This window comes from Heterodontus francisci, chromosome 36, assembly GCF_036365525.1.
Source record: "Heterodontus francisci isolate sHetFra1 chromosome 36, sHetFra1.hap1, whole genome shotgun sequence".
In the NCBI taxonomy this organism is placed as follows: domain Eukaryota; kingdom Metazoa; phylum Chordata; class Chondrichthyes; order Heterodontiformes; family Heterodontidae; genus Heterodontus; species Heterodontus francisci.
Genome location: NC_090406.1, coordinates 42,492,069 through 42,563,002, shown reverse-complemented (window position 1 = coordinate 42,563,002; position 70,934 = coordinate 42,492,069). Strand labels below are relative to the sequence as shown.

At 45.4% G+C, this 70,934-nt stretch overlaps 1 protein-coding gene across 3 annotated transcripts; it reads left to right on the top strand.

Moving 5' to 3' along the window:
- The first annotated feature begins 45,428 nt into the window (after nucleotides 1-45,428).
- On the top strand, nucleotides 45,429-70,062 carry LOC137351773 (procathepsin L-like). 3 transcript variants are annotated; one of them, XM_068016585.1, is made up of 8 exons: nucleotides 45,429-45,578; nucleotides 53,781-53,921; nucleotides 57,068-57,190; nucleotides 58,203-58,361; nucleotides 59,028-59,252; nucleotides 61,235-61,403; nucleotides 68,924-69,041; nucleotides 69,670-70,062. In XM_068016585.1, exons 2-8 carry the CDS (start codon nucleotides 53,790-53,792, stop codon nucleotides 69,767-69,769), a joined length of 1,026 nt encoding a protein of 341 aa, XP_067872686.1. In that variant the 5' UTR covers nucleotides 45,429-45,578; nucleotides 53,781-53,789; the 3' UTR covers nucleotides 69,770-70,062. The 3 variants fall into 3 exon arrangements, with proteins under 3 accessions (XP_067872686.1, XP_067872687.1, XP_067872688.1); XM_068016586.1 differs by lacking the exon at nucleotides 45,429-45,578 and adding an exon at nucleotides 49,659-49,768; XM_068016587.1 differs by lacking the exon at nucleotides 45,429-45,578 and having other exon boundaries at nucleotides 53,763-53,921.
- The last annotated feature ends 872 nt before the right edge of the window (nucleotides 70,063-70,934 follow it).

The following is a 70,934-nucleotide window of genomic DNA, read 5'->3' as shown; positions in this document are numbered from 1 at the left end:
TTAACGCTTTGTCTTTCAGCACACCATTAACATACTGTTCGCCTTTGTTCCATGACCTTCTGGTCAGTTATTCTCTGGAACCTTGTCCTATCAACGCCTTCACCTTTGTTATCTCTTGCCCCACTCCTGCTTTACTTGCTTAAACCTTTTACATTTCTAATATTTGTCAGTTCTGAAGAAGGGTCTCTGACCTGAAACGTTAACTCTGCTTCTCTCTGCACAGGTGTTACCATACCTGCTGAGTATTTCCAGCATTTCTTGTTTTTATTCCATGAGTCCATATCTTGCATATTAACCTTTTATGTGGCACTGTATCAAATGCCTTTTGGAAATCTAAGTATACCACATCTAATGGTTCCCCTTTATCTACCCTGATAGTTAGATCCTCAAAAAACTCTAATAAATTTGTCAAACACGATTTCTCTTTTGTAAAACCTTGTTGACTTTGTCTGATCATACTACGATTTTCTAAGTGCCTTGTTAAGATTTCCTTAATAACAGATTCCAGCATTTTCCCGATGACTGATGTCAGGCTAACTGGCCTGTAGTTCCCTGTTTTCTCTCTCCCTCCTTCCTTGAATAGTGGTGTTACATTTGCTAACTTCCAATTGCTGGGACCATTCTGGAATCCAGGGAATTTTGCAAATCATAACCAGCACATTCACTATCTTTGCAACTACCTCGTCTAGAACCTGAGGATGTCGGCCATCAGGTCCTGGGGATTCAGGTCCTGGGGATTTGTCAGATTTTAGTCCCTTAAGTTTCTCCAGTACTTTTTCCCAGCTGATATCAATTACTTTAATTTCCTCACTCTTATTCGTCCCTAGGTTACTGTCATGCAGACCTGTGACAAGGGTTGCCATGCCCTGGCTGGAAAGACATTTTTGCATATTAATAGACATTTTTTGGAACAAAGGAGCTATCCCCTGCTCCAATAACAATCCACAAACAGACATGGTCAAACTAGTTAGTCACACGACTAACCTACTTGGCAGTCTGGGTTTTTTTCTGAATTGTACAGTTTGAACTGAGAGCCTGCAGAAAGCAGAATGTTCCTGGACTGAAGCAGTACTCCTCCCCTGTCTGTCTGCTCCCATCTCTTTCTCACATGCCTCTGAATCCACTGAAAACACATGAATCCCCAAGAGAGAAAAGTCTCCTACAGCGAACAAGGTGTAAGAAGAATACTGGGCCCCAACGAAAAGCAAGGTCTACCGACAATCAAGGACTCTACAGTGAGCTTGAAGAATCTAACAACAACTCTTCAGATATTGCCTCAAACCTTTCCACTTTATTTTTCTTCTCTTTTCTGTCCTCTATTTGCATGTGTGTATCGCATATGCATGCTAGCGTGGGCATGTCGTGTATCCATAGTTGTCAACCGAGTTAGAGTTTAAGTTTAATAAATTTCTACTTTTTTTCTTTAACCTAAGAAAGTCTGTTTGTGCTGGTTTATTTGCCTTCTATCGGAAAGCGGTAAATAAGGATTCACCAAGGGGGAGCTAAAAACACGATGTGTTTAAAATTATACCCTGTTACAGTAAAATAGGTGAAACTGAAAGGGAACCCAAGACCTCTTTCTCACCTGGTCGTAACAGTTACGCCCGGTTTCTGGTATGTGAGTTCCTCAGGGTAGTGTCCTAGGCCCAACCATCTTCAGCTGCTTCATCAATTACCATAATCCATCATAAGATCAGAGGTGGGGATGTTCGCTGATAATTGCACAATGCTCAGTACCATTTGCGACTTCTCAGATACTGAAGCAGCCCGTGTCCAGGAGATGCAGCAAGACCTGGACAACATCCAAGCTTGGGCTGATAAGTGGCAAGTAACATTCATGCCATACAAGTGCCAGGCAATGACCATCTCCAACAAGAGAGAATCTAACCATTTCCCCTAGATGTTCAATGGTATTACCATTGCTGAATCCCCAACATCCTGAGGGTTCCATCGACCAGAAACTGAACTGGACCAGCCACATAAATACTGTGGCTACAAGAGCAGGTTAGAGGCTGGGAATTCTGCGGCAAGTAACTCATCTCCTGACTCCCCAATGCCTGTCCACTATCTGCAAGGCACAAGTCAGGAATGTGATGAAATACTCTCCACTTGCCTGGATGGGTGCAGCTCCAACAACACTCAAGAAGCTCGACAACATCCAGGATAAAGCAGCCCGCTTGTTTGGCACCCCATCCATCATCTTCAAAATTCACTCCCTTCACCACTGACACACAGTGGCAGTAGTGTTTACCATCTACAAGATACACTGCAGTAACTCACCAAGACTCCTTTGACAGCACCTTCCAAACTCATGACCTCTACCACCTAAGACAAGGGCAGCAAATGCATGGGAACACCACCACCTGCAAGTTCCCCTCCAAGCCACACACCATCCTGACTTGGAACTATACCACCATTCCTTCGCCATTGCTGGATCGAACTCTCTTCCTAACAGCACTGCTGGTATACCTACATCCCTAGGGACAGGTGGGGATGTGGTAGGATTAGTGTAGGATTAGTATAAATGGGTGGTTGATGGTCGGCACAGACTCGGTGGGCCGAAGGGCCTGTTTCAGTGCTGTATCTCTAAACTAAACTAAACTAAACTAAACTGCAGCAGTGGAAGAAGGCAACTCACCACCACCTTCTCAAGGGCAATTAGGGATGGGCAATAAATAAATGCTGGCCTAACCAGCCCACATCCCATGAATGAATAAAGAAAATTCCGCCCCTGCTTCAGCTCATCTGCTGCTGAAACCCAATCATTCATGCCTTTGTTGCCGCTAGACTTGGCTATTCCAATGCACTCCTGGCCAGTCTCCCACATTCCACACTCCCTCAATTTGCAACCATCCAAATCGTGACCCTCACGCCCAAAAATGGAAGCAGATGAATTTTCAGCCCTCCGTTTTTCTGAAGCTACACTAACTGCAGCATTGGTGAGAAGGTAACTGAGTTCACACTGGACAAAATCTTCCCACCAATAGACAAGAAAGAGATTCTTCAATAGTTACCCCTTGTCCCTTTTTCATCTAAACATGGTAACAATGATTGTGTCTTCAATGTCTGAAGCACGGCATCATTTTAATGGCGCAAGGAGCTGTTAAAGATTCTGTAAAGATATCACTGGTATTTTGAAAATAATACATGGTATTAATGAACTTCAACTTTTAACTTATTTATCACTTAGAATGGATCCTGCAGGTTTCAGAAGAACTGTGTTGTTGCCACCTGCAGATGTTACAAATTAGTGCATGGTCTTAAACAGCTTTCGCAAGAAAAGAACAGAATTTTGTTTCTGTTGGTGCAAGGAATGCTCCTTTTCAGTTATATAAAAATGGTAAGAAACAGAAGCTATGGAACTCGATATAGTATATTAAGATCTTACATCTGTGCAATCTTCGGCTGGGATTTTATGGCCCCCTGAGATGGGGTCAGAGGTGGAGGGGCACAGAGAATCACGACGGGTGGCGGGGCGGAGTGCCCGTCACCTCCCCAGCAATCGTCCTGGGGATGGGATAGGCTGACGACAGCTTTCCTGCCCCGAGGCCGAATAAGGCCTGAGGGAGGGACAATTAAGGGGCTCTTCCCACTGCCGCTGGAATATTCCCAGCAGTGGGGGGGGCCTCCACCACACGGGGAGGACACCTTGTAAAACGAGGCACCCTCCCTACGGGCTTGGATGTGGGGGAGGGGTCCCTACTTCATGGGCAATTTGTGGCCCATGCAGGACGCCCTCTGGGAACCAGTTTACTCCCCCAGCATCCGCTCTCCCCCTGGACTGAACGACCACACCCCCCCAACCCCCCTTGCCTGGCCCTTCCAAACTGGCCCAGCGACCCCGCCTCACCTACCTCTGTTCCAAGGTTCCAGTGCAGGGCCTAGGTCCGAGGCCCCTACAGTACCTGCAGCGGTCACCACTCCTCGTGGCACTGCTGATATTGCTGAGCAGCCTGCTTTAAAGGGATGGGGATCCCGCCTCCTCAAAACGGACAGAGGATCGCTCCAGGTGTGGGGGGGGTGGGGGCATGAAAGGCAGAATTGGTGTTCTCTCTACCTTTTCGACCCGGTGCCAGGAACCCTGCCACCAGCGCAAAATCCAGCTCTTCATCTGTCTTGCTGTAATTACACCCTCCCACCAAAGATAGCACTGCAGCATGTCAGTTTGCATCAACTCATTTTGTACAGCAGAGAAGGGTCACTGACCCGAAACGTTAACTCTGCTTCTCTTTCCACAGATGCTGCCAGACCTGCTGAGTGAATCCAGCATTTCTTGTTTTTGCCCCCCAAATACTTCCTCACATACCTCAGGTGTTACCATACTGCTGTATAGCTCCTTCAAATCCTACCTGGTACATGCTTTCTAGTGCTGACAAATACCACAAAACCTTCCAAGTAGCTTCTGTAGCCCAGAGCATCCCCCCACCCCCACCCCCAACTCTCCCATACTACATGACCCCACTCTCAATTCACCCACACGTTAACTACCCAGATGCCAACATCACAACCCGGCACCAATTTCCCAACACTGCCACAACATAGAAGTCCCACTCCGTGACCTTTTGGTCAGCTATGTGGCCTGGTCCAATCTGCACCTTCTCCTTTGTTATCTCTTGCCCAACCCCCACCTCACTTGTTTATAATCTGTGACTTTTCTAATATTTGTCAGTTCCGAAGAAGGGTCACTGACCCGAAACGTTAACTCTGCTTCTCTTTCCACAGATGCTGCCAGACCTGCTGAGTGAATCCAGCATTTCTTGTTTTTGTTTCAGATTTCCAGCATCCGCAGTATTTTGCTTTTATTATAGAAGTCCCACTGTTGGCCAGGGGCTGTAAGAAACACAGAATCAGTTACAAATTGCTGGGATTGTTTGACCTGTAGTAACCTGGAGCTCAGACGCTGGCCTGTGCTGGTAAAAACCAGTTTGAACTAATTACTTTAAGGGACAAGACAAAGAACAGGACACAGGAAAAGAGCCTTATTTGGACACGGTGTGATACCGGGGTCTTTGGGCCTGGGCCAATTAAGAGAAGCTGTGAACGAGGTGAGCAAGCTTAAACCAACCGGAAAGACACAGCTCAAATTTGGAGAGATAAGCAACAGGATAAGAATAGAGCTTTTTGGGCATAGAGCCAGCGAAAACTCTGGAGATAAACCATCGTGGAAGCGGAAGACCCCGCGTGAGCGACGCGGCGAAGACGTAGAAGAGAGAGAGAGAATGGAATGCCTGGCCAGCGTTAACTCTCCCTTTTTTGGGTAATATCCTTTGTATTCTGTGACTAGGTCAGGGGCGGCACAGTGGCGCAGTGGTTAGCACCGCAGCCTCACAGCTCCAGCGACCCGGGTTCAATTCTGGGTTCTGCCTGTGTGGAGTTTGCAAGTTCTTCCTGTGTCTGCGTGGGTTTCCTCCGGGTGCTCCGGTTTCCTCCCACCACCAAAAGACTTGCAGGTTGATAGGCAAATTGGCCATTATAAATTGCCCTGAGTATAGGTAGGTGGTAGGGGAATATAGGGACAGGTGGGGATGTGGTAGGAATATGGGATTAGTGTAGGATTAGTATAAATGGGTGGTTGATGGTCGGCACAGACTTGGTGGGCCGAAGGGCCTGTTTCAGTGCTGTATCTCTAAATAAAAAATAAAAATAAAAAAGGTCAGAGGAACCTAGTGGGTGTGCTTATGAATTCTAGCTAGTTTTGTTATTAACAGTATAACAGAGTGAGGGTAGGGCCAATCAGGGATAGTGGAGGGAACTTGTTCCTGGAGTCGGAGGAGGTAGGGGAGGTCCTTAATGTATACTTTGCTTCAGTATTCACTTGTGAGAGGGACCTTGTCGTTTGTGAGGACAGCGTGAAACATACTGATATGCTCGAACAGGTTGATGTTAAGAAGGAGGATGTGCTGGAAATTTTGAAAGACATGAGGATAGATAAGTCCCCAGGGCCAGACGGGATATACCCAAGAATATTACGGGAAGCGAGGGAAGAGTTTGCCGCGCCTTTGGTGATGATCTTTGCGTCCTCACTGTCCACTGGAGTAGTACCAGATGATTGGAGGGTGGCAAATGTTATTCCCTTGTTCAAGAAAGGGAATAGGGATAACCCTGGGAATTATAGACCAGTCAGTCTTACGTCGGTGGTGGGCAAATTATTGGAGAGGATTCTGAGAGACAGGATTTATGATTATTTGGAAAAGCATAGTTTGATTAGAGACAGTCAGCATGGCTTTGTGAGGGGCAGGTCATGCCTCACAAGCCTTATTGAATTCTTTGAGGATGTGACAAAACACATTGATGAAGGAGGAGCAGTGGATGTGGTGTATATGGATTTTAGCAAGGCGTTTGATAAGGTTCCCCATGGTAGGCTCATTCAGAAAGTAAGGAGGCATGGGATACAGGGAAATTTGGCTGTCTGGATACAGAATTGGCTGGCCCATAGAAGACAGAGGGTGGTAGTAGATGGAAAGTATTCAGCCTGGAGCTCAGTGACCAGTGGTGTTCCGCAGGGATCTGTTCTGGGACCTCTGCTCTTTGTGATTTTTATAAATGACTTGGATGAGGAAGTGGAAGGCTGGGTTAGTAAGTTTGCCGATGACACAAAGGTTTGCTGGAGTTGTGGATAGTGTGGAAGGCTGTTGTAGGTTGCAACGGGACATTGACAGGATGCAGAGCTGGGCTGAGAAGTGGCAGATGGAGTTCAACCTGGAAAAGTGTGGTGATTCATTTTGGAAGGTCAAATTTGAATGCAGAATACAGGCTTAAAAACAGGATTCTTGGCAGTGTGGAGGAACAGAGGGATCTTGGGGTCCACGTCCATAGATCGCTCAAAGTTGCCACCCAAGTTGATAGGGTTGTTAAGAAGGCATATGGGGTGTTGGCTTTCATTAACAGGGGGATTGAGTTTAAGAGTCGCGAGGTTATGCTGCAGCTCTATAAAGCCCTGGTTAGACCACACTTGGAATATTGTGTTCAGTTCTAGTCGCCTCATTATAGGAAGGATGTGGAAGCTTTAGAGAGGGTGCAGAGGAGATTTACCAGGATGCTGCCTGGACTGGAGGGCATGTCCTATGAAGAAAGATTGAGGGAGCTAGGGCTTTTCTCATTGGAGCAAAGAAGGATGAGAGGTGACTTGATAGATGGAGGTGTACAAGATGATGAGAGGCATAGATAGAGTGGATATCCAGAGACTTTTTCCCAGGGCGGAAAGGGCTATCACCAGGGGGCATAATTTTAAGGTGATTGGAGGAAGGTTTCGGGGAGATGTCAGAGGTAGGTTCTTTACACAGAGAGTTGTGGGTGTGTGGAATGCACTGCCAGCGGTGGTAGTAGAAGCAGATACATTAGGGACATTTAAGCGACTCTTGGATAGGTACATGGATGATAGTAGAATGAAGGGTATGTAGGTAGTTTGATCTTAGAGTAGGTTAAAGGGTCAGCACAACATCGTGGGCCGAAGGGCCTGTACTGTGCTGTACTGTTCTATGTTCTATTATCTAACTCAGTGGGAGTTTTATGTTTTTGTCTAACTAAGTGTATAAGCCTTATTCTTACATTGTACAACAACGTGAATAAAGTAAATTGATAGTTAAAGAAAGGACTGAGTTCCTCCTCTTTGTACTAAGCCAGTAACTGTAGCTGTGGATTAAGCTGGAGGGTGGCTCTCTTGAAATCCGATATCCCAAATACTCAACCTGAGCCTGACGGCCTGGATCAACTGGGTATAGGGAATAAAGGGGACAAGGGAGAGTTGACTCCGCGCCACGGTTTACATAATTGGCGTCCCTGGGTGGGCTCAAGGATAAATCTCTCCGTTGAATCATTGGGAGACTCGAGCCAAACCGAATTGGCAAAGTACAGAGAGAACAGGAACTTAGGGGTTAATTTGTAGCTACTATAATAAGATGACGAAACAAAGGGAATCTTCAAACCTTGGAGACTTGGTTTGTTTTGATTGGAAAGGATTCCCCCAAAAATACGTAATAGCGAAGTGGCCGCAATACGGAGCGTATGCCGGTCACACTAGTGATAAGGGAAAACCCGTAGGGGAAGCCCTTTGGAAGACTGCACAAGCAAAGATGTCAGCTAGGAAATTAAAAAAGATACAGAAGTCAGCAGCTATCGGCTGTTTACTTGAGGAATGGATAGAATGCCAACAGCAGACTAAAAATGAGCAGAACAGATTGGAGGAAGAGATTTAAAAACTCCTTGAGGAGGCAGCCCGCCTTAGTGAAAAAGTAACTGATTTGCAGGGACAGAGAAGTGCAGATTTGATGCATATGAACCAATATCAGTTACAGTGCGAAAAACTAGTTACGGAAAAAAGTAGGCGAGAGGGAGAAGCCCAAGCAGCTAAAGCTGAGGTGGAAGGATGGAAACAGCAATGTAGTGATTTAAAAACTGCCATGAATGTGATTCAGAGAGCAGCTCAGGAAAAGAGAAGTAATACAGGTAATCACACAAAGTGTCAAAAATACATAGCGAGACTGCAAGAGCAGCTAGCCACGCAGAGAGGTATAATCTGTGCTTTTGCACCCGAAGAAAGTGAGGAGAATGGTGAAGGGGACATAGATTGGAATGAGTTAGCAGACGAAGCGACTAGATACGGCCATGATGACGGAGACCCTCTACCCGAGGATCCTCCGCCAGCATATGAGCCAGAGCCAAAGGAGTCATCGTCCCCCATGGCCCCCCTTGTGACCACTAGGGCAGCGATAGGGGAAGATGGTCCGGTGGCAGCTGGCCCACGTATGACATATTCCACTCCAATGGGGGTACAGCAATTGAGGGATATTGCGAAAGATATTGGGACGTGCGCACCCGGGGATGATCCTAGGGAGCTGTTCCAAGCGATCAGTCAACAGAGAGGAATACACGGCTTAGATGATGCTGAAGAAAGAAAATTAATTATAATGTGCCTACTCCCACACATACACTCTGCCCTACCGGAGGAACAAAAACTCGGTAGAGGCACAAATGAGGCTTTAAAAGAACTAATATTAAATGTCATGGGTACTAATAGAGGGGACTCAGTGGAGGCGCTAACGAAATGTTATCAAAGAAAAGGTGAACACCCTGTCACGTTTGCAGCTCGCACCTGGGCGGTGTTTCAAGGGGTATATGGCGCGAATCTAGATAGAGCCAATCCAACGCCAGAGATTAGAAACCGATGGCTGAGAACGCTGGTGTCACATGGCACTGAGGAGTCAAGAAGGGCACTAGATCAATTTGATCCCTCTGATGACACACACACAGAGGCTTGGGTACTCAGGAGGATGGTTACAGCATGGGAGAAGGAAACAACAAAATTCTCCAAGGCCCCTGGGGGAAAGGCGATGCCTGTAAAAGATCACACGATAACCTGGAGAAATGGAGGGAGGGGAACTGCACAAGGGGTACCCCACCCAGCCTTTCAGACAGGAGGAAGGGGTAGAGGCATTGGGAGAGGATCCGTCCCAGGAACAGGGAGAACTCCGGGCGGGCCGACCCACTGCTATAATTGTGGTCAGGAGGGACATTTCAAAAGAGAATGCTCAAACCTGAGACGAGAAAATGTAGGTCGGATGGAGGGCAGAACAAACGCCAGAGCCTACCCGTGGAAGGACCGAATAGGTCAAATCCTCAATGTGATATATTAGAGATAGCACCGTCTTCAGGGTTGTACCCTGAACTACAATGATGGTCACAGGCCTCTCCATTATGGGTGTGTGACACGCGGTGGGATAACACAGGGAGACCCCTAGTGAATGGTAGGGTTGGAGGCCGCCCTGTAACGTTCCTTTGGGACACTGGAGGATCCCGAACCACCGTAAACACCACCAATGTTAGTAAAGTAGATTGGAAAATTCAAAGTAAACTTGTTTTACGTGGATTCACAGGACAAGTGGGATATGTGAGTGTACCGTTGGAAGTCAGTGTGGGGGACATAGCAATAGAGCACTCAGAGGTTTTCATTAAGTTACCCAGAGAACAAGAACATATATTAGGGTGTGATTACATGGCTAAAGCGGGACTCTGTTTTGACCCTGCTAATTGCGCGATTTGGCAAATGCCCTTGGGCAGGGGTAATATAGATCACACATCCATCCCGGTGGGGGAATACCAGGATAGGATATGCACGTTCAGGGAACTGTGGACAACACCAGAAGAAATGAGTAGCAACAGTGAAGTACAACAAATTATCACACGGAATTCAGTAGTATTTTCTCGACATAAACATGATTGTGGGAAAATGGCCGGAAGTGTGTGTATACAGGGCCCAGACCCCAAACCACAAAAGCAGTATGGTTTTTCGAAACAGGCAGAAGAGGAGGTAGGAAATGTGTTACAGAGTTTGTTGCTACAAGGGATATTAAGACTGGTAGCCTCCACTAACAACTCGCCTATTTGGCCGGTGAGGAAACCGGACGGTAGCTGGCGACTAACGATAGACTATTGAGAATTAAATAATGTAACCCCGTTAACGGCCCCTACTGTAGCAACTAGCCCAGAGACGGTAGTTAAACAAAATGAGGACGCACAGTGGTTCACTGTTTTAGACATAAGTAATGGTTTTTGGTCTATTCTACTGGAGAAAGAATGCCAATATAAATTTGCAGTTACCTTTCAAGGACAACAATATACATGGACTGCCCTGCCACAGGGATTTCATAATTCCCGTCTATATTTCACCAACGTTTAAGGGAAGGGTTAAAAAGGTTCTCAAAGCCTGAATGTCTGGTGCAGTATGTAGACGATTTACTGCGACAAACAGAAACGGAACAGGAACATTATCAGTTACTGAGTGAATTACTACAATTGTTACACGAATTGGGACTAAAAGTAAACCCTAAAAAAGCGCAGGTTATGAAACAGAAGGTTACTTACTTGGGAATGATCTTGACACCGGGAAAGAGAGAAATTGACCAACGAAGGGTAGTAGCAGTTGGCAGACTCCCTGTCCCGAGGGATGTAAAAGGGTTGAGATCTTTCCTGGGGTTGGTGGGATATTGCAGGGACCACATTGATGGATTCGCTACAAAAGCGGCCCCATTAATGGAACTATTGAAAAATAATGTAGCATGGGAGTGGAAAACTGAACACACACAGGCCATTTCAGATTTAAAGCAGGCACTAGCTGCTGCGCCTGCTCTGAAAACCCCAAATCCAACTGAGCCCTTTTCATTGGAGGTAGCTACCACAGACACCACCCTCTCGGCAGTTCTGTTACAGGAGACACACGGGAAATTGAGACCAGTAGCGTATGCCTTGCGTATGCTTTCACCGGTAGAGCAGGGGGTATACGATGTGCGAGAAACATTTGTTAGCAGTTTTTTGGGCAGTACAGTATTTTACTTACATAGTGGGACTGAATCCACTTACAATACTGACAGAACATATCCCTGTACAGTTACTATTAGACGGTAGGATCAAAGATGGGTCAGTAAGTCAGAACCGAATTGCTAGGTGGACACTATTGTTGCAAGGAAGAAATATAAGCGTGAAAGGAGTAAAAACGACCACTATGTTGGCAGACAACCTAGTGTATCAAGGAGAGAAACATGAGTGTCAAGTCATGATAGTAAATGATCCCAAGGGACCATTTGTATCAAAACAAAAAGGAGGGGGTAGGAGTGGATTGGAGAAAGCAACAGGGCCCGAAAGCAAAAATGCAAAGGAAAAAGAAGAACCCCACTTAAAAGTTTTTGTGGATGGTTCCTCATCAGTACAGGATGGCGAGAGGAGGACTGGGTGCGGGATATGTGTAGAAGATGAACACGGTCAGGAAAAGTTTAGCGCAGTCTTAAAAATTGCCTGAAACGATAAGCGCGCAGGTGGCAGAATTAGCAGCCGTCGCATATGTGGTTGGCCACCCAGAATACTTCCCGCCCAGATCAGTTATATATTCTGATAGCATGTATGTCTGTAATAGCCTCACGGAGCACTTGCCCTTATGGGAGGCGAGAGGTTTTGTCTCAGCGGATGGGAAGCCTCTTCCATTGGCTCCATTATTAAGATACATCTTTGAAGCAGCACAGGGGAAAGGATATGGGATCACGAAGGTAAAAGCTCATTCAAAACTTACTCCGAAGGGAACAGGAAAGCGGATGAGCTAGCCAAACAAGGTGCTGTTAGTGGGCAGGAATGGCAGCCACCGATTGAGGACATTGGGGAACAGAAAGGAAAACAGGTTAAGGTAATGGATTTAACAGAGGAGCAGAAGAAAGATGGAGAATTGAAAAAACTGATAGAAGGAGTAGAGTCAGATAGATACAAAGAGTACAAGGGACTCTATATTCAGGACGGAGTGGTTTTATGTGAAGGAAAATTCGTAGTGCCAGAGGGGGGACGAAACCAAATAATCCACTGGTACCATGACTTATGGGAACATAAAGGGACACAGAGTACCCTGGAAAGGATAAAGGAGGTGTGCTGGTGGCCTGGAATGAAAGGTGACGTGGAACAGTACGTCAAGAATTGTTTGATCTGTGCACAACACAACCCCAATAGGAATGTCAAGAAAGGGGCCCTCCGACATACTAGACCAGTAGAAGGGCCTTGGACTAATTTACAGATAGACTATGTAGGACCCCTACCCCCCACTCCAGGAGGGTTTAAGTACATTCTAGTAATAGTAGATACGTTTACCAAATGGGTGGAAGCTTTCCCAACCAGAACAAATACAGACAAAATCATTGCGAAAATTCTGTTAGAAAGGGTGTTCACTCGGTGGGGTTTACCCCGAAGCATAGAATCAGATCAGGGAACACATTTTACAGCCCAAGTAATGCAAAATGTAATGACCCTCTTTGGGGTTAAACAGAAATTCCACATACCCTATAGACCACAGTCTAGTGGAATTGTGGAAAGGATGAATCAGACATTGAAAAACATGATAGCTAAAATGGTACAGCAGCACAAGGCGACCTGGCAGGTTGTTTTGCCCTATGTGTTGATGGTAATCAGGAATACCGTAGCTTCATCAACAGGTTATACTCCCTATAAACTCATGACAGGAAGGGACATGAGAGGAATGGAGTAAGTTTGGATTTGTCCGAACCCGAGTAGGACAGTATTATATCAGAAAAATGAGTACAACAATTAGTAGAAACAGTGAGGGAAGCAAATTACGTGGCAGCTCACCAATAGGGAAAGAAGAGACAGCAAAGTAAGGCTTATTTCGATGCGAAAGCCAGCCCGATAGAGTTGAGCCCCGGACAAAGGGTAATGATCAGAATATACCAGCCCTCCTCATTTTTGAGTCCAAAGTTCGCCGGTCTCTATGAGATAGTAGATAAAGCTAGTCCATCTGTATACAAAGTATTGACGGCGCCAGATAAGAGTGGCTGGTATCACATTAATCAGTTAAAGTTAGTAGGAGAAAAACAAGATAATCACAGTTGGCATGTGATGCTTGATGCTACCGATGTTCCGATCGAAGGTCAGGGAGATCAAGAGCAGGATCAACTGTCGATCCAAGCAGAAGTGTTTGAAAGACAACCTGAAGTTGTACATCCACATACAGAGGGAAATCGTGGGAAAAAACAAAAGAAAAATAAAGGAAACAGGGGAAGTAAGTAGGCTAGGAGAAATGGACGGTTAGAATCAGTAACAAATTGGGAACAAGATATAGACAGTTTGGCTCAGTGTATGGAGAGACTGGACTTAAAATAGGATAAGAAAGAAACTGTAAATAAGAGCAGAAATTACACTTGTATATTACAGGTCCAGCCCACAATGAAGAGGGTGATACATTGCATTGCAATTGGATTGACCATATTTGGGACTATAGGTGAATCCGCATTGGAACTATCACGACAAATGAATGCGCCTGAAGCAATGTCAACGCGGGAAGATTATCCCGTGGCCAGAAACAACTTTGCTCGGCAGATCAAGATAGTTCGAACCAACAAAGGACAGCGAGAAGATTTAAATTTGTATTATGCGGGAGTAGATGGGTTGGCGTGCGCGGGAAAAACATTGGGTATACAGGAGGGAACAGAATTTTGACCTTAGCGAACAGAGTGTTAGGTACCTGTGACGAGGATAGAGGAAGATATTATGTTGGGGCAGTGTTTCATATTCCCCGACACGGAAGCAATTTGACCTACCCTTTAAAGAGAGCCATAACGTGGGCAAGTACCAGGAGGGTATTTGGATATCTTTAAGTAACCCACCATCTCATGCCATTGCAATGGATGGTGTTGAGAAAGGGGTAGATTTGTCAAATTGTCATCAAGGGGGGAATCACTGGGCCCATCCGGAAGAGACAATGAGACAGAAGCTTACAAATTGCGGGCTCAGCACCTATGAAAATTGTTCATTGTTCATTTTGCCTGTAAATAACCAGACCTTTTTACAATATGCTCTTGTGGGGCAAATGTATTACATAGCCACAGCTGCTACAAATTACAACAAGGGATGGAAACAGTGCCCTCTGGGGGGACACAATATAGCCATTCACAATGTTACCTCGGACTTGGTTGTTGGTGGACAAGTACTGCCTAAGCCAATAAAGAGGATAGTGATAAAGGAAAATCTTACAGTCCAGCGTACTGATACAGATCAAGAGGTACGGGAATATATTGCCACCTAATTACCACCATCCCACACCTAACAGCGGATTGGGCACAAATAGCAGGAGAGGCAAAAGAGACAATTCATCAATGGAATAAACACAGTAAAACAATTAGAACTCATGCTGACAAGGCAAATGAACTGTTGCGTGACCCAGGGTTTTGGAATAAGTTTTGGAATTGGGGATCTAATGTTCAAATACATCCATGGGTCAGAATTGTATCACATATTGCTGTCATAGTGATTCTATGTGCGCTAATAATTGTTATATTCAATATATATCACCTTAGAAGGTGGAAAAATGAACTTTTGCAAAGATTGTATGATGGGACTATAATGAAACAGAAGGGACGGTTATCAATATAAACAAAAACTGAAAAAAACAGCTGTATATACTAAGTTTTATAACGTATCTTTTTATATGTAACAGTATTGCACACTCATTGGGGGACAATGATGTTCTCAGGAATGGTTCACGGAGAAGGGAAACTTGATGATCCTAAGATAAGTATCTTTGGATCATGAAGGGGGAGATGTTGGCCAGGGGCTGTAAGAAACACAGAATCAGTTACAAACTGCTGGGATTGTTTGACCTGTAGTAACCTGGAGCTCGGACACTGGTCTCTGCTGGTAAAAACCAGTTTGAACTAATTACTTTATGGGACAAGACTTTGGGCCTGGGCCAATAAAGAGAAGATGTGAACGAGGTGAGCAGGCTTAAGCCAACCAGAAAGACACAGCTCAGATTTGGAGAGATAAGCAACAGGATAAGAATAGAGCTTTTTGGGCATAGAGACAGCGAAAACTCCGGAGATCAACCATCGTGGAAGCGGAAGACCCTGCGTGAGCGACGCGGCGAAGACGTAGGAGAGAGAGAGAGAGAGAACGGAACACCTGGCCAGCGTTAACTCTCCCTTTTTCGGGTAATTTATTTTATTTATTTTTTATTTAGAGATACAGCACTGAAACAGGCCCTTCGGCCCACCGAGTCTGTGCCGACCAACAACCACCCATTTATACTAACCCTACAGTAATCCCATATTCCTTACCACCTACCTATACTAGGGGCAATTTACAATGGCCAATTTACCTACCACCTGCAAGTCTTTGGCTGTGGGAGGAAATCGGAGCACCCGGCGAAAACCCACGCAGACACAGCGAGAACTTGCAAACTCTGCACAGGCAGTACCCAGAATCGAACCCGGGTCCCTGGAGCTGTGAGGCTGCGGTGCTAACCACTGCGCCACTGTGCAGCCCATAAATATCCTTTGTATTCTGTGACTAGGTCAGGGGAAGGTCAGAGGAACCTAGTGGGTGTGTTTATGAATTCTAGCTAGTTTTGTTATTAACAGTATAACTCAGTGTATACGCCTTATTCTTACATTGTACAACAACATGAATAAAGTAAATTGATAGTTAAAGAAAGGACTGAGTTCCTCCTCTTTGTACTAAGCCAGTAACTGTAGCTGTGGATTAAGCTGGAGGGTGGCTCTCTTGAAATCCGATATCCCAAATACTCAACCTGAGCCTGACGGCCAGGATCAACTGGGTATAGGGAATAAAGGGGACAAGGGGGAGTTGACTCCACGCCACGGTTTACACCCACTCTGCTGCTAAAACAAATCACTGCCATTTCACTCCTACCACAATTCAACACCTTTCTATTACCATTGACTTACCATGGCCTACTCCCATTCCTCCCACACCTTGATCCTGCCCAGTGGCTCTGTGCCTAGTGGCTCTAATCTATCTGCACCCTGGAACATCTCCTACATATTCCTTACCATCTTCTATATTCCAGGTTTTGAAGAAGATAATAGATAAAATCAACCACATAGTTCAATTAATACATGGTAACAACCTTCAGTAAATAGATGACTATGGCCGCAAAATTCAGCTCTGCGGTGCCTGTATTTTGGGTCAATGGGTGCCATTTCACGTCCAAAATGGTGCGTACTTCTGGTGCTGGCCACGCTGGATGCCATTTTGGGTAGGTCAGTAGTGCAGGCACTAGGAGCGTGCACCTGAAGTATGCAGAGTAGGCAGGTCGTGATCTCACTCAGTGTGTAACACTGATTTGATGCCAGTGCTGCCAATTTTCAGCCTCATGCTCCAGCTCGCATCCTCTCCTAACCTCACAAGGTGAACATACATTCAGCAGCAGGAAGGAGCCCCCAGCGCCCCCCACCACCATTAGTGCTATTTAAAGGAATCATCAGCCACTCTCCGGTTGGTTGCTGATTGATTTCCATTGGCTGTTGCTGAGTTAGTAGAAGTGTTTGGTGGTTTGTACTTCGTTTAAAGTTGGTGAAGTTCGCAGGGAGTGGTGTGGCCTTGGTTTTCAGTTCAGGGGTTCTGCTCACATTGCTTCCAGGTTATGGGGGCTGTAGCTTCTGACTCCCTTGGCCTGCAGCGTGACAGGGAGGATGAGCAGAGGGGGCACAGAGGAGGACAAGCTGTTTGAAGAGCGATGAGGAGAGGGAGAAGGGCTCTCAGCAGGAGGCCATATCCACCCAGGATCTTCAGTGAGCTTTTCTCCGACCTGAACCTCAGTGAGGAACAGTGTGTGCAACATCTCCATTTCACCAAGGATGTGCTCACTTAAATCTGCTGTGTGTTGTTGCCAGCCCTGCAGCCTCAGAGAAGGGCGAGGTTGGCACTGCCAGTTGTCAATGTTCCCTCTAAGTTGGGCGGGTGCACGGCCGCACAGCAATCTAGATTTTACCATGCAGGGAACAAACAGGCTGCACAACCAAAGTTGCCATTAAACTGCATGGGCGGCTGCACAGTAATCTTAAAGGGACTGCGCAGTACAACAAAGGCTGTGCACAGCAAAGAGAAATTAAAGGGAATATTGCCAGTGGTTGTGAAGGTGACCATGGCCAAGAACTCCTTCACTGAGATTGAGGTTGGAGAAAAGCTCACTGAAGATCCTGGGTGGATATGACCTCCTGTTGAGAGCCCTTCTCCCTCTCCTCCTACCTCTTCAAACAGCTTGTCCTCCTCTGTGTCGCCTCTGCTCATTCTCCCTGTCGTGCTTCAGCCCAAGAGAGACAGAAACTACAGCACCCATAACTGGGAGCAAATGTTGTGAGCAGAACCCTTGAACTAAAAGTCAAGGCCTTCACTGTGTGCCACACCACTCCCTGCCTCTTTGTGGTGGGTACTTTTCTGGCTGGATCAGGGGCCCTCTCCAACATCTCACAGTTTGCCGTCCACTGTTGTGTAAGGGAGGTGACTCACGCACTGTATACAACGAGGGGGGAATACACTGCCTTCTCTCTTTCCCGAGTGAAGCAGGCGGAGTGACCACTTGGCTTCGCCAAGTTACTGGGTTTCCCCATGATGCAGGGTGCCACTGACTGCACACATGTTGCTTTGCCTGTGCCACATCTAAATTCAAAGATGCCTGCAAGGGCAAAGGGTTTCACTCCCTCAGTATGCAGCTGGTGTATAACCATCCTTAGCGTGTCAATACCCATTATCCTAGCAGTAGTCGTGATGCATTTATTGTGTGGCAGTCTGCTGTACCATCAACGTTTGAGCCACCACGACAGACCAGAGGGTGGCTACTGGGCAACAAGGACTATCTGCTGACCACCTGGCTCATGACTCTGGTGTGCAACCCATGCACATGTGGGTAGCATGCATAAAACAAGAGTCATGCTGCTGCACAAAATGTCTTTGAACAAACCATTGGGGTACTTAAGCAACATTTTTGCTGCCTGGATCGCTCTGTAGGAGCCCTGCGGTACTCACCAGAGCAGGTCAGGTGCCTCAGGAATCCTAATAATCTGCTAGAGGTCAGATTGCCAGACTACTGTGAGACCCTGCAAATTCCTTTGAACACCAGTATCCACATCCATGAGGGCAACAGTCTGAGCTTGTGGACTTCAGTCTGAATTTTCACTGAAGCACTCAGATGTTGGGTGGTTTCTGCTTGTGCTGCAATGGAAGCTGAGACATCGGCCATCATGGTTGGGTCCACAAGTGTTCTCATGGATTTGGCCATCACTTCCATGCTGGAAAGAATGGTCTCCCAGCTCAGTGCAAAGTCATGTGCAAGGTTAGCACTGGACTCCTCCATGCTCCTGGACAGTGACTGCAGGCTTTCTGGCAGGCCTGTCAATGCACCAAACATTTCTGTGTGCATTCCCATCAGCTTTTTCCTATAGGCCGCCTCACCGATTCCTCATTTGAATCCTCTGCAGCAGATCTTGTGTGCAGCCTTGTCCTCTGGCAAGCTGGCACCTGCTCTATTCTTTCTCCCTGCCCTGGCTGCAGACCTCGTGCCCGGCGACATGCAAATTTCGCCTCTATGCTACCCCCCCTAAATTACAGGCAGCGCTAGTATTTGAGCTGGTGGCTGCGAGTGTGAGATCAAGTGATGTGCATAGTAGAGAGGAGAGGGACGAGGAGCAGGAAGGTAATGGAAGCCAAATGTTCATGATAGGATCTACCGCTGAAGATGGAGCTTGAGATGACCAAGAACAAGTGCCAGAGGAGACTCTGCCTATCCAGGCAGATGTGTCACAGGGTTTGTGCCCTCATTGCGGAAGACATCAAACCTCACAGCACTGCTCACCATGCCCTGCCAGTAGCCGTCAAAGTCATTGTGGCCTTGAATGTCTTCACCTCTGGCTCCTTCCAGGGATCAGCTGCGGATCTTGGTGGCATCTCGCGAGCAGCTGAACACCACTGCATCTCACAGGTTATTGATGCCCTCTTTGCGAAAGCAGGGCAGTATATACAATTCCTGACAGATGGTGCCTCGCAGGCACAGAGGGCAGTGGGTTTCGCCTCCATCGCTGGATTGCCTCAGCTGCAGGGCATCATCAAGTATACCCATGTGGTCATCGAGACACCGAGTGACTGTCCAGTGAGATTCATCAACAGGAAGGACTTCAATTCCCTTAACGTTCAACTGGTCTGAGACCACAGCAAAAGATCTGTGCATGCGGAAGCTTGTTTTTCTGGCAGCTGCAGTGACTCCTTCATTCTCCGCCAGTCCAGGGTGCTGCAGCTATTCATTCCACCATCGCCAAACCCCCCCCACCAGCGCCCCCACACCCCCCCCTCCACGACCACAACAAACTGCGTGGATGGATTCTAGGGGACAAGGGATGTCTGTTGAAGAGATGGCTACTGACCCCTTTACGTGATCCTGAGATGGAGGCACAGAGGCTGCACAACTGCAGTCATCTGCTCACTAGGACAACCATTGAGCAGGTCATCAGGCTTCTGAAGATGCGATTGCGGGGTTGGTTGGGTGGCGCCCTCCAGTACACTCCTGCAAGGGTTTCGTGCATGGTGGTGGTCTGCTGCGATCCTCATAACATGGCCCTCCAGAGAGGTCTAAATCTTGAAGAGGGTGAGGGCCTGGAATAACACAGCTCATTGAAGGAAGAGGAGGATGCAGAGCTCGGAAGTGCCCCGGCTGCACAGGGAGGTGACTGAGGTCAGCGCGTGGCTTGAGGCTCTCGTCAGGATGCCATTAACATCAGGGATTCATCTGATTCAGGCTCGTTTCAGCTGAACCCCTCGGACCCAGGAGGAACGGCATGGACTGGAACTCTCTTTAAGCTGCCTATGAGAACTCTTCCATTTTAGACGCAGCTTGGAACAGCTCAACTATTATTGCCAATGAAGGAAGGATATCTACCCAGAGGTTTCACTGTCACCATTCATGCACCCTTGCTCCCTTTCACCACTTCATTCCTCTTCACCTGTATCTCCATTAATAAAAGGAGGCTCACACGTCTGGCTTCATGTGTCAATATTTACATGGTGCTTCAAAAGATAGAAAGTGCACATTTATAATTAAAAGAGACCCAGTAACCCGTTCAGTACTCTTGCCAATGCAGTGGCCCCCTGCTCTTGGCCACCTCTACATGCTGCTCTCCTTGTGGCCTCAGGTGAGGTGAAGGCAGCCTGCTTGCATGTGTCTGCTTGGAGTTGAGATGCCGTGGCAGTCGTTTTCGTCCTGGAAGTTCCAGTGGCAGCACCTCCTGAGGCTGCTGCATCTCTGTCAATACAGGGGCAGCTCCGTCATGGGGTCCTGCTGCATAGATAGTCCCTCAGTCAGAGGGGCCAAGGAGGCTGATGATGGTGCCCCGTGAGGGGTGGCACCCTCATATTCGGTGACTGCCTCAACTCTTTTATGGCTATCTGGATTGCTAGAGAGGACCACCAGCTGGGGTGCTACTGACATCCACTCTATGCAACTTTGTGCCATTAGTGCCACTCAGCAGTCAATGCTACAGTGTGTTGCATGTATTCTGTGCATGTCAGTGCATAGTTCCTTCATCCACTCAGAGTGCAGCCACCTATGGCTCTCCATGAGGTTGGCCACTGTCTTAATGGAGGAGCTCATGCCTTTAAAACACTGAGCCATGGCAGTGCACATGAGCTGAATGGACTCCTCCATTCTCAGCCCATTGCTCCTCATTGCCTCAGGGAACTCTGACATGTGGGTACACATCTCACACTGCTGGTCAAAGTAGAGCCACCTTGCTTGTGACTCCTGAGGCTGTGCATCTGTGCCCAGAAAATCATGGCTGTGTCTGTCCTCCATCCTCAAGGAGACTGCCCACAGCTGCCTCTGCGTCTCTCACCTCTTCCTGCTCACTTGTGATATGTTTTTCACCCAGTGCTACCCTTTCTAATCACGCAGGAGAACCTGCCAGTGTGAGTGTATTTGCGCTGGTGAAGGGTGCACTTGAATCACGTGACCGGGCTGGGTGTGTGACTTCCATGTTGGCTAAGAACCTTGGGGATGCTGCAATGGCACTGGATGCTCCCCTCCACTACTGGCCCTTTGGCAGACATAAGAAGGAGATCCACTCGTCTCTGACAGCAGCTGCCTCTTCAAAGCTGAGGCTTCCCAATGCAGCTGAAGTTTTGGCATGCTGTCGGACAGGGAGGAGTGCACTCCATCCCCTTCATTGACAGAATTCAATATTTTTTCACCCTCTCTATCACGACTTCCTCATGCGGCGCCTCCCTCACGATGCCAAGTGCCACCTCCTCCATTGCAACCAGGATGGTGAGCTGGGCACTCCTCCTCCTGTGTGCAGCCTCTCCTCAGCATCGTGTGTCCTCTGCCTCTGGAAGGACAAAAGAGAGAACGCTAAGGCAATGATGGCCTCTCCAACCAGTTCTAGTGGCTCAATTAAATAAGATGCTGCATTTATCAGTGCTGCCAGCTCCTCAGTAGTGTTAGGGCTTTGAGCATTGCTGATGGGTCAGGAGTTATCCTGGGCACACATTTCTCCCATGTTCAGGAGCACTCTGTACCCTCAGGCTGCTCAGTTGGTATGTCTGCTGGTGGCTGCAGACTTGGAGGCCTGTCATCTGTGTGTTAAATTGCACTCAGCTGCCAGATCGAAGGTCATTAAAACTCTTAAGGCACTGCACTCAGATCCTTCTCACAACACTGTGGCTGATCATATGCTGTGCCACCTCCATCCAGGCCTGCTTGGTTTGGCTGGGTGTCCTTCTCCTTCCACCCTCTAGGAACAAGACCCCTCGCTTTTCTCACACAGCCTCCAGCAGGACATCAAGGGTGGCATCACTAAACCTTGGAGCTGCCCAGCCATGGGTGGCTGGCCTCTGCTTCACCTCCTCCTCCTCCTCCTCACTTTTTCTTCCCCTGCGATGCAAGACAGCTGCCACTATAATGGCTGCCATCATCCCTTTAAATCAAGCTCACACTTTCAACTCGCCCGCCTCTGTTAATTGGCCACCAACCTCATCCTTCAGCCAATTGGGGCCAACCTCCAGCAAAATCATGACACATGACTGCTTCCCCTTCGGAGTGGGGTCAGGATCCGGAAATGCTACTGACATTGGGGTCTCAACCTTGCTAGTGACACCCGCATCACATGAAAGAATGAAAAAAAGTTTTATTTCTTTTCAGACTTATCAAAACATAAAGTTTCACTAAGTTTCTAACTTTGTATCAAAGCAAAACACAGCTATGAAGTATGGCTGTTTGTTGGTTTCAGCCCTATTTTATGACCCTTGGGCCTCTCAGTCAGACATACCATGGCCTGAAAGTGTTGTTTTTCATCACAGTCTGGTGATCTTGCTTATCTGTGAAAAAGCAGCCTGCAAGTTTTAGCAGATTAATTTTCTTTGAAAGCCTTATAGCCTTGCAAAGCTGATAAGGTTTGGCCAGTGTCTGTACACCTGCCTACAGCAAACACTATTCCATATTTCATTTAAACTATTGATGCTCCTGGGTTGGATAGCCTCACAAGTCTCAACCACAAGTTTCAATTAAAATAATACTACTGTTTCTTACATAATTACCTTAAATCCATAACCTTTGGTTACCAACCCTTCTGCTGCTGGACAGTTTTTCCCATTTACTCCAACAAAACCATTCAAAATTTTGAATACCTTTATTCAAGCTCCCCTTAACCTTCTCTATTCTAAGAAGAACAGCCACAGTTTCTCTAGACTTGTCAAGTACATACACACGAATATACGAATTAGGAGCAGGAGTAGGCCACTCGGCCCCTCGAGCCTGCTCCACCATTCAACATTCACCATTTGATCTGACTGTAACCTCAAATCCACATTGCTGCCTATCCCCAATAAATTTTCACCCCCTTGCTTATCAAGAATCTATCTACCTCTGACTTAAAAATATTCAAAGACTCTGCTTCAACTGCCTTTTGAGGAAGAGAGTTCCAAAGATTCACAACCCTCTGAGAGAAAAGAATTCTCCTCATCTCTGTTTTAAATGGGTGACCCCTTATTTTTAAGCAGTGATCCCGAGTTCTAGATTCTCCCACAAGGAGAAACCCCCTTTCTACATCCACCCTGTCAAGTCCCCTCAGGATCTTATATGTTTCAATCAACAACCGCAGCCTCACAGCTCCAGGGACCCGGGTTCGATCCTGGGTACTGCCTGTGCGGAGTTTTCAAGTTCTCCCTGTGTCTGCGTGGGTTTTCACCAGGTGCTCCGGTTTCCTCCCAAATCCAAAGATTTGCAGGTGATAGGTAAATTGGCTGTTGTAAATTGCCCCTAGTGTAGGGAGGTGATAGGGAATATGGGATTACTGTAGGGTTAGTATAAATGGGTGGTTGTTGGTCGGCACAGACTCGGTAGGCCGAAGGGCCTGTTTCAGTGCTGTATCTCTAAATAAATAAAATAAAATAAAAAATAAAACCCATATGCCTTTTTAATAGCCTTCTCAACTTGTCCTTCCACCTTCAAGGACTTATGTACATATACCCCCAGGTATCTCTATTCCTGCACCAGCTTTGAAATTGTGCCATTCAGTTTATGTCATTGCTCATCAATCTTGCTACCGAGTCACTTCACATTTCTCTGCATTCGTCTCCCTCTGCTGTACATCTGCCCATTTCACCAGTTTATGTCCTCCTGAAGTTTTTTACTATTCTTCTCACTGTTTACTATTTTTCTAAGTTTTGTGTCCTCTACAAACTTTGAAATAATGCCCTATATACCCAAGTCCAAGTTATTAATATGCACCAAAGGAGCAGTGGGCCCATCACTGGGGGACTCCACTGCACCCTTTGCTCCAGTCTGGAAAAACAACCATTCACCAATATTCTCTGCTCTCTGTCCCTGAGCCAATTTTCTATCCATGCAGCCACTGCCTCTTTAATCCCATCGGCTTCCATTTTGCCAACAAGTCTATTGTGCAATACTTCCTCAAACGTCTTTTGAAAATTCATGTGCACATCAACTGCACTACCTTCACAAAAAATTTCAATTGGGTTAGTAAAACACAATTTGCCTTTAACTAATGCATGCTGGCTTGCATTTATTAACCCATATTTTTCTAAGTGACATAGCTGGACCATAGCTTCCCCATCACCGATGTTAGATTGATTGGCCTGTAATTGTGGGTTTATCACTCTCCCCTTTTTTTGAACAGGGCTGTGACAAAGCATGAAATCTAAGCAGAAAGGTCGCATTCTGTTGTCATATATTTTGTCACTCTCTAATTCTTTAATGAACAATGCACTAAGTAGCACTTTTGCACCAAAGTCTAAAGTAGCTTGCAGACACTGTTATTAACTTGGTGTGTTGTGACCAACAAGAAAGAATCCAAAAAGAACTTTAACAAAAAATGGAAACAGGTTTGTTATTTGTTACATGATATGTATTTCCTTCGTCAGATACAGGAGAAATGCCGTGAACAACAGATGCCCCTCTACATTGCTTTCATTGATCTCACCAAAGCCTTTGACCTCGTCAGCAGACGTGGTCTCTTCAGACTACTAGAAAAGATCGGATGCCCACCAAAGCTACTAAGTATCATCACCTCATTCCATGACAATATGAAAGGCACAATTCAACATGGTGGCTCCTCATCAGAGCCCTTTCCTATCCTGAGTGGCGTGAAACAGGGCTGTGTTCTCGCACCCACACTTTTTGGGATTTTCTTCTCCTTGCTGCTTTCACATGCGTTCAAGTCCTCTGAAGAAGGAATTTTCCTCCACACAAGATCAGGGGGCAGGTTGTTCAACCTTGCCCGTCTAAGAGCGAAGTCCAAAGTACGGAAAGTCCTCATCAGGGAACTCCTCTTTGCTGACGATGCTGCTTTAACATCTCACACTGAAGAGCGCCTGCAGAGTCTCATCGACAGGTTTGCGGCTGCATGCAATGAATTTGGCCTAACCATCAGCCTCAAGAAAACGAACATCATGGGGCAGGACGTCAGAAATGCTCCATCCATCAATATTGGCGACCACGCTCTGGAAGTGGTTCAAGAGTTCACCTACCTAGGCTCAACTATCACCAGTAACCTGTCTCTAGATGCAGAAATCAACAAGCGCATGGGTAAGGCTTCCACTGCTATGTCCAGACTGGCCAAGGGAGTGTGGGAAAATGGCGCACTGACACGGAACACAAAAGTCCGGGTGTATCAGGCCTGTGTCCTCAGTACCTTGCTCTATGGCAGCGAGGCCTGGACAACATATGTCAGCCAAGAGCGACGTCTCAATTCATTCCATCTTCGCTGCCTCCGGAGAATACTTGGCATCAGGTGGCAGGACCGTATCTCCAACACAGAAGTCCTCGAGGCGGCCAACATCCCCAGCTTGTACACCCTACTGAGTCAGCGGCGCTTGAGATGGCTTGGCCATGTGAGCCGCATGGAAGATGGCAGGATCCCCAAAGACACATTGTACAGCGAGCTCGCCACTGGCATCAGACCCACCGGCCGTCCATGTCTCCGCTTTAAAGACGTCTGCAAACGCGACATGAAATCCTGTGACATTGATCACAAGTCGTGGGAGTCAGTTGCCAGCGTTCGCCAGAGCTGGCGGGCAGCCATAAAGACAGGGCTAAAATGTGGCGAGTCGAAGAGACTTGGTAGTTGGCAGGAAAAAAGACAGAGGCGCAAGGGGAGAGCCAACTGTGTAACAGCCCCAACAAACAAATTTCTCTGCAGCACCTGTGGAAGAGCCTGTCACTCTAGAATTGGCCTTTATAGCCACTCCAGGCGCTGCTTCACAAACCACTGACCACCTCCAGGCGCGTATCCTTTGTCTCTCGAGATAAGGAGGCCCAAAAGAAAAAGAAGATATGTATTTCCAGTAAAATCACTTGCAAGATTTTTAACATATTTCTCGTAAATTGACCCTGTTGTTTCTCATGTTCAGTTGCTGAATATAAGTTGAGATGGTGAATCAGAAAGTTTCTCCACAGAACCACCTTGTGTCCAGAGCCTGAAGCTGCAGTGTGACAGTTGACAAAGCAAAACCGTACAGGAAATGTTGACATAGCAACTTACAGTGATAATTATTGACACAAAAGTATGGCCGAAAATTATGACAAAAGGCAATGTGCACCCTGCGGCACAGTGGCGCAGTGGTTAGCACCGCCGCCTCACAGCTCCAGGGACCCGGGTTCAATTCTGGGTACTGCCTGTGCGGAGTTTGCAAGTTCTCCCTGTGACCACGTGGGTTTTCGCCGGGTGCTCCAGTTTCATCCCACGACCAAAGACTTGCAGGTGATAGGTAAATTGGCCATTATAAATTGCCCCTAGTATAGGTAGGTGGTAAGGAATATGGGATTACTGTAGGGTTAGTATAAATGGGTGGTTGTTGGTTAGCACAGACTCGGTGGGCCGAAGGGCCTGTTTCAGTGCCGTCTCTCTAAATAAATAAAATAAAATAAATAAACCAGCCACGGTGAATTGACTCCAAGTGCAGTCTTCAGTTGAAGTATGGTTAAAGTTGAACATTCTCACCTTAATTTTGTGTAGTACTTTGATTTTATATTGTTATTTGCAGTTAACTTGTAAAGTTTGCAGAAATTTGGCAATTAAAGTTAGTTGGAGAGCAGGAGTTTCTTTGCAGTACGGGCTGAGGGGCTGGGAAATGCAAATATGAGGTGCTACAGCATCACCTCTGGGTGTAATTACAACACAACAAGTTCATATGGACATTTTCTATTATAAATATGGACATTGGGATTTATTAAAGAAAAAGTCGAAACACTTGACAACAGGAAGCAAATTCTGTAATCAAGAAATGTAGACTGGAAGATAATTGGGGAGGGAAAATGTGAGACAGAATTAATGGTGACAACTTCTGGAATTATATATTTTACAACTGTATCTTATTAAGGACTGCTCTTTACAGAATCTACTATGAGAAAAAATGCAGTTCCAGTGAGCTGAATCATGCAATGCTGGTAGTTGGATATGAAAGTGATGGAAAGAATTACTGGATTGTTAAAAACAGGTACATGTTTAAAAAAAAATGATACAGCTGATCACTGCTCGAGCAGGCAGGAGCACAGCATTTGATCTCAATGTTCCTGAGGTAGGGAGGGGAAAATTTGCCAAAGCTCCCACTGCTGAATACTATCCAGTAATCAACACTGGAAAACATGCTTGTGTGGATGTGCAATCTGAACCAGTGATGGCTGGGTTGGATAGGGTGGTAAAATAATTGGGTAAAATGGATGGTGTCAGAGTTTGATGGGGTGGAAAAGTAGTTTGGTGAACTGGATGGTATCAGGGTTGGATAGGATGGTAGAATGATTGGGTAAGGTGGATGGTATCAGGGATCGATAGGTGGTGGCAAGGTAGGGTGAAGTGGATGGTATCCAAGTTGGAAGGGGTGGTGGCAGGGCCGGGGAGAACATAGTCATTTTCAATACCTTGAGTAGATCATCCCTCAGCTTCCTAAACTCAAGGGAATATAGCCAAGATTTGCCACCCATCCTCGTAACCTTTGAAGACCTGATATAATTCAGGTAAATCTACACTCTACCACTTTCAAGTCCAATATATTATTCCTGAGTCTCAGTCCCCAAAACTGAACACAGGGCTTCAGATGAGGTTTGACCAAGGCTCCATACAAGTGCAGCATAACTTGGTGGGGAAGTGGGACTAATTGAGTTGCTCTTACAGAGAGCCAACATGGACAAGACAGGATGAATGGCCTCCTTCTGTACTGTAACCATTCTATGAAATGTCAACATTCAATGAACCTTTTTCATTACTTTTTGCACCAATACACTAGCTTTTATTGATTTGTATAGGTGGACACTAAAATCCCTTTGCTCCTCCAGAGGACCTAATCTGTCACCATTATTAAAATAATCTGACTTGTTTTTCTCATATCCAAAATGAATAAGTTACACTCCTTCACATTGAACTCTTTCCGTCATAGTCTTGTCCACTCACCTAGTCTGTCCACATCGTAAGTCAGCCTAACCAGCTCCTATACACCTTCCAATAGCGGGTACAAGAAAGTTATTGGCAGAAATCTAGCACACCACCAAAGCAGATCACAGCATTTCATCCCACCTACACAGAGTGTCCCAAAGCTTTAATTATCATTTTTAAAGTGAAAAATAAAAAAAAAGTTCTGTTCTGTCAATTACTCAATGTTTTGGGCTGTAGAATTTGAATAACGTTTGGAAGGAAGTCATTGGGATACAGTATCCTTGGAGGGCAGGCAGGATGCCCGGATACAACAAAGGGCAGGACAACACCATCTGGTCCATCAGGCCTGTACCATCCTGACACGGTGCAACCTACATGCACCATGAACTCGCCCTCTGCAGTCACACAAACTCCTGCGAGAGGCAATTTAGAATGATGCAGGTAAAAACTTTGGGTAAGTCTTCAAGGCAAGTTTCAGGACACCACACTAGACCCCACTAACTTTCTACAGCGTGAGATGTCTCCACTTGCAGAATCTCACCGAAGCTCGTAGTGAACCCACACTCATGGTACGGACAGACAACTATGTCAGAGGTCACATGAAGTAGCTTCTGGCATCTAACCTAACTTTACATTTCACAACTTGTGCTGCTGTAGCCCAGTTCTACTCAGCTATCTGGCTCAAATAACCCATGTGATTGGACAGAATCTAATCCCTCAATTGTTTTAAAGATCTCAAACAATATCCCCTCAAAGTTTATGATTTCCAGCGCAAAAAGCCCCAGTTCTCCAAGCCCATCACTTAAATAGAATTTGTTTTATGTTTATGGAATATGGGTGTTGCTAGCAAAGCCAGCATTCATTGCCCATTCCTAATTTTGTTTTATTTGGTCGGGGGATGTGGGTGTCACTGGCTAGGCTAGCATTTATTGTCCATACCTAATTGCCCTTGAGAAGGTGGTGGTGAGCTTCTGCCTTGAACTGCTGCAGTCCGAATGGTGTAGATACACACACAGTGCTGTCAGGAAGGGAGTTCCAGGATTTTAACCCAGCGACAGTGAAGGAACGGCGATATAGTTCCAAGTCAGGATGGTGTGTGGCTTGGAGGGGATCTTGCAGGTGGTGGTGTTCCTTGACCTTCTAGGTGGTAGAGTTTGTAGGTTTGGAAGGTGCTGTTGAAGGAGCCTTGGTGAGTTGCTGCAGTGCATCTTGTATATGGTACATACTGCTGCCACAGGGCTGTAACAAAGTCTGGAGCCAAGTTGTCCTGGCAGAACCCAAACTGAGAATGGTGAGCAGGTTATTGGTGAGTAGGTGTCAATGACACCTTCCATCACTTTGCTGATGATTGACAGTAAACTGATGGGACGGTAATTGGCTGGTTTGGATTTGTCCTGCTTTTTGTGGACAGGACATATCTGGGCAATTTTCCACATTATCAGACCGATGCCAGTGTTGCAGCTGTACTGGAACAGCTTGGCTAGAGAAGTGGCTAGTTCTGGAACACAAGTCTTCAGCACTACAGATGGGATGCTGTCAGGGCTCATAGCCTTTGCTGTATCCAGTGCCTTCAGCCATTTCTTGATATCGCATGGAGCAAATCTAATTAGCTGAAGACTGGCATCTGTGACCGTGGGGTCCTGAGGAGGAGAGCGAAATGGATTATCTGTCATGAGTTCTTTGTGTTATCTTAAGGAACACAATGAGCTGCGTGGATTCCAATACATTGAAGATCTCTAGAGGGTTTATTAACAGTTAAACTAGTTTTTCAATTGGTACGACCAGGTGAGAAAGGGGTTTGGGGTTCCCTCTCAGCCTTCACCTGGTCTTACCGTAACAGGGTTTAATTTTAAACACATCGTGCTTTTAGCTCCCCATTGGTGAATCCTCGTTCACTGCTTTCCAATTGTCAGGCAAAGAAACCAGCACAAACAGGTTTCCTTAGGTTTAAAGAAGGTTGAAATTTATTAAACTTCAACTCTAATTCGGAAACACAACGCACCCATGTTAGCATGCATACATGATACTCACATGCAGATAGAGAAAGAAAAGAGCAGAAGAAAATAAAGTGGAAAAGTTTGAGGCAATCTCTGAAGAGGGTTTTTATTACAGTTCTTCGAGCTCACTGTAAAGTCCTTGATTGTAGGTAGATCTTGCTCTTCATTGGAGCCCTGTATTCTTCTTAAACCTTGTTGGCTGTAGGAGACCTTTCTCTGTTGGGGTTCATGTGTCTTCAGTGGATTTGGAGTTCCGTGAGAAAGAGAGGGAGAGCCAGAAATGAGGCTGTGGCGAGCCAGCCAGGAGAGTTTTTTTCAGTCCACGAGCAAACAGATACTCTCAGTTCAAACTGTTTGTACAATTCAGAAAAACCCAGGTTGCCAAGCAGGTTAGTCATGTGACTAGCTGGTCTGACCACGTCTGTTTGTTGATTCTCTGGTCTTAGCCGACACTGGAATGTCTCTTCTTACACACAATACGTGGTGCTCAAAGTCCATTGTGAGCTAAATTGGAGCAGGGAATAGCCCATTTGTCCTTTCAAGCACTGGCTGTTAGTATGCAAAAATGTTTTTCCAGCCAAGGGCCTGGTGATATTAAAAAAAAAGTTATTTTACTTCAGCAACAGTTTGAAATATAATGTCCATGTGGCGAAATTAATGTGCCTCACTCTTGGCAGGTGGGTGTCCAGCATGACACCTCCACACCCAGTGGAACAAAATGCGATTTGAAAAAAGCACATTTCATTAAAAGGGTCGAGAGAAAATATAAGACGCAGCAAAAACATGCACTTCTCTCATTCATTCCCATTCATTCATAAATCCTAAAACTTATTATAGCCTGTCTTTTCTTAGTGGCGGTGCCCCTTATTGGCATCCCAATAAACATGCGTTACTTTAGGGACGTTTTTCTTTGGTTTGCCCATTTCCATGGCTGCCTAGGGTCTTTGAGATGGTTAGGTTTAATTAGCCCTGAGTTGGATTTTTTTTTTCAGGAGAGTCAGTAGTGGGTGGGTCTATCTTGAACTCTGCTTCAGTGCTTTGCTGAGTCATGTAAAGGCTTTTGACCAGGGATGCGTGGTTCTCTTTTTTTCTGACTGTGGGGGAAGATTCTTTGCTAATCACCCCTTTGTCCTATGGGACACTTCTGCCTGCAGGTATTTGTGCAGACTCTACTGCACTACCCTTTGACACTTTGACTGGGTGAGGCATCACCCTCATGGTTTCTCTTCCCCCTCTGCAGATTCCTATAAATGCTGTTAGCAACTCTGGTGGGATGCTTCTAGTGTCTACATTTACAGCGGAGGATGTGAGATCTAACTTTTCCCATTTTTCGGGGTTGGCTGACCGGACAGTAGGGGTTTTCATCTGGGATTCCTCCCAGATTCCCTTTAACCTGCCCTTTTGGTCACTTTTTCCCCTTCCCTTTCTAACCTTTTGTCAGCCTTGTGCCTGCTTCTCCCCTTTTGTTCTCGGTGGAGGACCCTTACAGTTCACCAGCCCTCTGCTGGAGGGTCCTCCTAACACCTGTACAGGACGTAACGGTGCAGGTTTCACTGTCGGTTGGGGTTTCCCCTCAGCCCGGCACATGTGGCAACTCCTGCAGTACTCCACCACATCTTTGTGGAGTTTTGGCCAGTCAAACTGCTGTCTTATGCGGGCTTTGGTCTTTCGTATACCAGCATGTACACGCACTGTAGTCTTGTGGGCCTTTCTTAATATTTCTCCCCGGTACCTCTGCAGCATCACTAACTGGTGAATTACTGTCCACTCCTTGCTCTCAGGTCTGTGAGGAGAACTCCATTTCCTCATCAGTACCTCATTCTTTAAATAGTAGCAATCAGGGACTCCCTCTGCTTCACTTTCAGACTGAGCAGCCTGTGCTAACTCTCGCAATACTGGGTTGGCTCGCTGAGCCTCAGCTAGGGAAAATCCATTTAATTCATTCCCTGGGTCTCCTAACTTTCCAAAGAAAGTCTCAGACAGACAGACCTGGCCATCTGCCTGCAGTGCCAATGTAGTCTCCGCTGGGGGAGCTTGTTTGATCATGGCCTGATCCAGTACACATTCAGGGAAACTGTAGGGGTCTGTCTCCTGCCATTGCCCTGTCTTTCTGACCTCCTGCGGTCTTTCTTTCACTACTCAGGAGGCTACCATCTTCACCCCCGCCAGATTATTACCTAGGAGCAGGTCAACCCCATCCACAGGCATACTAGGGACAATCCCTACAGTCACCGGTCCCGAAACTAGGCCGCATTCCAAGTGCACTGTACAGGTACAGGCATACACTGCCCTCCAATACCATTCACCACCATTCTGGTGTTCACTGCACTCTCTGGGGGAAAGATCAGGCCTTTTCCCAGTAAAAGGGATCTCGTGGCCCCTGTGTCCCTGAGAATCACTATGGGCTTGCTTGCCCCACTCGAGGGGTATGGGATTACTTTCCCTTTAAACACAAAACCCTGATAGCCTTCAGGAATCCTATTAAATTTTCCTGCACTTGCAGCCATAAGCTTCTTGGGTCTCACTTTTGCTGCAGTTAAAGCCACAGCTTGTTCTGTGTTTTCCATCAGGTTCGCTTTTTCACTAAGTGGGTGTGCCCTGATTAACCCTATAGGTATTCCCTTTAGTTTCCAACAGTCAGCTTTTAAATGCCCTGCTTTATTGCAATGGAAGCACACAGGTCTCCAGGTCTCACTCTTGCTCGCAGCACCTTCCTTTTTGGCTAGAGGCAGGCCCCCTGTGTCTCCTGCTTTCCTTTCTCTTCCAGGACTGCTTGGGCTCCTATCACCTTCCCACCCTTTGTCCTTTCTGGATTTGGGGGGGTGACTAGGAAAGAGTTTCCCCTGGGAAACTGACTTATAAATTAAAGCAAACTCATCAGCTAGAACGGCCGCTTGCGGGGCTCTCTGAGCCCCCGTTCCTCTACATGGGTCTTTATGGAGAGTGGGAGAGAATGTTTAAATTCCTCTAACAGAATTACTTCTCTGAGATTCTCATAGCTGAGCTGTACTTTAAGATCCCTCAGCCACTGGTAAAAAGCCAGCTGCTCCAGAACTTGCTGTGCCCCTAGCCAAGCAGTTCCAGTAAGCTACAACACTGGCATCTACCCGGCAATGTGGAAAATTGCCCAGGTATGTCCTGTAAATAAAAAGAAGGACATGTCCAACCCGGCCAATTACCGCCCTATCAGTCTACTCTCAATCATCAGTAAAGTGATAGAAGTGGTCATCGACAGTGCTATCTAGCGGTACTTGCTTAGCAATAACCTGCTCAGTGACGCTCAGTTTGGGTTCCGCCAGGGCCACTCATTACAGCGTTGGTCCCCCAAACATGAACAAAAGAGCTGAACTCCAGAGGTGAGGTGAGAGTGACTGCCTTTGACATCAAGGCAGCATTTGACCGAGTATGGCATCAAGGAGCCCTAACAGAACTGGAGTCAATGGGAATCAGGGGGAACGCTGTTTGCTGGTTGGAGTCATACCTAGCTCAAAGGAAGGTGGTTGTGGTTGTTGGAAGTCAATCATCTCAGTCCCAGGATAGCACTGCAGGAGTTCCTCAGGGTAGTGTCCTAGGCCTAACCATCTTCAGCTGCTTCATCAATGACCTTCCCTCCATCATAAGGTCAGAAGTGGTGATATTTGCAGATGATTGCACAATGTTCAGCATCGTTTGCGACTCCTCAGATACTGAAGCAGCCAGTGCCCACATGTAGCAAGACCTGGACAACATCCAGGTTTGGCCTGATAAGTGACTAATTATATTCATGCTACAGAAGTGCCAGGCAATGACCATCCCAAACAAGAGAAAATCTAACCATCTCCCCGTGATGTTCAATGGCATTACCATCACTGAATTCCCCAATATCAACATCCTGGGGATGACCATTGACCAGAAACTGAACTGAAACAGCCACATAAATGCTGTGACTGCAAGAGCAGGTCAGAGGCTCGGAAATTTGAGGAGAGTAACTCACCTCCTGTCTCCCCAATGCCTGTCCACCATCTACAAGACACTCATCAGTCAGGAGTCTGATGGAATACTCTCCACTTGCCTGGATGGGTGCAGCTCCAACAACACTTAAGAAGCTTGACACCCTCCAGGACAAAGCAATCCACTTGATTGGCACCCCATCCATCATCTTCAACATTCACTCCCTCCACCATTGACGCACAGTGGCAGCAGTGTGTACTATATAGAAGATGCGCTGCAGCAACTCACCAAGGCTCCTTTGACAGCACCTTCCAAACCCACGACCTCTACCACCTAGAAGGACAAGAGCAGTAGATACATGGGAGCACCACCACCTGCAAGTTTCCCTCCAAGCCACACACCATCTTGATGTGGAACTATATCACCATACCTTCACTGTTGCTGGGTCAAAATCCTGGAACTCCCTTCCTAAGAGATCTGTGGGTGTACCTACACCTCAAGGACTGCAGCAGTTCAAGAAGGCAACTCACCACCATCTTCTCAAAGGCAATTAGGGATTGGCAATAAATGCTGGCCTAGCCAGTGATGCGACACATCCCACAAACGGATAAAAAAAATGCTAGGCCATGAGATTACATATTGTGTTTGAACACAAATCTGCTGCTGCTGATGGCCCACAGTATCTCATGGAAGCCCAGTTTTGTTGCTAGATCTGTTCTCAGTCTATCCCATTTAGTACGGTGGTAGTTCCACACAACAAGATGGAGGGTTTCTACAGTGTGAAGATGTGGCTTCGTCTCCACGGAGATTGTACGGTGGTCACTCCTACTAATACTGTCATGGACAGATTCATCTGTGACAGGTAGATTGGTGAGGTTGAGGTCAAGTGGGTATTTCACTCATGTTTTCTCACCACCTGTCGCAGGCCTAGTCTGCCAGCTCGGTCATTAGTGGTGCTACCAAGCCACTCTTGGTGATGGACATTGATGTTCCCCACCCAGTGTCCATTCTGTGCCTTTGCTACCCTTAGTACTTAGAATCATAGAACGTTTACAGTACATAAAGAGGCCAATTTGTCCATCATGTCTATGCTGGCCAGAAAAAAAAAGAACCACCCAGCCTAATCCCAACTTTCAGCATTTGGTCCGTAGCCCTGCAGGTTACGGCACTTCAGGTGCACATTCAGGCACCTTTTAAAAGAGATGAGGTTTTCTGCCTCCACCACCCTTTCAGGCAATGAGTTCCAGACCTCCACTACCCTCTGGGTGGAAAGATCTTTCCTCATCATCCTCTAATCATTCTACCAATCACTTTAAATCTATGCCCCTTAGTCACTGACCCCTCTGTTAAGGTAAATAGTTCCTTCCCATCCACTTTATCTCTGCCCCTCACAATTTTGTACATCTCAATCAACTCTCCCCTCAGCCTCCTGTGCTCCAAGGAGAACTACCCCAGCCTTTTCAATCTTTCCTCATAGCTGCATTTTTCCAGCCCTGGCAACATCCTCGCAAATCTCCTCTGTACCCTCTCTAGTGCAATTACATCCTTTCTGTAATGAGGTGACCAGAACTGCACACAGTACTCAAGTTGTGGCCTAACTAATGTTTTATGTACTTCCAGCATAACCTCACTACTCTTATATTCTATGCCTCATCTAATAAAGGAAAGGATTCCATATGCCTTCTTAACCACCTTATTGACCTGTCTTGCTATTTTCAGGAATCTATGGACATACACTCCAAGGTCCCTCACTTCCTCTACACCTCTCAGTATCCTCCCATTTATTGTGTATTCCTTTGCCTTGTTTGACCTCCCAAAAAGCATCACCTCACACTTCTCGGGTTAAAATCCATTTGCCACTTTTCTGCCCACCTGACCAATCCATTGATATCTTCCTGCAGTCTTCAGCTTCCCTCCTCACTATCAGCCACGTGGTCAATTTGTGCATCATCTGCAAACTTCTTGATCATTCCCCCTACATTTACATCCAAATTGTTAATATGTACCACAAAAAGCAGGGGACCTAACACTGAGCTCTACGGAACGCCACTGGAAACAGCCCTGCAGTGGCAAAAACACCCGTCAACAATTACCCTTTGTTTCTTGACTCTGAGCCAATTTTGCATCCAGCTTGCTACATTCCCCTGGATCTCATGAGATTTTATTTTTTTAATCAGTCTGCCATGTGGGATCTTGTCAAAAGCCTTGCTAAAATCCATGTAGACCACATCAACTGCACTACCCTCATCAATCCTCCTTGTTACTTCCTCAAAGAGTTAGTCAGACATGACCTTCCCTTAACACATGCATGCTGACTATCCTTGCTTAGTCTGTGCCTTTCTAAGTGACAGGTTATCCTGGGCTGAATTTTACCAGTCCCTTGATGCCGTGGGTCATGGCGGGGAGGCCCGTAAAATGCTAGCAGGAGTAGCCAAGACCCACGACGCCGAGAGGGCCCTGTCGGATATTAGTAGCGGCATCGAGGCCTCGGTGCAGCCCCCCACGCAGCCAAGTGGTGGGACCTTCATTAAAATATTGAAATTAGATAAATTAACATGCAAATGAACTTAGCTGCTGCCGCTGGCTGTCCCACACCGATTTTATGGACAACCGGTTGTAACTCACGCGTTCAGAACTCTGTTGGAGTTCTGAGGTGAGATGCTGGTGGGGAGGGGGTAGGAATAAAATTATCAGGGTGGGGGGGAGGGGAAAACTATTCCTAGTGGTGTTGTGGGGATGGTGGGACGGGGTTGAGGGTCAAAGATACTGAAGTTTGGGGGGAAAAGTTCAGAATTTCAAAAAGTGTCATTGTATGTATTGAGGACTCAGTGCCGGGCAGGGGTGGGGGGGTGGGGGGCGGTTGCGGTTGGAAGAGGGGATTCACTGTTAAATTAAACTTTAAATGACTTTTTTCTGACACTGGCACCTTTAAATATTTAAATCTCTCCTGAACAGCTAGAAGCCCTTTAAAAATGGAGCTGGACGCCATTGCCGGGGATGCGGCGGCCGTTCCCTCTATGTCATCAGGGGGCTCTGCGGCAGCACTTCATGTGTCGGAAGGCTGCTGACTTCACAGCGCACCGCGCGCCCCCTTTCTCTTAGAATTGATTCCAATAATTTGCCCACTACCAAGTTTATACTAACTGGCTTGTAATTATTTGGTCTATCTATTTAAAAAGGAAAAGAGTGAGTAAAGTAATGTTGATCTCCAGAGAATGAGAATGGGGATTTAATAGTATATAATAAGGAAATGGTGGATGGGATTAACAAATATTTTGCTTCTGTCTTCACTACAGAGGATACAAAAAACATTCCAGTATTAGCTGTAAATCAGGAGGTGGAAGGAATGGAGGAACTTGATGAAATTACAATCACCAGGGAAGCGGTACTGAGCAAACTGATGCAGCTGCAGGCTGACAAGATGGGCTTCATCCTAGGGTCTTAAAAGAGGTGGCTAATGAGGTAGTAGATGTGTTGGTGTTAATTTTTCAAAATTCGCCAGATTCTGAAAAGGTTCCATCAGACTGGAAAATAGCAATTATAACCCCTCTATTCAAGAAGTGGGAGAGGCAGAAAACAGTTAGCTATAGGCCAGTTAGCTTGATGTCTGTCATGGGGAAGGTGTTAGAATCGATCAGTAAGGAGGCTATAGCTGGGCACTTAGAAAAACTCAGGGTAATCGGGAATAGTCAGCACGGCTTTGTGAAAGGGAAATCATGTTTAACCAATTTATTGGAGTTCCTTGAAGGGGTAACATGTGCTGTGGATAAAGGGGAGCCCGTTGACACACAGTACTTGGATTTCCAGAAGGCATTTGATAAGGTGCCACATAAAAGGTTATTGTGCAAAGTACGAGCTCATGGTCTAGTAACATATTAGCATGGATAGAAGATTGGCTGGCTGGAAGAAAACAGAGAGTATGCATAAATAGGTCCTTTTCTGATTGGCAGGATGTGACGAGTGGAGTCCCACAGGGGTCTGTGCTGGGGCCTCAACTTTTTACAATTTATATCAATGACTTAGATAAGGGGAGTGATGGCATAGTAGCTAAATTTGCAGATGACACAAAGATAGGTAGGAAAGTATGTTGTGAGAGGACATAAGGAGATTGTAGACCGATATAGATAGGTTGAGTGAGTGGGCAAAAATCTGGCAGATGGAGTATAACGTGGGAAAATGTGAAGTTGTTCACTTTGTCAGGAAGAATAAAAAAGCAGAGTATTACTTAAATGGAGAATGACTGCAGAACTCCGAGGTGCAGAGGAATCTAGGTGCTCTAGTGCATGACTCACAAAAAGTTAGTATACAGGTACAGCAAGTAATAAAGAAGGCTAATGGAATGCTATCCTTTATTATGAGAGGAATAGAAAATAAAAGCAAGGATGTTATGCTTCAGTTATACAGGGCATTGGTGAGACCACATCTCCAAAACTGTGTGCAGTATTATTTAAGGAAGGATGTGAATGTATTGGAGGTGGTTCAGAGAAGGTTTACTAGATTGATACCTGGAATGAGTGGATTGTCTTATGAGAAAAGATTGGACAGACTGGGCTTGTTTTCACTAGAGTTTAGAAGAGTGAGGGGAGACTTGATTGAAGTATATAAGATGCTGAACGGTCTTGACAAGGTGGATGTGGAAAGGATGTTTCCTGTGGGGGAGTCCAGAACTAGGGGGTCACTGTTTTAAAATTAGGGTTCACCCTGTTAGGACAGAGACGAGGAAAATCTTTTTTTCTCAGAGGGTTGTGTGACTTTGGAACTCTCTGCCTCAGAAGGTGGTGGAGGCGGGGTCATTGAATAATTTTAAGTCGGATGTAGATAGATTCTTGTTGGGCAAGGGAATCAAAGGTTATCAAGGAGTGTGGAATTTGAAACACACAGATCAGCCATGATCTTATTGAATGGCAGAGAGGCTACAGGGTCCGAATATATCCCTTGCTCCCTTTTTAAACAATGGTACAACATTAGCAGACCTCCAATCCTCTAGCATCACACTTGTATGCAGTAAGGATTGGAAAATTATGGTCAGAGCATCCGCTATATCAGCCCTGGCTTCTTTTAACAGCCTGGGGACATTTCAACTGGCCCTGCTAATTTATCCATGGGTGGTTCAGCTGCATGGGTGGAAGGAAGAAGAGTGGAAGTGAAATAGTGGTAGGGGATTCTATAGTTAGGGGAACAGACAGGTGTGTCTGCAGCCATAGATGTGACTCCAGGATGATATGTTGCCTCCCTGGTGCCAAGGGTAAGGATGTCACAGAGCTGCTACAGGACATTCTTAAGGGGGATGGTGAACAGCCAGTGGTCGTGGTTCACATTGGTACCAATGACATAGGTAGAAAGAGGGATGAGGTCCTGAAAGCAGATTTTAGGGAGCTAGGTGAAACATTAAAAACCAGGAGATCAGAGGTCATAATCTCCAATTACTCCCAGTGCCACACTTTAGTCAGCATAGAAATAGGAGGTTAGAGTTGATGGAATGCATGGCTGGACAGATGGTGCAGGAGGGAGGGCTTTAGATTCCTGGGGCATTGGGACCGGTTCTGGGAGAGGTGGGACCTGTACAAGTCAGATGGTTTGCACCTCAATAGGACCGGAACCAATATCCTTGCTGGGATGTTTGTTAATGCTGTAGGGCAGGGTTTAAACTAGTTTGGCAGTGGGATGGGAATCTGAGGGCAGGCTCAGATGGGGCAAAATCAGAAATGGAAATGGAAGGCAGAAAATTATTGATTGAGTCTGGAAGGAAGAGGAAACAAGGGATAGAAAATTTAAAAAAAAGTTTGGCAGCACTCAAGGATTTATACTTCAATGCAAGGAGTATAGCAAATAAAGCAGATGAGCTGAGGGCACAGATATAAACGTGGCAGTATGATAGCATAGCTATTACAGAAACATGGCTTAAAGAGGGACAGGAATGACAGCTCAATGTTCCTGGTTACAGGGTTTTCAGGCGAGATAGAGAGGGGGTTAAAAAAGGGATGGGGGTGGCAATTCTGGTTACAGAAGCAATTACAGCTGTGAGGAGACATGATATGTTAGAAGGATCATCAAATGAGGGCATATGGGTTGAGCTTAGGAACAAAAAAGGGGCAGTCACACTACTGGGAGTGTACTATAGACCCCCAGTCAGAGAGAGATGGAAGAGCAAATATGTAGGCAATTCTCTGAGAAGTGCAAAAACAATAAGACAGTAATAGTAAGGGATTTTAACAACCCCAAATATTAACTGGGATAGTTTTAGTGTGATAGGAATGGAGGGAACAGAATTCTTAAGGTACATTCAGCAGAACTTTTCTGGCCAGTATGTAGCAAATCCAACAAGAGAGGACACAGTTCTGGACATGGTTTTAGGTAATGAAGCTGGGCAGGTGGAAGGAGAGGCAGTGGGAGAGCATTTTGGTGATAGTGATCATGATTCAGTCAGTTTTAACATAATTGTGGAAAAGGACAGAAATAGAACTAAGTTCTAAATTGGGGGAAGGCTAATTTTACAAAGCTGAGAACTGATTTAGCAAAAGTTGTCTGGAAACAGCTACTTGAAGGTAAGTCAGTGTCAGAGCAGTGGGAGACATTCAAAGGGGAGATTCAGGGGGTTCAGTGTAAACATGTTCCTGTTGCATGTTTGGTTAGTCTGCCTCCATTTTGTATATTTGGTTAGTCTAGCTAGGAGAAATTACTGAGTCTTCAGTAATTTTAACATTAACTTATTTATTATGTATTGACAATATACAGTTTTACGTAAGTCTGACTTCTCTGAAGCCATGCTGCTTCTCCTTCCGGTGTCTCTCACATGTGATTACTTACATCATCATGGTGGGAGGTATTCCTTACACTGTCTCAAACATTAACCCTTTCAAACCCGTATACTAAAGTTCCCACAAAAAGAAAGGGTGGGACGGCTAAATCTACTGGACGTCAAGGAGCTTACAGGGTATGGTAAGGCAGAAAAGGAAAGTTTATGTCAGACACTGAGAACTTAATACTACAGAAAGTCGAGAGGAGTATTAGAAGTGGAGGGGTAAAATGAAAATGAAATTTGGAAAGCAAAGAGAGGGCATGAAATAATATTTACAAGTAAAATCAAGGAGAACCCAAAGATGTTTTATCAGTGCACTAGGAGTAAGAGGATAACTAAGGAAAGAGTAGGGCCCATATAAGACCAAAAAGGTAACCTATGTGTTGAGGTGGAAGATGTGGGTATGGTTCTCAATGAATACTTTGTGTCTGACTTCACAAAAGAGGAAGATGATGCAGGCATTGTAGTTAAGGAGGAGGAGTGTGAAGTATTGGATGTGATAAACATAGGGATAGAGGAAGTATTAATGGTGGCGGAAATGCCGGAGGATGATCCTTTAGATGTGGAGGCTGATGGGGTGGAAAGTGAGGACAAGGGGAACCCTGTCGTGGTTCTGGGAGGGAGGGGAAGGGGTGAGGGTAGAGATGCGGGAAATGGGCCGGACACGGTTGAGGGCCCTGTCAACAACAGTGGGGGGGGGATCCTCGGTTGAGGAAAAAGGAAGACATATCAGAAGCGCTGTCATGGAAGGTAGCATCATCACAGCAGATGCGTCGGAAGCAACTTTGCTTCTAATTTCCACCCTTCTCTCACCTTCACATGGTCCATCTCCGACACTTCCCTTCCCTTCCTCGACTTCTCTGTCTCCATCTCCGGGATAGGCTGTCTACTATTATTTATTATAAGTCCACCAACTCCTACAGCTACCTCGACTACACTTCTTCACACCCTGCCTCCTGTAAGGACTCCATTCCATTCTTCCAGTTTCTCCGTCTCTGATGCATCTGCTCTGATGATGCTACCTTCCACGACAGGTACATGCAGGCCCCTACATGCCCGATTCTGAGTGCATTTGGATTTTTAGGCGATAATCTCAGCACTTTGGACCTCTATCTACAGAGGTTCCCTTGCAGATATCCATGGAGCTGTCCCCTGCTCCATGGCATACTCTAGGTTTCTGTAGCTCTTGCACATTGCTGCAAGGATGTTGGAACTAGACCTTTGCAGTTTTCCCAGAGGTGCTGTCAACATTCTCAATGGCCCAGATTTTGCTGTCAGCTGCATAATGACAGCGCTCACAGCTGACCTCGAAGAAAGCTGCCCACAAATACCTAGTGATCTCTTTGGCATGGATTTCAACTCTCGACGCTAATTTGATTTTACCACCAGGTGTCCAGCAACAGTGATGTCATCAAGTTAGGTAAGCAGCCAATCACATTGAAGAATATTTACAGACAGCAAACCAGGAAGTGAAATGCACTGCTTATCCTTCACTTTTTCTAAATTTTTGCAGAGCAAAATAAAGATGGAAATATACACATAGGAATAGATTGAAGCTGAAATATATGAAATTTTTATCATCGTACAGAAAATTGACAATCCACAAATATAAAATTAGTTTTTCAGGACCAGAGAATTTGTTTAACAGTAGTTATAACTCAGTACGCCCTTAAAAAAAGTTAACTCATTAACAAGGTGAACTTTTTAAAGAGTTTTTTTACAGTGATATTACAGCATAAAGGCAGAAGTTTACATTAGTTCGGTCATTTCTAAAGCTTGCCACCTGCAGGGATCTCAACAGTGCACTTGTGGAGAAGCAGGGAATAACTAACAGCAACTTCTGCATTTAACTGCACTTGTCCAGATGCCAGAAGTTGCTCTCAATTTCACAGTTGTAATGATACCAAACACTGACAGTTTTGCATCATTACAACTGCAAAATCTGGGCAAATATTATCCCTTGAATCTCTATTACTTATTAATAAGATCCCCTCTAATAGCAGCCTCCTGAAGATGATAATCTGTGGACCCTAAAGCAGAGGAACATCTAAGCCTGGGCCTTTTTCAACTGTGGCCACCACAGATGTCCAGCAAGTTCTCATTTCATATTCACACACTTACATCTTCCAGCATTGGCTACTGGTTAGTGAACAGCAATGACTGATCTTCTGCTCACTAACCTTGGGGCACAAAGGCCATTTCTAAAGGTGTTATCACCATTTTAACTCACTCAAAGCGGACCCATCCTCAGCTGACAGCTCAGTTCCATAACGGGCTGGGCATTCACCAACAAAGGCATAGGGTTGTAAAAAATGAGTCTATGCATCATTAGCCCAGTTACTAATTAATATATATTGATCAGTAAGTAGGGATACTGTGGAATTGAAGCAGTTTGGGGTGCACTTAGTGTAGACTCGTAGTGAATGTTACCAGTACAGTTTTTGAGTGAAAAGTAGAAAACCATTGTGGCCCTCAGTACTGTTACTGGTCAGAGAACATAGAAAAATTATGGCACAGAAGGAGGTCATTGAGCCCATCGTGTCTGCAATGGCTGAAAAAATTTGACGCCCAATCTAATCCTACCTTCCAGCACTTGGTCCGTAGCCTTACAGGTTACAGCAGAATTGGTGATTGTCCAGGTACCTTTTAAATCAAATTGAGGGTTTCTGCCTCCACCACCATTCTTGGCAGTGAATTCCAGACACCCACCACCCTCTGGGTGAAAAAGCTTTTACTCATGTCCCCTCTAATCCTTCTACCAATCACCTTAAATCTGTGCCCCCAGTAATTGACCTCACCGCTAGGGGAAACAGGTCCTTCCTGCCTACTCTATCTAGGCCCCTCATAATTTTGTACACCTCTATTAAGTCACCCCTCAGCCTCCTCTGTTCTAAGGAAAATAACCCGAGCCGATCCAACCTTTCCTCATATCTGCAACTTTCAAGCCCTGGCAACATTCTTGTAAATTTCCTCTGTAATCTCTCAAGACAATTATATCCTTCCTGTAATGTGGTGACCAGAACTGTATGCAATACTCCAGCTGTGGCCTAACCAGCATTTTATACAGTTCCAGCATTACATCCATGCTTTTGTATTCTATACCTTGGCCAATAAAGGAAAGCATTCAATATGCCTTCTTCACCACTCTATCTACTTATCTAGCCACCTTCAGGGACCTGTGGACATGCGCTCCAAGGTCTCTCACTTCTTCTACCCTTCTCCATATCCACCCACCTATTGTGTATTCCCTCACTTTGTTTGCCCCACTCCTCCCAAATGCATTACCTCACACTTCTTTGGATTCAATTCCATTTGCCACTTTTCCGCCCACTCAACCAAACCATTGATATCATTCTGGAGTCTACGACTAACCTCTTCAATATCAACTATACAACCAATTTTTGTGTCAGCAGCAAATTTCCCTATCATGCTTCCCACATTTAAGTCCAAATCATTAATATATACCACAAACAGCAAGGGACCCAAAACTGAGCCCTGTGAAATGCCATTGGAAACTGCCTTCCAATCGCAAAAACATTCTTCGACTACTACCCTTTGATTCCTCTCACTGAGCCAATTTTGGATCCAGCCTGCCACATTCCCCTGTATCCCATGGGCTTTCATTTTTACTGTCTAGTCTGCAATGCAGGACCTCGTCAAATGCCTTACTAAAATCCATGTAGACCACATCCACTGCACTACCCTCATCAATCCTCCTTGTTACTTCCTCAAAAAACTCAATCAAGTTAGTAAGACACGACCTTCTCTTAACAAATCCATGCTGACTATATCTGATTAATCCGTTCCTTTCTAAGTGGCAGTTTATCCTGCCCCTCAGAATTGATTCTAATAATTTACCCACCACCGAGGTCAGACTGACTGGCCTATAATTATTTGGCCTATCCCTCACACCTTTTTTAAACAACGGTATAACGTTCGCAGGCCTCCAATCCTCTGTCACCTTGCCTGTATCCAGTGAGGATTTAAAATGATCCTCAGTGCATCTGCTATTTCCTCCCTGGCTTCCTTTAACAACTGGGATGCCATCCATTCGGCCCTGGCGATTTATCCATTTTCAAGGATGTCAGACCCTCTAATACTTCCCCTCTCATTATGCTTATCGTATATAATATTTCACACTCCTCCTCTTTTACTACAATGTCTGCACCATCCCTCTCCTTTGTGAAGACAGAGACAAAAAACTCATTAAGAACCCTGCCCACATCTTCTGCATCTACGCATAACTTCCCTTGAACATATCTGATAGGCCCTACCCTTTCCTTAGTTATCCTCTTGCTCTTAATGTACTGATAAAACATCTTTGGGTTTTCCTTGATTTCACCTGCCAATAATTTTTCATCTTGGTGATTACAGCAGTTATGCACAAACAGGCAAAAGGAAATTAACTTATTTGGCAGTTTCGATTCAGTCGTTGCATGAGTGAATGCATGTGCAGGAAAAGAGGCGTTGTGAGCTTCATTGGTTGTATTAGAATGCAGCACAGAGTGAGAGAAGGCAGCTCTGTTGAATTAACACCAGCAACTCAATTAGTCACTTTACAACTAAGATATGTGTTAGTTTCCAGGAAGTGACAATGCAGAGTGAAGTGTACTGCGTGGCTGACAAGATCACAACAAGGTTGGTTTATTATTTCTGGATTTTTTTCCTTCAGTGTCCTATCCTGCTCCAATCTAAAAGCCTTCAAGATCAAAATTTATTTTAGCTTGATGTAATTTGTTTTTGCTCCTATTCTTTCTAAATTTTGCACTAGAAAAAGAAAGCCTCTCACAAGCTCAGGATATCGCTCTCCAGATAATGAAGTGCTTTTGAAGTGTAGTCACTGCTGTAATGTAGGAAACAGGACAGCCAGTTGCATTCAGCAAGGTCCCACAAGGAGTAATGTGATAATGACCAATGTGCTTTAGTGATGCAGGGATAAATATTGGCCAGGACACTCGGAAGAACTCTTCTGCTCAAAATACTGCCATGGGATCTTTTACATCCAATTGAGAAGGCTGATGAGGGTCTCAGTTTAACGTCTCATCTGAAAGACAAGACCTCCAAAAGTGCAAAATTCCATCAGTACTGTACTGAAGTATCAGCTTAGATTTAGTTCTCAAGTCTCTGGATTTGAGACTATGACCTTCGAACTCAGAGGCTAGAGTGCTACTGACTGACTGGCTGTTACTGTAAAGATGTAAAAGCAGTGCAAAAAAGGGTTTAATGTTTTTTGTGGACTGTTGTCTGCAAGCACAGGAAGTAAGTTATGGCAGATATGGTCAACTAATATGCATGGGAAAAGTGTTTTCTCTGAAACAAAGGTGTTCTCATGTTAATTAAGGCTGAGTGCAAAGATATTTCATTTCAGATTTCACAGGTAGATTAAATGAGTAACAAGCACCTTTGGCATTGTCAAAAATTGGCTATGTATTTAACAATGATAAGGAAAATGCAGCCTTTATTTTCAGTATAACTTCAAATAAATGGGTTTGGATCATATTCTGCAGAGATGATCTAAAGCAGCCTTGTCCCACATCAAATAACCAAGGCTGACCTGGATTAACGGTTTGAGTAACAATTGTGTCTGAAACCTTTGAAAAGGGGACAGGGTCATTGATTAACTGTCCTCTTTGCTGGACACCTGGTCCTTTCTTGACACCCCTACTGTCTCTAAATTATCAAACCGTCTATCAGACATTTAGTACTGGATGAGCAGGAATTTCTACCAATTAAATATTGAGAAGACTAAAGCCATTGTCTTTAATCCCTGCTACAAACTCTGTTCCCTAGCCCCCAACTCCATCACTCTACCTGGTAACTATCTGAGGTTGAACCAGATTGTTTGCAACCTCATTGTTATAATTGGTCCAGCAGGCTTTCAGTTACCCCTTCAAGAACACCCTGATGCAGACCCACATGGCCTGTATCCGGGCTCGCCAGCTGGCTATGCTGTCCAGATGTACGTATTAGTCCCCATCCGTGCAGCAGAGCCTGGTCTCCAATCGTCTCGGCCATCCCTGCCATTGGATAAAAACCTTGCTTCGCTTGGACCATGTGGTAGTCGGTGTGCAACGGCCACCCTACATTAAGAGAACCCACGCACAGGCATCGTCCACCTCCACAAAATGAACTTCGGGACCTGGAATATCAGCACTCTTATGGACAACCCCAGTAGCGACAGACCTGAACGTCACATTGCTATCGTGGCCCGAGAACTCCGCCACTACAACATTGATATCGCTGCCCTGAGTGAGACATGGCGGGCAGGAGAAGGCCAGCTCAAGGAACAAGGTGTTGGATACACCTTCTTCTGGAAAGGTAAACCAGAAGAAGAGGGGCAACTCCACGGGTTGGCTTCGCCATAAAAAATGAACGAGCTGACCGCCTCAGCGAGCCCCCTTGAGGACATGCCCGGGCAGCAACCAGGTGCAAACAGCAGAAGCAGTGTTTGGAATTTCGAGCATCCCATTCATTCCTCACTGAACACCACTTGCCCCACCTGTGGCAGAGTGTGCGGATCCAGAATTGGGCTATTCAGTACCTAAGGACCCAACCCTGGTGTGGAAGAAAGTCATCCTTGTTCCCAAGGTACTGCCTAAGAAGAAGATAATTGGCCCTGAGATGAGCTTCTGACTACATATCCACCCCATCAGTAAGATCTCTATTTTCACCTCCGTAACATCACCCGACTCCACTTCATCTCAATTCATTTGCTGCTGAAACTCTGATTCGTGCCTTTATTACCTCTAGCCTTGACTACTCCAATGCACTGCTGTCCAGACTCCCACTTTCTACACTCTGTAAACTTGAGATCATCCAAAACCCTACTGCCCATGTCCTTACTCACACCAAGTCCCATTCACCCATTACTCCTGTGCTCGTTAACCTACATTGGCTCCCGGTTAAGCAATGCTTTGATTTTCAAATTCTCATCATTGTTTTCAAATTCTTCCATGACTTCACCCCCTCCCTCTCTCATCTCCTCAGCCCCACAACTCTCCCTCCTCCGATCGCTGCCTTAATTGCCGCTTCTCTTCCCTGCTCCCTCCCACGATCACCACCTCAATCACTGCATTGTTTCCCGCTCACTCCCGCGATCGCTGCTCCCTCCTGCGCACACCTGCTTGCCGCTCCAGGTTGCTCACCGCTGCCTCTGCCGCTCCATCCCGCTCCAGTCTGCTCACCGCTCCATCCCGCCCTAGTCTGCTCACCGCTCCATCCCGCTCCAGTCTGCTCACCGCTCCATCCCGCCCTAGTCTGCTCGCCGCTCCATCCCGCTCCAGTCTGCTCACCACTCCATCCCGCTCGTTACTCCATCCCGCCCTAGTCTGCTCACCGCTCCATCCCGCTCCAGTCTGCTCGCTACTCCATCCCGTCCTAGTCTGCTCACCGCTCCATCCCGCTCCAGTCTGCTCGCCACTCCATCCCGCTCGCTACTCCATCCCGCCCTAGTCTGCTCACCGCTCCATCCCGCTCCAGTCTGCTCGCTACTCCATCCCGCCCTAGTCTGCTCGCCGCTCCATCCCGCTCCAGTCTGCTCGCTACTCCATCCCGCCCTAGTCTGCTCACCGCTCCATCCCGCCCTAGTCTGCTCGCCGCTCCATCCCGCTCCAGTCTGCTCGCTACTCCATCCCGCCCTAGTCTGCTCACCGCTCCATCCCGCTCCAGTCTGCTCACCGCTCCATCCCGCCCTAGTCTGCTCACCGCTCCATCCCGCTCCAGTCTGCTCGCTACTCCATCCCGCCCTAGTCTGCTCACCGCTCCATCCCGCACCAGTCTGCTCACTGCTCCATTTTGCTGCTTTACACCATCACTCCCAACTCTTCGCCACTCCATCCCGCTCCCGACTGCTCGCTGCTCCTGACTGCTCATCACTCCATCCCACCACTCCCGACTGCTCGCTGCTCCATCCCACTTCACCGCTTCCCACCCATGCTGCTCCTCAGGGTGGCAAGGTGGGGAGTGAGTGCTGGGAGGGAACAGCGAGCAGACAGGCATGGGAGAGAACGGCAGGATGGGGCGGTGAGAAAGTGGGTGCAGGAGGGAGCGGGGAAAAGAAGTGACGATCACAGGAGGGAGCGGGGTACTGTTGGGGATGGGCTATGGAGGCGGTGATCGTGGTCATTGAGGGCTGAGGGGTTTGGATTTGATTCATTTTTTTGTGCAACACCATCTTTATTATTGGCAGCTGATTTCAGTTGATGAGGCTGCAATTGTGCATATACCAGTAATGTGCCACCTATTGGTTACATTGCCAGCATATGCAGCTTTGACTCAGAGACAGCGCTCTTGCATTTTAGACAGAAGGTTGTAGGTTCAAGCCCCACTCGCATAACTTAGGCTGATACTTCAGTTGAGTAGTAAGGGAGTACTGCACTGTCAGAGGTGCTATCTCCTGGATAAAATGTTAAACCAAGGCCCTATTTGCCTCTCAGTTGGATGCAGAAGATCCCATGATACTATTCAAAGATGAATAAAGGAGGTGCCGTATTGCAAATGTTTATCCCTCAACCATTACCACTAAAAACAGATTCTCTGGTCACTTTCCTCATTATAGTTTTTGGGACTTTGCTCTGTACAAATTGGCTGCCATATTCCCTGACATTATAACAATTATTACACTTCATTCGCTGTGATGCATTTTGGAATATCTGGGAGTCATGAAATGTGCTATTTAACTGCATGTTCTTCTTTCTCAGAACTTAATTATCTGAATCGTTCATCATTCATTAAGGGCGGCACAGTGGCGAGCACCGCAGCCTCACAGCTCCAGCGACCCTGGTTCGAATACTGCCTGTGTGGAGTTTGCAAGTTCTCCCTGTGACTGTGTGGGTTTCCACTGGGTGCTCTGGTTTCCTCCCACAACCAAAAATTTGCAGGTTGATAGGTTAAATTGGCCATTGTAAATTGCCCCTAGTGTAGGTAGGTAGTAGGAGAATTGAGGGAAGGTGGGGATATGGGATTAATGTAGGATAAGAATAAATGGGTGGTTGCTGGTCAGCACAGACTCAGTGGGCTGAAGGGCCTGTTTCAGTGCTGTACGACTCTATGACAATTTACAGAGGCTGCAAACCCAACCTGGGAATTATTAGTGATAGCTTGACTCACTTAAGTTTTCTCATGTACTCTTCTATTTTTAATATTTCTCAATAAAATAAAAGTTTGGCTTGAAAATGTCACATCAATGGAACATAACCTGACTATATTATAAATGTCATTAAACCCACAATGACTATTACACAGTCCACCCACTGATAGTGTTGCAAAGTAAGGCAGAGATAAAAGCCACAAAGAGTGCTTTTTAACTGATCTTACATCACTTGTTGGTGCAATGGTTTAAGTATGAGTTTGCAGAGAATGAATAGGACCCACTTATTCTGTCCATTATAATCTGGTGCTGTCATTCCTATAAGAGGTCTTTTACTTTAATCCTCACATTTTTAATATTTTTGTCAAAATTCCAAACAAATTCACTAACCAGTCACAACAGTCTGGTGGTTTAATAATTTTCACTTTTGGATCAGTTAACTCTTTGACACATTTCCAGAAACTCATTACGAGTCTCCAAACTAAACTACTAAAAATAAGATGCACACTGGCACTTTGCAAGAGCATCAAAAAACAAAATTTAGCACCAAGCCACATAAAGAGCTATTGGGGCAGATGACCAGAAGTTTGGGCAAAGGAGTAAGTTTTAAGACATGCCTTTGCCTAAAATGGAGTGCACTGAAGGTACTCAGCAAGGTTCCACAGGAAAATTTCATAGTTAAGCACAAAGCTGTGGAGATTTAGAACCCTGAGATTGGATATGATTACCTCGAGATTTAACTATCTGGTCAGCCTCCCACATTCTACCCTCTGTAAACTAGAGGCATCACTGAGTTCCGATTTTGTTGGCTGTACGTCCAGCTCATCCATGACTGGCAGAGACTGGGCTGCATTGAGGGTGGTCTCAGTGACAACATTTTCCCTGGAGTACAGTTCTAGGTAGTGCTCTACCCAGCGGTCCATTTGCTTGCGTTGGTCAGTGATTGTGTCCCCTGATTTAGATTTGAGGGGGGCAATCTTCTTGATGGTCGGCCCAAAAGCTCTCTTAATGCCATCATACATTCCTCTGATATTTCCGGTGTCAGAGGCCAGCTGAATATGACTGCAAACGTGTTGCCAGTAGTCAATTGCGCAGCGCCTGGCTGTTCTTTGTGCAGCACTTCTGGCTGCTTTAAGTGCTACGGATGTTAACTCGCTGGGGGCTTTCTTGTAGTTCAACAGTGCAATGCGCTTAGCGGCTAAGACAGATTCCAGCTCTTCAATGTGAGATTGAAACCAGTCTGCATTCCGCTTCACACAATGATTCTCTAGCCAGCGGAAAAGCCCCTGGGAAGGATGGCATTACCCCTCAAATCATCAAGAGTGCCAAGCCTGCTATACTTTCAGCACTGTACGAACTGCTTTGCCTGTGCTGGGACGAGGGAGCAGTACCACAGGACATGCGCGATGCCAATATCATCACCCTCTATAAGAACAAGGGTGACCGCGGTGACTGGAACAACTACCGTGGAATCTCCCTGCTCAGCATAGTGGGGAAAGTCTTCGCTCGAGTTGCTTTAAACAGGCTCCTGAAGCTGGCCGAGCGTGTCTACCCTGAGGCACAGTGTGGCTTTCGAGCAGAGAGATCCACCATTGACATGCTATTCTCCCTTCGCCAGATACAGGAGAAATGCCGTGAACAACAGATGCCCCTCTACGTTGCTTTCATTGATCTCACCAAAGCCTTTGACCTCGTCAGCAGACGTGGTCTCTCCAGACTACTAGAAAAGATTGGATGTCCACCAAAGCTAGTAAGAAGTATCATCACCTCATTCCATGACAATATGAAAGGCACAATTCAGCATAGCGGCGCCTCATCAGACCCCTTTCCTATCCTGAGTGGCGTGAAACAGGGCTGTGTTCACGCACCTACACTGTTTGGGATCTTCTTCTCCCTGCTGCTCTCACATGCGTCCAAGTCTTCAGAAGAAGGAATTTTCCTCCACACAAGATCGGGTGGCAGGTTGTTCAACCTTGTCTGTCTAAGAGCGAAGACCAAAGTACGGAAAGTCCTCATCAGGGAACTCCTCTTTTCTGACGATGCTGCATTAACATCTCACACTGAAGAGTGTCTGCAGAGACTCATCGACAGGATTGCGGCTGCCTGCATCGAATTTGGCCGAACCATCAGCCTCAAGAAAACGAATGGCATGGGGCAGGACGTCAGAAATGCCCCATCCATAAATATCGGCGACCACACTCTGGAAGTGGTTCAAGAGTTCACCTACCTAGGCTCAACTATCACCAGTAACCTGTCTCTCGATGCAGAATTCAACAAGCGCGTGGGAAAGGCTTACTCTGCTGTGTCCAGACTGGCCAAGAGAGTGTGGGAAAATGGTGCACTGACACAGAACACAAAAGTCCAAGTGTATCAAGAGTGTGTCCTCAGTACCTTGCTCTACGGCAGCGAGGCCTGGACAACGTACGTCAGCCAAGAGCGGCGTCTCAAATCATTCCATCTTCGCTGCCTCTGGAGAATCCTTGGCATCACTTGGCAGGACCGTATCTCCAACACAGAAGTCATCGAGGCGGCCAACATCCCCAGCATATACACCCTACTAAGCCAGCGGCACCTGAGATGGCTTGGCCATGTGAGCCGCATGGAAGATGTCAGGATCCCCAAGGACACATTGTACAGCGAGCACTGGTATCAGACCCACCGGCCGTCCTTGTCTCCACTTTAAAGACGTCTGCAAACGTGACATGAAGTCCTGTGACATTGATCACAAGTCGTGGGAGTCAGTTGCCAGCAATCACCAGAGCTGGCGGGCAGCCATAAAGGCGAGGCTAAAGCGTGGCGAGTCGAAGAGACTTAGCAGTTGGCAGGAAAAAAGACAGAAGCGCAAGGGGAGAGCCAACTGTGTAACAGCCCCGACAACCAATTTTATCTACAGCGCCTGTGGAAGAGTCTGTCACTCTAGAATTGGCCTTTATAGCCACTCCAGGAGCTGCTTCACAAACCACTGACCACCTCCAGGCGCTTACCCATTGTCTCTCGAGACAAGGAGGCCAAAGAAGAAGAAGAAACTAGAGGTCATTCAAAATTCTGTTGCCCATATCCTTACTCGCATCAGGTCCTGTTCACCCATCACCCTGTGCCCATTAACCACATTTGCTCCCAGTTAAGCACCTTGATTTTAAAATTCTCTTCCTTGTTTTCAAATCCCTCCATGGCCTCACCTCTCCCTATCTCTGTTATTTCCTCTAGTCCCCAAACCCTCTGAGATGTCTGCGCTCCTCTAACTCTGGCCTCTTGAGTATCCCTGATTTTAGTGGCCATGCTTTTAGCTGTCTAGGCCCTAAGCTCTGGAATTTCCTCCATAAACCTCTCCATATCTACCTCTATTTCCTCCTTTAAGATACACCTTAAAGTCTGCACAGGGAACCTTGCAACTTAACAGTCTTGGAGAATGTACATATCCAATGCTGTGTACCCAAGCTTATTCATCCCCAACAAAGCAGAGTCATTGCCCACAGTGCGCTTATTCCCTTTCAGGATACTCTGTAGTAGCCAGTGTAGGTCAGAACTTAATCTGAGCCTTGGAGACCACTGATTATAATCTAGCCTTGCTCACTCATGAATGAGTTAACAATTCTTTAATATACCTAGCTCACATCAATACAATTAGAAGTAATGGGATGAGCCAGTGGAATCGAGGTGTCAGTGGGTATTAGTTTTAATAAATGTTAAATACTATATTGCACAGGAAAAATGATTTGTCTTGTGTCTAACAGCTAATTTCACCTCTTCAGCAATAGACCATGATGATCTCTCTGTTTGTGTTGTCTGTGGTGACCTGCACTCTGGCTGCAGCCTCTTCATTCACCTTTGACCCTGTATTGGATGAAGATTGGATGAACTGGACATCACTTCATGGAAAACAGTATGGAAAGGTACGAAACAGATGGCACATGAGGTGTCCAACTTGGAAAGGGAATCATTATTAGATCGGTTTGCTCTATTGTTAAAATAAAAAAAATTCAAAAATCTGAACAAGTCCATAAAAGCCTCACGATTAGAGTTCAGATACTTTTATCACTCTGTTTGAGTGCAGGTGGTGAAATATCATTTTTTAAAATGAGTATAAGTTAAAAAGTGTAAATGAAGGTTTTATTATGTGAAATGAATGGAAGAAAGACTTTCATGACCTCAAGACATCCCAAAGAGCTTTACAACAGATGAAGTACTTTTGAAGTACTGTAGGAAACATGTTAGCCAATGCGCACACAGCAAGGTCCTATAAACAGCAATGTGGTAGTGACCACATTTGTTTTGGTGATAATAAAAACAAGAAATGCTGGAAATACTCAGCAGGTCTGGCAGCATCTGTGGAGAGAGAAGCAGAGCTAACGTTTCAGGTCAGTGACCCTTCTTCCTGGAATTCCACCCCAAAAATCTTTGTTTGCCTCTCTCTTCTTTCAGATGCTCCTTAAAACCGATGTTTTTGAGTAAGCTTTTGATCACATGTCCCAATATCTCATGTGGATTGGTGTCAAATTTTGTTTGATAATGCCCCTGTGAAATACCCTGGGACGTTTTATTACATTAAAAGGGCTATATAAATGGAAGTTGTTGTTGTATATCACAGTTAATAGCACTCTCATTGTATATTAGACATGATGGCAATCTGTCTGTATATTACAAGTAACAGCAGTCTCTTTGCATATCATAGTTAATAGCAGCCCTCTGTATATATTAGCAGTCACCTTTCACAGCATAAGTCTGTGATTTCATTTTTCAGGCAAAAGATGACAGAATGTTGGAATGTAAACCCCAAAACGCCAGTAAAAATTGCAGAATTCCACACAATGAAAACAGATTTTTGACTCAAAGTGTTGCCCAGGCCTCAGCACCACTGTGCAGCAACACATTTTAAGCACGGAAGGGGAAAGACATTGATTGATTGTATCTTTCCCAGGCAGTCTTGCCATGGTCAAAGTATCAAAATTGCACTACGCAATTCAAAGTGTTGGTGATTCTTACAGTTGATTTGCCACCGCCATATTGACCTTGGTAAACAGAGGAAACAGACACAACATTTGCTAACAGATAGCTTCTCCTTGATCGGTACCAGTGTAACATTCAAGGGATATGGATCAAATGTGGGTTAATGGAGTTGAGGTACAGATCAGCCATGATCTAACTGAATTGTGGAACAGACTCAAGGGGCTGAATGTCTTACTCCGTTCCTACATTATTACAAAAATATCTTCTATTTACCCTTGCTGTCAAACCAACAGAGTTTAAACAGAGGCAACAGTTCACCTTACTACATTATAGTGGGGAAATTCATAGAGACATAGCATCTCCCTCCAAATTTGAAATTCAGGTGTCTCAGTCACTAACTTCACTGGCCAGTGTGGAACTGAAATATATAAGCAGGAAGACCGCAGTTTGACCCCCAGTCGGTGCTGTTAGCCAGCCTTAATCAGGGCATCAGAGGGTTTTTTTTGGGTGGCGGGGGGTGGGGTGGGGGGGGGGTGTGGGAGTGGGGGAGGGCAGGGTGGGAAGCACTACTCTTGGTCTCAGCATACTTGGACTAACCATAGGAATTAAGTCAAAGATCCTGTTCCTTATCTGGAGTCTGATGCTGTCAATGCATATGTGCAGTCTTCAAGTGAGGATAGAATATGCCACCCTCCATATAACCTGCCGACACTCACAGTGGGATACTGGCCAAGTCAGCAAGGTACTGGATGTAGTCTGGCATTTGTAGAACTGTACCTCAATACATGATACACCTTCATGACTTGGAGAATTGAGGATGGCAGGGCCAGTTTTTAATAATACCATAATGCCTGCATATTCTAGACAAAACTTAGGCCATTTCAAATTCAGAGTTTGGTTAACTCTTATCCCTAGGCCTCAGAATGATTTCCCTCCTGATGTTCAACATGATGGTCCTAATGGTTGGAACCAACATCTACTAAGTTCCTGCAACAGTGTTGGTTGTGTCACAACAAACTCAAAAGGCAGATTACTGACACAAAATTAGCTCAGATTCTATAATGGTGATATATGGTCTAAAGTGTGATTACATATATAAATAATTTTATATAATACAGAAGATGCGTCAAAGTGAATAAGAGACTGAGGGGTCCAGAAGATTGTATGTACCAGTATGCATCAGCACTGTCCCATGTTTAGAAGACAGACTTCTTCTGTATGCCGACAGTAACAGTAAACAGTTAGCGAGTTGATAAAGAATATGTTTACAATTGGTTACGCTTAGCACATGGAGGTGCTCTTTTCCTTTGGTGAGCTCTCAAGCTTCAACTGTACGATTAGGGGAAGCACAGATCTGAGGTACCATTCAACTGGAAAGGAAATGAAATTAGAAAGAGACTGGAGATCAGATCACTCGCCCATTTGTCCTGTATCGAAGTTTTCAAGCTATTTAGGGGAACTGACACAGTGGATAGAGAGAAAATATTTCTGTTGGGTAGGGAGTTGATGATTAGGGGACATAGTTTAAAAATTAAGCCAGGCCTTTCAGGAGTGAAGATAGGAAACACTTCTCATCCAAAGCGTGGTAGAAGCTTGGAATTCTCTTCTGCAAATGGCAACTGATGCTCGGTCAATTGTTAATTTTAATTCTGAGATAGATAGATTTTTTTAGCAAAGGTATTAAAGGAGATGGGTTAAAGGTGGGCATATGGAGATAGGTCACAAATCAGACATGATCTCATTGAATTGCAGAACAGGCTCGAAAGACTAAATAGCCTACTCCTGTATCTATGTGTCCTCTGACAACAAGAGTTCCTCCTTATTTACAGTATTAAAACCCTTCACTATCCTCTGTACATACTTAGCACAGTGGTTAACACATTTTTCTTAAATTTCTGTGTACTAATTTCACAAAGCTATTCACATCATATTTTAAACTAACAGTTAGACACACACTGAGTGCTTTGAGCAGAAGGCTAGCTTGTAATCACCCATAGCTATCTCTATTCTCTGTGTCGAATGGGTTATCTTAGTTAAATTTTCAGTAGTCTGAGTTATAACATTATCATTTTTCTTGTGTTTTTACATTTAGAATGAAAAAGATTGGAGGAGAATGACTTGGGAAAAGAACCTCAAAAAAATTAAATCTCATAACCTGGAGCATTCAATGGGTAAACACACTTATCGCTTGGAGATGAATCATTTTGGTGATATGGTGAGTGTCAAACACAAAGTGGCTATTTATGCCAGTCTCATTCTACTTGTAGTGCCAGCTTGGCTTAGCTTGCAGTGCTCTTGCTACAGAAATTTGACAGATCAAGCCCACTCCGCTACTGAGGGAGTGCTGCACTATGAGAGGTGCCAATATTTGGATGAAACATTAAACCGAGACCCATTCACCAGCTCAGGTGGATGTAAAAGGTTTCAAGACACCTTTCAAAGAAGAGCAGGATGTTTCCCTGTGAGCTGACCAACATTCTTCTGACAAGTAACACAATCAAAAACGTCCAATCTTCATCCAATGCAGGGTCAAAGTCTCTGAAATAGGACATGGCAGCCAATTTGCACACAGCAAACTCCCATAAACAGCAATGGTGAAAATGACCAGATAATCTGTCTTTAGTGATGTCGGTTGATATATATTGGCCAGGATATCGTGGAGGGCACCCCTGCTCTTCTTTGAAATAGTGCCATAGGATCCTTTAGATCCACCTGAGAGGGCAGATGGGTCCTTCGTTAAAATTTCATCCAAATGAGAGCACCTCCAACAGTGCAGCACTCACTCAGTACTGCACTGGGGGTGTCAACTGAGATGCCATGTTTCCTACATTACAACAGTAATTATACTTCAAAAGTATTTTATTGGCTGTAAAGCACTTTGGGATGTTCCAAGGTTGCGAAAGGCACTCTATAAATGTAAGTCTTCCTTTCTTTAAAATAATTATGAAAAATACATAGAAACCCCTAATTTTCACAGAATCACAGCGCAGAAGGAGGCCATTCGGCCCATCATGTCTGCACCGGCTGTCCAAATGAGCAATTCATCTAATGCAATTCTCCAGTCTTCTCCCCGTAACTCTGCACATTCTTCCTTTTCAGATAACAGTCTAATTCCCTTTTGAAAGCCTCGATTGAACCTGCCTGCCATCACGCTCTCAGGCAGTGCATTCCAGATCTTAACCACTCGCTGTGTGAAGTTTTTCCTCTTAATCTTTTATTTTCTTTAGACCAATGAGGAGTTCAACCAGCTCATGAATGGATTTGTTCAAAAAAAACCACAGAGCACCTCTCCCAATGGACCAACACTCCAACAGGATGATTTTGTAGATATTCCTCAGACTGTAGATTGGCGTGGACAAGGATATGTCACTGAAGTGAAGAATCAGGTGAAAACATGCATTTTAGAGTTTTTCTGTTCCAAATGAGTTAAGTAAATCACAGCCCTGTCTCGCTGTTAGACTCTTTGAACAGTGTTTGCTGTTTTTCTGTAAGATATTTTTGTCAAAGATTCAGTAAAGAGAGCCATTAAAATACCAAAACATACTAAAGAACAATTTGCAGCATGATGGTGGATTATTCAGTAATATTTCAACTCACTCCACTAAAAGATTGACAGCTCAACTGAAGTAAAACATTGCTGCCATTTACATATGTTGCTGTCCCATTGGAAGTGCTATTTAAGTATACAGCTGTATAGCAATAGATTTAAGTCACAGCTTCAGGCAAAGACCTGTGGTCCACCTAGACCACCTATCTACAGTATACGCTTGATGTATTTCCAATAACCCTGAATCCCAATTTTGATAAGAATCTTTCTAGTTCCTTGTTGAAACCCATTACAATCTCTTTATCCATCATCGCTCGTGCTGGAAATCATATTCATGTACCTACTACTATAGTAAAAGTTGAGGAAATTTTCTTGAAACAACGATTGTTTATTGTGGTGAATGACACATAATTGAATCACATTGACACTGAATCACATGTTGCACTGACCTGTAATTCAGAAAAACAGAAAGTGATTTTATTCACCTTGACTGCTGCATTACCAGGGTCACTGTGGCTCATGCTGGGCATTTAGTGCGACTGGGTCACTAGAGGGGCAGATCTTCAGGAAGACAGGTCAACTGATCTCACTGAGTGAACAGAATCTCGTTGACTGTTCCCGATACTATGGCAACAAAGGATGCCACGGTGGACGAGTAGAACAAGCCTTTAAGTACATACAGCGCAATGGTGGAATAGACATCGAGACTTCCTACCCCTACATTGGAATGGTAAGAGCTTCTTACTTAAGAAAGCGACAAAACCCACTAAGTTTTATATTTGTATCTAAGTAAATGTCTGTATCAGTCACATGGTGGTGTAAGGAAGTTATTACATCTGCCAAAAATAGGGATATTTATTTTCTTTTCAAATCCCTTTCTTGCTTTAAAAGTTCTCACTATAGTTACCCTTTGTGTCTTGTTTTTAAGCCCATATCTTACACTGATCTTTTTCAGTACCTCACTACTCAGTACCTGTTATTCACTGTTTTAAAAAAAAATTTCACGGGATGTGGGCACCACTGGCTAGGCCAGCATTCATTGCCCATCCCTAATTGCCCTTGAGAAGATGGTGGTGAGTGCCTGATGTGGAATCTTCCTGATAAGCAGATCAGATTAATTGTGCTACCTCATTGCACTCTCATCTTGCCAATATACTTGGTGTGGTGTGGTGTGGGGTGGGTGGGGTTGGTGAGGGTGGTGGTGGTGGGAGCTTCAGCAAATGTTCTTGTCACAAGAGCAGTTAGCCCAACAGTTACAACAGAACTATAGAGGTTGACAGCATAGAAAGAGGATATTTGCCCATATCTGTGTTATCCCTTTGCTAGAGCAATCTAAAACTAATCCCACTGCCTTGCTTGCTCTTAACGGTCCTGTCTCTTCCACTGCTTCAAATATTTATATGCTTTCCCTCACAAAATACGATGGTGTTTCTCTCAACTAATTCCAGTGGAAAAGCATTCAATCTTTCAACATTTCTCCAAACTTCTCTCCATTCATGATTCCCCAACCAGAGAAAAGTCTTCCCTTATTCACCCAGTTTAAAGGCTCTTTCTTATCTTCTCTGCATCTTCTGCTCCAGTTATCCCCAACTGGTAAAACATGTGATGTGCCTGTAATCCCTTCTTATAGCTGACCTTGTTTGGACATACTACTGAGTTCTGGGCAGGCTGCTGTGAACACTACACTCCACATTCAGAATGACATTATGAAAATAATCCACATCAGTTCTTTTCTCCAAGTTTTCATCCCTTCCTCACCCCAAAGGCACTGATTCATCGTAAGGTATCATTCAATCAGGTCGTGCAGTGTGGTAGAGTACAGTACAGTAGTATAGTGGTTCAGTTTCTGAACTTGTAATCTTGGGGCTTGGACTAATAATCCTTGGAATGCCAGTTCAAGTTCCATTATGGCAGTTTGGGAATTGCAATCCATTTTTAAAAAAATTCTGGAAATAAAATGCCAGTTTCAGTCAAAGTGACCTGAAGCTCTCGGATTATTATAAAAACTCAATTGGTTGACTAATATTCTTCAGGGAAGGAAACTTGTCATTCTCACTTGTCCTGGCCTAGATGTGCCTCCAGTGTAATTGACCCTTAACTGCTTCCTGAAGTGGCCTTACAAGCCACTCAGCTGCATCAAATGGCTATGCGGTTTGAGAAGAAGGTTGTCCACCATCTACACAGGAAACGAGACATGGGCAATAAATGTAATAAATGCCAGCAATGTCCACACACAGAGGATTTTTTTTTAAATGGGCACGTGCCACCTTTTGTACTTAGCCTAAGTGATCAAATGTAAAGCTACAGAGTGAAGTTATCAGTTATGCAGTATTGCAAGGCACCAGAGCCAAGTCTACTCCTAACCCTTCCCTGTCTTTGCTTCACCATTGGGAGCTGTACCTTCAGCTACCTAAGTCTGATTAGCTGCAATTTCCACCCTAATCCCCTGTGCCTTCCTATCACTATCTCTCTCTCCCTGCCCTTGACCCTCCTTAAAACCCACCTCTTTGACCAAGTGCATGACGTGGCATTTGATTATTTGCACACATTTGTAAAGTGCCTTGAGGCATTTTCTACATCAGAGGTGTCATATAAATGCAATTTGCTGACATTGTTGTCTGAGGTATCTGGAGTCATTAAACCCATAGATTCATCTTAAATCAAATTTAAAGGTATACTGCTGGTTCTGAATTTTATTCTTTTATGTTATAGGATGGACAGCCTTGTAGGTACAAACCCCAGTACTGTGCTGCCAATTGCACTGGGTACAAAAGCATTCCTCAAGGTAGTGAGTCAGCATTAGCGATGGCAGTAGCCTCAGTTGGGCCGATATCGGTTGCAGTTGATGCCGCTCATTCATCCTTCCAATTCTATTGCTCAGGTAAAGCCTATCTGAAATGATTCTGCAATTGTATGTAGGCGATTTGTCACACCCTGGCTCCTTATTGCATCACCTGCTATTGTCAGAAGCTTCTTACTGGAGTCAGAAGTTATGACTAACTGAGGGAGAAATCTGCAGCAATCTGTTCTATTAAATATTCTAGGGGTCAGTTAAACTTGCAAAGGCCAGGGAGCAGTTTACAGGGCTTTGGGGAAAGAGAAGTGTCAGAGTATTTGGATACCTCTACCAAAGAGGCAGCACAGGCATGTTGGCCGAATGGCCTTCTTCTGTACACTATCATTTAAACCACCCCAACCAGACGTGACAGCATAGTGGTATACAGTCAGAAGGGAGTGGCCGTGGGAGTCCTCAATATTGATTCTGGATCTGATAAAGTCTCATGGCATCAGGTCAAATATGGGCAAGGAAACCTCCTGATTACCACTGACTGCCCTCCCTCAGCTTTTAAATCAGTACTCCTCCATGTAGAACACCACTGGAAGAGGCACTGAGGGTAGTAAGGGCACAGAATGTACTCTGGATGAGGAACATCAATGTCCATCACCATGTGGCGCGTCAGCACCAGAACTCACCAAGCCATCTGGCAGATTGGGCCTGTAGTAGGTGGTGAAAGAACCAACATGAGGGAAAAACCACTTCACCTTGTCCTCACCAATTTACCTGTTGCAGATGCATCTGTCCATGATGGTATTGGTGGGAATGACCACTGCACAGTCCTTGTGGAAAAAAAGTCCCACCTTCACACTGAGGGCACACTCCATCATGTTCTGTTGCACTACCACTGTGCTAAATGCGAAACATTCAAATCAGATCCAGTAGCTCCAAAGTGGGCATCCATGAGGCACAGTGCGCCATCAGCATCAGCAGAATTGTACTACACCACAATCTGTAATCTCATGGCCTGGCATTTCTCTCACTCTACCATTACCATCAAGCCAAGGGATCACCCCTAGTTCAATAAGCAGTGTAGGAGAGCATGCCAGAAGTAGCACCAGGCATACCTAAAATGAAGAACCAACCTCATGAAGCTCCAACACGGGACTACATATATGCTAAACAGCACAGGCTGCATGCTATAAACTGAGCTAGATGAATCCACAACCAACAGTTCAGATCAAAGTTCTGCAGTTCTACCACAATGGTGGTGGGCAATTTAAAAATTAACAGGAGGAAGCATCTCCACAAAGATCTCCACCCTAAATGATGACAGGGCCTAGCATGTCAGTGCAAAAGACAAGCCTGAAGCATTTGCAACCATCTTCAGTTAGAAATGCCGAGTGAATGATCCATCTTGGCTTCCTCCTGAGGTCCCCAGCATCATAGATGCCAGTCTTCAACCAGATACTATCAAGAAATGGCTGAAGGCACCGGATACGGCAAACATTATGGGCCCTGATAACACCCATGCTGTAGAACTGAAGACTTGTGCTCGAGAACTAGCCATGCCCTTAGCCAAGCTGTTCCAGTTACAGCTACAACACTGGCACCTACCCAATAATTTGGAAAATTGCCCAGGTATGTCTACAAAAAGCAGGACAAAGCCAATCTGATCAATTATCAATCTACTCTTAATCATCAGCAAAGTGATAGAAGGCGTCACCGATAGTGCAATCAAACCACTTACTCAGCAAAATCCTGCTCACTGATGCTCAGTTTGGGTTCCATCAGGGCCACTCAGGTCCAGACCTCATTACAGTCTTGGTCCAAACATGGACAAAAGGGTTGAAATTCAGAGATGAGGTGAGAGTGATTGCCCTCAAGGCAGCATTTTGACCAGGTGTGGCATCGAGGAGCCCTAGCAAAATTGAAGTCAATGGAAATCGGGGGAAAACACTCCACTGCTTGGAGTCATCCCTAGCAGAAGGGTTGTGGTTGTTAGAGACCAATCTCAGAACCTCAGGGTAGTGTCCTAAGCCCAAACATCTTCAGCTGCTTCATCAATGACCTTCCCTACATCATAAAGCCAGATGTGGGAATGTTTGCTGAATATTGCACAATGTTCAGTCCCATTCGTAACTCCTCAGATGAAGAAGAGGTCCATGCCCACATGCAGCAAGACCTGGACAACATTCAAACTTGGGCTGATAATTGGCAAGTGCCAGGCAGTGACCATCTTCAACGAGAATCTAAAAATCTCTGCTTGACATTCAGCAACATCACCATAGCTGAATCCGCCACCATCAATATCCTGGGTTTTGACCAGAAACTTAATTGGACCAGCCATATAAATACTGTGGCTACAAGAGCAGCTCTAAGGTTGGGAATTCTGTGGCGAATAGCTCACCTCCTGACTCCCCAAAGGCTGTCCACCATCTACAAGGAACAAGTCAGGAGTTTGATAGAATACTCTCCACTTGCAGCTACAACACCCGAGAAACTCAACACCTTCCAGACCAAAGCAGTCCATGGACAGAAGATTAGCTAGCTAACAGGAAACAGAGAGTAGGCATAAATGGGTCATTTTCTGGCTAGCAAGACGTGACAAGTGGTGTGCCACAGGGATCAGTGCTAGGGCCTCAAATTTTTACAATTTATATATATATAGGGTGGCACAGTGGCGCAGTGGTTGGCACCGCAGCCTCACAGCTCCAGGGACCCGGGTTCGATTCTGGGTACTGCCTGTGCGGAGTCTGCAAGTTCTCCCTGTGACCGCGTGGGTTTTCGCCGGGTGCTCCGGTTTCCTCCCACAGCCAAAGACTTGCAGGTTGATAGGTAAATTGGCCATTGTAAATTGCCCCTAGTGTAGGTAGGTGGTAGGGAATATGGGATTACTGTAGGGTTAGTATAAATGGGTGGTTATTGGCCGGCACAGACTCGGTGGGCCTGTTTCAGTGCTGTATCTCTAAATAAATAAATAAATGTCTTGGATGGAGGGACTGAAGGTATGGTTCCTAAATTTGCTAATGACACAAGGATAGGTAGGAAAGTAAATTGTGAAGAGGACATAAGGAGGCTACAAAGGGATATAGATAGGTTATTTGAGTGGGCAAAGATCTGGCAAATGGAGTATAATGTGGGAAAATGTGAAATTGTCCATTTTAGCAAGGAGAATAAAAAAGAAGCATATTATCTAACTGGGGAGTGATTACAGAGCTCTGAGATGCAGAGGGATCTGGGTGTCCTTGTGCATGAATCGCAGAAGGTTAGTATGCAGGTTCAACAAGGAATTAGGAAAGCTAATAGTATCATTTATTGCCAGAGGAATTGAATACAAAAGTAGGGAGGCTATGCTTCAGTTATACAGGGCATTGGTGAGACCATATCTAGAGTACTGTGTACAGTATTAGTCTCCTTAATTAAGGAAGGATGTAAATGCAATGGAAGCAGTTCAGAGAGGTTTAGAACATAGAACATAGAACATAGAAAAATACAGCACAGAACAGGCCCTTCGGCCCACGATGTTGTGCCGATCCTTTGTCCTCTGTCAAGGACAATTTAATCTATACCCCATCATTCTCCTTTATCCATATACCTATCTAAAAGCCGTTTGAAAGTCCCTAAAGTTTCTGACTCAACAACTTCCCCAGGCAAGGCATTCCATGCCCCGACCACTCTCTGGGTAAAGAACCTTCCCCTGACATCCCCCTTATATCTCCCACCCTTCACCTTAAATTTATGACCCCTTGTAACGCTTTGCTCCACCCGGGGAAAAAGTTTCTGACTGTCTACCCTATCTATTCCCCTGATCATCTTATAAACCTCTATCATGTCACCCCTCATCCTTCTCCGTTCTAATGAGAAGAGGCCTAGAATGTTCAGCCTTTCCTCGTAAGACTTATTCTCCATTCCAGGCAACATCCTGGTAAATCTCCTCTGCACCCTCTCCAAGGCTTCCACATCCTTCCTAAAATGAGGCGACCAGAACTGCACACAGTACTCCAAATGAGGCCTTACCAAGGTCCTGTACAGCTGCATCATCACCTCACGGCTCTTAAATTCAATCCCTCTGCTAATGAACGCTAACACCCCATATGCCTTCTTCACAGCCCTATCCACTTGAGTTGCAACTTTCAACGATCTATGCACATAGACCCCAAGGTCTCTCTGCTCCTCCACATGCCCAAGAACCCTACCGTTAACCCAGTATTTTGCATTCGTGTTTGTCCTTCCAAAATGGACGACCTCACACTTTTCAGGGTTAAACTCCATCTGCCACTTTTCAGCCCAGCACTGCAACCTATCCAAGTCCCTTTGCAGACGACAATAGCCCTCCTCGGTATCCACAACTCCACCAACCTTTGTATCATCTGCAAATTTACTGACCCACCCTTCGACTTCCTCATCCAAGTCGTTAATAAAAATCACAAACAGGAGAGGACCCAGAACTGATCCCTGTGGCACGCCACTGGTAACTGGGCTCCAGGCTGAGTATTTACCATCTAAGACCACTCTCTGCCTTCTATCAGTTAGCCAATTCTTAATCCAACTGGCCACATTCCCCACTATCCCATGCCTCCTGACTTTCTCCATAAGTCTACCATGGGGGACCTTATCAAATGCCTTACTAAAATCCATGTACACCACATCCACTGGTTTACCCTCATCCACTTGCTTGGTCACCTGCTCAAAGAATTCAATCAGGCTTGTGAGGCAAGACCTACCCCTCACAAAACCGTGCTGACTGTCCCGAATCAAGCAGTGTCTTTCCAGATGCTCAGAAATCCTATCCCTCAGCACCTTTTCCATCAACTTGCCTACCACCGAAGTAAGACTAACTGGCCTGTAATTCCCAGGGTTGTTCCTATTCCCTTTCTTGAACAGGGGCACAACATTTGCCACCCTCCAATCACCTGGTACCACCCCCGTCAACAGAGAAGATGAAAAGATCATTGCCAGCGGCTCTGCAATTTCATCCCTTGCTTCCCATAACATCCTTGGATATACCCCGTCAGGCCCGGGAGACTTGTCTATCTTCAAGTTATTCAAAAACCCCAACACATCTTCCCTCCTAACGAGCACTTCCTCGAGCTTACCAGTCTGTTTCACACCGTCCTCTTCAGTAATACACCCCTTCTCATTCGTAAATACCGAAGAGAAGTACTCATTCAAAACCTCACTTATCTCTTCCGGCTCAACACACAGTCTCCCGCTATTGTCCTTGACCGGACCTACGGTCCCCCTAGTCATCCTCATATTTCTGACATACGCGTAAAAGGCCTTGGGGTTTTCTTTTATCCTACCCGCCAAGCATTTTTCATGCCCTCTCTTAGCTCTCCTAATCCCTTTCTTCAGATCCTTCCTGGCCATCTTGTATCCCTCCAGAGCTATGCCTGTGCCCTTTTTCCTCAACCTTATATACGCATCCTTCTTCTTCCTAACAAGACTCTCAACCTCTCTTGTCAACCACGGTTCCCTCACATGACCATCCCTTCCCTGTCTGACAGGGACATGCTTATCAATGGCCCCTACTATCTGCTCCTTGAAAAAGTTCCACATTTCGACCGTGCCCTTCCCTGCCAGCATATGCTCCCAACTTATGCTCCTCAGTTCCTGCCTGACAGCATCATATCTACCCTTCCCCCAATTGTAAACCTTGCCCTGTTGCACATACCTATCCCTCTCCATTACCACAGTGAATGCTACAGAATTGTGATCACTATCTCCAAAGTGCTCGCCCACCAACAGCTCTATCACTTGCCCTGGTTCATTACCTAGTACCAAATCCAATATTGCCTCCCCTCTGGTCGGGCAGTCTACATACTGAGTCAGAAAAGCTTCCTGGACATACTGCACAAACACTACCCCATCCAAACTATTCGATCTAAAGAGTTGCCAATCAATATTTGGGAAGTTGAAATCCCCCATAATTACTACCCTGTGACTTCTGCTCCTTTCCAAAATCTGTTTCCCAATCTGCTCTTCCACCTCCCTGCTGCTATTGGGGGGCCGATAGAAAACTCCCATCAAGGTAACAAGGTTACTAGACTAATACCTGGAATGGGTTGGTTGTCTTATGAGGAAAGGTTGGACAGGCTAGGCTTGTATCTGCAGGAGTTTAGAAGAGTAAGAGGCCACTTGATTGAAACTTCCAAGATCCTGAGGGAATAAAAACAGAAAGTGCTGGAAAAACCCTGGCAGCATCTGTGGAGAGAGAAGCAGAGTTAACATTTCAGGTCAGTGACCTTTCATCATAAGATTCTGAGGGGTCTTGACAGGGTGGCTGTGGAAAGGAGGTTTCCCTTTGTGGGAGAATATAGAACTAGGGGTCACTGTTTAAAAATAAGGGGCCGCCCATTTAAGACAGAGATGAGGAGAATTTTTTTCTCTCAGAGGGTCGTGAGTCTTTGGAACTCTCTTCCTCAAAAGATGGTGGAAGCAGAGTCTGAATATTTTTAAGTCAGAGGTAGATAGGTTCTTGATAAGCAATGGGGTGAAAGGTTATTTGGGGCAGGCGGGAATGTGAGGTTGAAGTCACAATTAGATCAGCCATGATCTTGTTGAATGGCGGAGCAGGCTTGAGGGGCCGAGGGGCCTACTCCTCTCCTAATTCGTATGTTCGTATTGATCTGCACCCCACCTTAAACAAAAAGTCACTCCCTCTACCATCAGCACTCAGTGGCAGAAGTGCGTACCATCTGCAAGTTGCACTGCAGCAACTTACCATGGAACCTTCAACAGCACCTTCCAAAGCCATGACCTCTACCACCTAGAACAACAAATGAAGCAGCATATGAGACCACCACCTGCAAGTTCCCCTCCAAGCCACACACCATTCTGTCTTGGAAATATATTGCTGTTCCTTCACTGTAACTAGATCAAAATCCTTGAACTCCCTTCCTAACAGCACTGTGGGTACACCTACACCCCATGGAATGCAGCGGTTCAAGAAGGCAGCTCACCACCACCTTCTCAAAGGCAACTAGGGATGGGCAATAAATGCTGGCGTAGCCAGTGATGCCACATCTCATGAACGAACAATAAAAAAAATTACATGGAGAGATTGGAGAAATGGGCTATTCTCAAGGAACAGAGAAAATTAAGAGATTTGATAGAGGTGTTCATGAACAGTTTTGATAAATAAGGAGAAACTGTTTTCAGTGGAAGAGGAGTCGGTAAGCAGAGGACATAGATTTAAGATAAGTGGCAAAAGAACCAGAGACAATATGAAACTTTTTTTTTACACAGCAAGTTGTTGTGCATTGCCTGAAATGGCAGTGGAAGCAGATTCAATGGTAACATTCAAAAGAGAATTGAATATATACTTGAAGGGGAAAAAATAGGGCTGTGAGGAATGAACAGGAGTGGGATTAATTGAATAGCTGGAATAAAGAACCAGCACAGGCATGTTGGGTCCAATGGCCTCCTTCTCTCCTTCTATGCTGCATCATTCTATGATATAGGCTGCTTGTACATGGCACACTCCAACAGGAAGTGCCTGGCTTGATTTACAAGGGGGACTAATCAATCAGAAATGAGTAAAATCAATTGATCACACGTAAAGAGTCATACAGGTAGATTCATTGCCGGCTCTTCATCTGGTTAAATGTGTTTTCGTGCAGGGATTTATCATGAACACAGCTGCAGAAGTTACAAAGTGAATCATGCAGTGCTGGCGGTGGGATATGGAACTTATGGTGAAGGAGAAGCTGCGCAGAATTACTGGATTATTAAAAACAGGTACATTGCACAAGATGGGTTCCACTAATCTTGCTCTGAGGCTTCTATTTCAGAAATAGGCTAATACATTCACTATGGTTTGTTGCACACCAGCCACATAAACAAGCATATTAGGGCCTATATTCAGGTGGATGTGGGTGACGTCTTGCTGGTAATAGGCATTTATTATCTGGAGAAAATCTGAAATCTTTTCCTTCAGATGTCCCTGTGAGAGGGCTCTTTCAACAATGCTTGTCTTGGTAGTGGTATTAATAGTAGTGTGTGCACAGGGTCCCATTCTGTAAAATTTTCATACAGTAAGTGAATCCCAGTGGGGTTACACTCGTGAGAATTTAGTGAGAATTATATTAGTTTGTGCCTTCTTCCCAGTTAGATAACAAACCACCTATAATTTAAAATCCTAAATAATTTAAAGAATTTCTCTGATGCCAGATGTTTTTTTTTAACGTTTGATCAATAGGTCAACTGCACCTCTCATTTGAATCAACCTCTTTGAAACTCAGCCCCAAGGAATATATAAAAACTTCACTGAACATCATCACTTGGCCTCACTGCACTATGTGTAGCTGCAAATCTGAAAGCACAGACAATACAGTAAATTAATACAAATTTGTTTTTGTCTTTCCAGCTGGGGAAAGTACTGGGGCACGAACGGCTACATGCATCTTGCCAAGGACATGAACAATCAATGTGGCATTGCCACTGACGCAGTTTATCCACTGGTGTAACAGTGGTTTCACTGACCGTCAGAAAATCCAACTCATGGATGTGGTTTGATACAATCGTGACCAGGCTAGGAAGTTGCTACGAGGTGTAAATCACCATCACATCAGTGGCAACAAGAAACTTGTTGCATTGGACTGCAAATTTTAATATGAAATGTTTGAGGTTGTTGGCCATTGCCAACATTTTCATATCGAAGGGCATTGTCAAGGATCTGTAGAAATGGCAATGATTTCGGCTATGATTGCCAGCGCTGCATTTAATTCCAGTCAAAAAAATAAAATGGTTACCATTGGCACACTTTCGTAATTTACTCACTGTCAGAGAACATTGGTTTATCCGGCAAGTTTGAAGACTCACCCGACTCTATGGCTCCTGACCTTGGGGATCCTGCCTACACAGAGGATGGTAAAACATCCCAAGGCGAGATAGGAAGAGCAGCGGCCACACAGAGTTTTAAACACAAGGATGAGAATTTTAAAATTGAGGTATTGCCAGACCAGGAGCTAATATCAGTCACCATGCACAAAACTCTGCTGCAAGATAGGATACAGGCAGCAGAGTTTTGGTTCAGCTCAAGTTTACGGAGGGTGCAAGGTGGGGAGACCGACCAGGAGAGCATTGAAATAATTGACTCTAGGGTCAACAAAGGTATGGAAGAGGGGTTCAGCAGCAGGTGAGATGAGGCAGGGCAATGTTATGTAGGTGGAAGGAGGCAGTCGTAATCAATCAGTTTTGAATAGAATGTTGACTAATTAAATATTTATCTTATTAGCTTAAATCAATTATAAAATGATAGCAAACTATCCAGGACAAAGCAGTTTGCTTGATCAACACCCTATCCACCTCCGACCACCATCGGCATACTATAGCTGCAGTGTGTGCTATCTATTGGATGTGCTGCAATAAGTCACCAAAGTTCGTTCAGCAGTACCTCCCAAAGCTTAACCTCACCACCTAGAAGGATAAGTGCAAAGATGCATGGCAACTCCATCACCTTTACGTCTCCCTCCAGGTAACACACCATTCTAATTTGGACATATATCAACATTCCTTCATTGTCGTTGAGTCAGAATCCTGAAACTTCCTACCTAATAGTATTGTGGAGTACCTTCACCACATAGACTTCAGTGGTTTAAGAACCACCACCTTGTCAGGGGCAACTTGGGC

Excerpts from the sequence above, each read along its gene's own strand:
- LOC137351773 (XM_068016585.1), top strand. The coding sequence starts at position 53,790 with ATGATGATCTCTCTGTTTGTGTTGTCTGTGGTGACCTGCACTCTGGCT. Across the intron at positions 59,253-61,234 it reads CCTACCCCTACATTGGAATG|GATGGACAGCCTTGTAGGTA; the intron begins GTAAGAGCTTCT and ends TTTATGTTATAG. Across the intron at positions 61,404-68,923 it reads CTTCCAATTCTATTGCTCAG|GGATTTATCATGAACACAGC; the intron begins GTAAAGCCTATC and ends GTTTTCGTGCAG.